The sequence below is a fragment of the Camellia sinensis genome, chromosome 14 (assembly GCF_055761805.1).
Source record: "Camellia sinensis isolate YWXY chromosome 14, ASM5576180v1, whole genome shotgun sequence".
NCBI classification, from domain to species: domain Eukaryota; kingdom Viridiplantae; phylum Streptophyta; class Magnoliopsida; order Ericales; family Theaceae; genus Camellia; species Camellia sinensis.
This window is the reverse complement of record NC_138974.1, coordinates 51,576,083-51,648,171: the sequence shown is the minus strand read 5'-3', so window position 1 is coordinate 51,648,171 and position 72,089 is coordinate 51,576,083. Positions and strand designations below refer to the sequence as shown.

The 72,089-nt window shown below is 41.4% G+C and overlaps 2 protein-coding genes and 1 long non-coding RNA gene across 4 annotated transcripts; all 3 read right to left on the bottom strand.

The window, feature by feature from the left end:
* Window positions 1–14,821: 14,821 nt before the first annotated feature.
* Window positions 14,822–20,170, bottom strand: LOC114318002 (serine carboxypeptidase-like 20). The gene is made up of 14 exons (XM_028264814.2): window positions 19,793–20,170; window positions 19,551–19,696; window positions 18,749–18,825; window positions 18,527–18,649; window positions 18,283–18,385; window positions 18,164–18,201; window positions 17,986–18,087; window positions 16,707–16,787; window positions 16,372–16,614; window positions 15,913–15,978; window positions 15,718–15,839; window positions 15,391–15,504; window positions 15,190–15,235; window positions 14,822–15,077 (listed from the first exon to the last, which is right to left on the bottom strand). Exons 1-14 carry the CDS (start codon window positions 19,945–19,947, stop codon window positions 14,994–14,996), a joined length of 1,500 nt encoding a protein of 499 aa, XP_028120615.2. The 5' UTR covers window positions 19,948–20,170; the 3' UTR covers window positions 14,822–14,993.
* Window positions 20,171–25,029: 4,859 nt separating this feature from the next.
* Window positions 25,030–32,967, bottom strand: SKS3 (SKU5 similar 3). 2 transcript variants are annotated; one of them, XM_082905356.1, is made up of 9 exons: window positions 32,483–32,967; window positions 28,399–28,508; window positions 28,051–28,321; window positions 27,813–27,951; window positions 27,192–27,555; window positions 26,457–26,822; window positions 26,267–26,345; window positions 25,732–25,931; window positions 25,030–25,563 (listed from the first exon to the last, which is right to left on the bottom strand). In XM_082905356.1, the coding sequence occupies exons 1-9, from the start codon at window positions 32,624–32,626 to the stop codon at window positions 25,455–25,457; spliced, it is 1,782 nt and encodes a 593-aa protein (XP_082761482.1). In that variant the 5' UTR covers window positions 32,627–32,967; the 3' UTR covers window positions 25,030–25,454. The 2 variants fall into 2 exon arrangements, with proteins under 2 accessions (XP_082761482.1, XP_082761483.1); XM_082905357.1 differs by lacking the exon at window positions 28,399–28,508 and having other exon boundaries at window positions 32,483–32,944.
* A 24,910-nt stretch (window positions 32,968–57,877) lies between these two features.
* On the bottom strand, window positions 57,878–59,440 carry LOC145806701 (uncharacterized). The gene is made up of 2 exons (XR_014350145.1): window positions 58,847–59,440; window positions 57,878–58,763 (listed from the first exon to the last, which is right to left on the bottom strand). It is a non-coding gene; the product is annotated as an uncharacterized LOC145806701 (long non-coding RNA).
* Between the last annotated feature and the right edge of the window lie 12,649 nt (window positions 59,441–72,089).

Below are 72,089 nucleotides of genomic sequence, written 5' to 3'. Positions count from 1 at the left end.
ATTGGCCTTGGTTTGGCCTTTTAGCCACTGAAATCTAGTAGATTTTCAGTGGCTTAGATGTGTCTTTGAGCTTCAAAATCATAGAGGGGTGACCCTCTCACCCCTTGTTCTCTTTACTAGCTTTATTGGCCTTCCAAAGGACCCCCATTTTGCATGCTTTGAAGTCTTGTTTCAGGCCATTATTTGTGAGTTTTTAGGTTTGTCTTAACTCTGTCCAGAGCCCCTTTGGCCATATTTTGTGTCTATCATGCATGTGTGGAGCAATCCTCCTAAAGGCCTTTCAAAGAGGCTTTCATTTGCATGCTTCATTGACCCATTCCAGGGCCTTTTTGGTGGGTTTTAGAACCCTCTTAACCTATTTTCAGAGTTGGTTTTTCCATTTGGTGTGTCCGTCATATACGTGTGGAACAACCCCTAGCATGGCCCTCCGAAGGAGACCCTCATTTTTGCATGCATTGACTGAGTTTCAGTGGTTATTTGGGCATATTTTAGCATTCCATGTTGCTATTTTTGGCTGGTTTGGTGACCTCTCTTGTGCTTCATATACATGTAATGTAAGCCATGCTTACTAGCCTATGTTGCATGTTGTTTTAGCCCTTCATGTTAGCACTTTTTGGCCATGCTTAGAATTGATTTGGTGCATGTTTAGGACTGCCTTGGCTCTGTTTTCATGCCTCGTAGTCAAATAATGCTTGCTTTGCATACTTGTGGTTCAATGCATTTGCCTAGTTTTGAGTTTCGGGGCTTATTTCGTGCATTGGGTGACATGTTTCCATGATTTGGGACCATTGAGCATCTTATTTCAGAGTTGGAAATTGCATGTTTGTATGCCATCTTTCATCCCTTGCCATGCTTTGGTAGAGTGGCATTTGATGCCTTAGGATCGGTCCCTTGCATCACGCATGTCTGCATGTGTTTCGGTTGTCTCATTTCCATCATATGGCCACTGATTTGAGTGTGGCTGAGGTCTACTCATATTGGTTTAAGTCCACCTTACATTGTATATGTCATGTTGCAATGTGTTGTGCATGTTATGTTGTTAACATTGTGTATGCCATGTCATTCCTCGCATTGTGTATGCTAGGTTGTTAGTCGCATTTAGTTCATGAGCATTATGCATGCCATGTAGTGTTAGCATTGTATATGCTAGGTGCATGTTTGTATTTTCATCCCTTGCATGTTTGCGTCATTAAGTGGAATTGCATCTAGGATTGTATGTTAGAATTGCATTCATGCATATCATACATATTGCATTGTGTTTGGAGTAGGGTTTAGTCCAAACACGGGAAACGAGGGACATTTTGTACTTCAAGTGACGAAACGTGTCTCAATTCCCGGTCGCCGACACTCCGGATTATCCATGATGGAGTTTAGGCCTTGTTGCGCTCATATGTGCATTCATTTCACATCAAGTCGTGCAATTCGATTCCTCGGGCATCATGCATCGAGATACGTGATTGGTGGCACGAGGATTGAGGACTACACACCCTAGAGCTTGTGCAATGACAGGGAGAGTGGTTGTGCACACATGTGTTGCAAATACCTTGCTTTCTCTTTCTCTTGCCTTTGTTGCAGAAAAACCAGAAACTGGAGGCAGGAACTGGTTGGCCGACCAGCTTTTCTGGCAGGCCGACCACCCCTTTTGGTTTTTCCCACATAAACTGGTTGGTTGGTGGTCTCCAAGCCCAATAGGTGGTTGGTGGCCCTCCCACAGCTTCCCAGAGTGGAGTTTCAGCCTCTCGGAGCTTTGTGCAAGTTTCTGGATTCAATTGCAAACAAAGGCGAGTCAAGGCATCACGATGGAATTTCCCGACGAGGCAACTCGAGCATGCATCTTTCATCATTCGGAACAGAGCTGAGGCAGTCCATGAATTTGCATGCTAGTTTATTTGTTTTCCTAGTTAATTTGTTAATTAATTAGGGTTTTGTAATATTTAATCATTCATTCGGACTGCAATTATTTATTCGGACTGTATTATTTATTCGGACCCTCCGAGCGAGGGCAATGTTGTAATAAGTGTGCGTGAGTGTGATATATGTCTTCTAACCCCACTTCTTTCTCCCTTTTATTTACCAGCTTATGATGGTTAGATTAGGGCATGTTTCAATTAGCATACTTATGCTCGCATGTTTGCATCCATTCATCTGTTTTGTATGCACCAGGCTCGACGCATCATACTAACTGCATTGTATTTCAATTTTGAGTTGAATACTTGTTAGTTGTAGCATTTCACATGCCATCTTTAGAATAGCCGAGCCTATTGTAGTCGCATTCCTGCATGTGTTGCATTAGGCATTTCAGCATAGTTAAGATCATGCATAGATTTCTAACATAGTTTCTGTTTTGGCTTGGAGTACTCGGTAAGTGTTTATGCTTTAGCATCCTTGCATGTGTGTGAGTGACTGCCATGATAGCATGCTTACCATGAGGCTATGTGCTTACGTGATATACCTGCCTGAATGCCTGTGGGTGAAGGTTGGATTATCTGAATTGGAATAATGCATTGACTGTGAGTTTTAAGCCCACTTGAGAGTGGCAAATCATCTTGTTTTCTAAGCCCAACCGAGGGTGACAAATCCACATCTTAGCCTACTTGCGAGTAGCACCATTAAACCATTTTCAAAATAAACAAACATGAGATGTGTTGTTCCAATTCAGGCGATCCAGTCTATACTTATATGCTGTGCGCATCACATGGTAAATCTAGGCTAATAACCAGAATAAGAATGCATAATATTTTCAAAACCCGATATTATGGTTAGTAGAGGCCGATCTTTGATCGGGCGAGCGGGGGTGCTCACAAAGTGACCTTCCCTAATTATACCCAAGTTCCCGAGCTGAGGCAACTTTGGTGATGACGGACACGTGGCCTTAGCCAAACGAGTCAGGATTTCCTAAATTCCCCAAAATAAAATATTTAGGTGGCGACTCTGTATCTGGCAAAGCAGTCCATGTTTGACACTTCTTTCAAAAAATCTATTTTCAAAAATGATTTGCCAGATTTGGACTCTTTGATGATTCATCGGTCTTGCATTGCACTTTGCGAGATTAGATACAGGACCGTGACATTTGAGTCCTGAGCTGTAGTGAGCCCATATGAACAAAACGGGATTCATCCTCCCGGGACATTCGGGGACGTCTATAATATGTTATATATGACGTTGTATCAAAATTGTTTCAATGTGATGTCACGCTTATATCATTTTGCCTTGTAGTAATGGCCAACGAAGGAAATGAAAACGGATCATCAGTCAGCGGTACCAACCTAATGGAACAGATCATAGAAAGGGCAGTCACCAACTTTTTACAGGCCTTGCAAAGCAGCATAACCAATGGGACATTAGAAAGACGAGAAGAATCGACTACGATTAAACAATTTCAAGATCTGAAACCCACTACGTTTATCGACAGTCCAAACCCACTAGTAGCAGAGGCTTGGGTCAGGGACATGGAGAAAATCTTCCGCGCACTACCTTGCACAAAAAGACAGAATGTGACTTTTGCCACCTTTACCTTCAAGGACGATGCACAAGAATGGTGGCTCCTTACCCTAGAAAAGGAAGATATTGTGACTTGGGCGAGATTTTTAGAAGTATTCTATGAAAAGTACCTTCCAGATTCACTACGAGAACAAAAAGCATCAGAATTCATACATCTAAGGCAAGGAACCATGACAGCGGCCGAATATGGAAGTAAGTTCACACAGCTAGCCCGATTCGCGACATATGTCATTCCCACCGAAGCTCGAAAAGCCAGGAAATTTGAAGCGGGGTTGGATCTTGAAATTAAGGACAGGCTGGAGGTTCTGAAACTACCAACCTATGTGGTGGTGGTAGATCGAGCATACATTGCGAAAAAATAAATTAAAGCCTTGCGATCTGGGGAGCCAAGTCAGAGGAAGCGATTTTGGGAAAAAGATAATAGAAGGCCCAGTGTCGCACCTCCCAAGAGAATAAATACGAGCACAACCAGTTCAACCGGTCCAAGCAATCAAAGTCTTACAGACCCTAAAGGTGGCATCATTCCAGCTTGCTCTACTTGTGGACGGATGCATTGGGGACCATGTTTTAGATGTGGCCAAGTTGGCCATTGGCTGAGGAATTGCCCAATGCTCATTCGCCCCTTTGAACCAGTCCAAAAACCTGCAGTACCCGAAGGGGCAAGAAAGGACCAAAAACGCCAAGGAAGAGCTTTTGCCTTGGTGCCTGGAAATCCAGAAGTTACTGAAACTATTGTGTCAGGTACACTATTTGTTTGTGGTCACTTAGCTCATGTTCTCTTTGACTCTGGTTCAACTCATTCTTTTGTTACACCACACTTTGCTACCAAGTTGACGCCAACACCCGAGCCTTTAGGATACATACTATCTGTGTCTTTTCCCTCTGAAAATTCCGCCCTTAGTACTGATGTATACAAATCTTGCACTGTAACCTTAAAAGGTGAAACCTTACAAGTAGACTTGATACCCCTTGGCATTAGTACCTTTGATGTAATTTTAGGAATGGATTGGTTAGCTGCTAATCGTGCCTCTATCGATTGTAAAGCCAAAAAGGTATTCCTCAGGTCACCAAACCAACTCGAGCTTGTCTTCAAAGGAACTGGAGCCTCTCTTCCTCCCTGTATTATATCCTTCATAACAGCCCAACGACTGCTAAGAAAGGGTTGTTGTGGTTGTATCTGCTATGTGATTGATACTCAACAAGAGACCCCCACACTTGATACGATCCTCGTAGTTCGAGAATTTCCGGATGTGTTTCCGGAAGACCTGCCTGGCACCCTAATAGATTGGGAAATTGAGTTCACCATTGAAACCCAACCTGGTACATAACCAATCTCAAAGACCCATTACCGCATGTCCATGGCAGAATTGAAAAAACTAAAAACTCAACTCCAAGAACTACTAAATAAAGGCTTCATCTGACCAAGTACCTCACCATGGGGAGCTTCGGTACTGTTTGTAAAGAAAAATGATGGTACAATGAGGTTATGTATTGACTATCGAGAGCTAAATAAAGTCACCATTAAAAATTGGTACCCCCTGCCACGAATTGACGACTTGTTTGATCAACTACAAGGCGCCCAAGTGTTCTCAAAAATTGACTTGCGTTCTAGTTACCATCAACTAAAAGTCAAAACGGAAAGCATCGAAAAAATTGCCTTCAGAACCCGTTATGGGCACTACGAGTTCCTCGTTATGCCATTTGGCGTCACCAATGTTCCAGCAGCCTTTATGGACCTCATGAATCGAGTGTTCAAACCCTATCTTGACGAGCTCGTCATTGTCTTCATTGACGACATTCTCGTATACTCCAAATCACTTGAAGATCATGAACACCACTTGCGAAAAGTTCTGCAGACATTACGTGATCATAAACTTTATGCCAAGTTAAAGAAATGCGAATTTTGGATCACTAGTGTACACTTCCTTGGTCACGTCATTAACAAAGATGGCATTTCAGTTGATCCCCAGAAGGTTATAGCAATTGTGGATTGGCCACGACCTACTAACGTATTAGAGATTCGAAGCTTCTTGGGCCTAGCCGGCTATTACCGGCGCTTTGTGCAAGATTTCTCGAAGATAGCTTCACCATTGACCCAGCTAACTCAAAAGAACACACCCTTCAAATGGACGGACAAGCAGGAACGTTGCTTCCAAGAATTGAATGACAGACTTGTGACGGCTCCAATACTAGCGCTCCCCGCGGAAGCAGAAGGGTTTATAATTTACAGCAATGCCTCATACAATGGTTTGGGTTGCGTTTTTATGCAAAACGAGAAGGTCATTGCTTATGCCTCTCGCCAACTAAAAACTCACGAAAGGAACTATCCAACTCATGATCTAGAATTGGCTGCAGTGATCTTCGCCCTCAAAATCTGGCGTCATTATCTCTACGGAGTAGCCTGGGAAATCTACACCGATCACAAAAGTCTAAAATATCTGTTTACACAAAAGGAATTAATATGAGGCAACGACGATGGCTAGAATTTATGAAGGACTACGATATAGAGATCCATCATCATCCCGGCAAAGCTAATGTAGTAGCAGACGCACTAAGTCGAAAAATGACCAAAAGTTTGGCATGTACCCTCGTTCCACGCAAGATCCATGGATTGCTCTCCAACATAATCATGGAACCCGAGTTGATGAAAGAAATTAGAGCCCGCAAATGTGAAGATAAACTTTTGAAAAAAAAGTACAAGGAGTAAGGAAACACGTCTGATCCTGACTTTACAATAAGCAATAGGATGCTAAAATTTTGAAATCGAATTTGCGTACCTGACCTCCCAGAACTCAAGAAAAAGACATTGGTAGAAGCTTATAGCTCGAAGGTTGCGATCCATCCTGTCAATGCGAAGATGTATCACAATCTGCTGGAACACTTCTGGTGGACAGGAATGAAGAAAGACATAGCAAACTATGTCTCCAAATGCCTGCGTTGTCAACAAGTTAACGCAGAGCATCAGAGACCTGCAGGTATGCTGCAGCCACTCCCTATTCTCGAATGGAAATGAGAACATATTACTATGGATTTCGTGGTCGGGCTACCGCAATCAGTCTCAAAGAATGATGCAATATGGGTTATCGTAGATCGATTGACGAAGTCAGCGCATTTTCTACCAATCAGATTCATGTACTCCCTCTCTAAGTTCGCTACTCTCTATATTAGGGAAATCGTTCGCTTGCACGGCACCCCAGTTTCAATTGTATCCGATAGAGACCCCCGTTTCATGTCTCATTTCTGGAACAAATTACAAGAAGCTTTGGGAACCGCCCTAAGGTTTAGCATGGCTTATCACCCGCAAATTGATGGGCAATCTGAAAGGACGATCCAGACTTTGGAAGATATGCTACGTTTGTGCGTACTAAACCTCAAAGGTAACTGGGATGATCACCTACCTTTAGTGGAGTTCGCGTATAATAATAGCTACCATGTAAGTATTGGAATGGCACCGTACGAGGCATTGTATGGAAGAAGATGTCGATCATTTCTGTGTTGGACGGAAGTCGGAGACAGAAAATTATTAGGCCCCGAGATCGTGCAAGTAACGAGTGATAAAATTCAACTCATCCAACAACGAATTCGCACTGCCCAGAGCCGCCAGAAAAGCTATGTAGATACACGAAGACGAGACTTAGAATTTCAAATAGGAGATCATATGTTCCTTAAAATCTCATCGACAAAAGGGGTAATCTAATTTGGAAAACGAGGAAAGTTGAGACCACGATACATCGGCCCATTCGAGATACTCGAAAGGATTGGTCCGGTAGCATATCGTCTTGCGCTTCCGCCCGAATTATCCAATGTCCATAATGTGTTTCATGTTTCGATGCTTCATCGATATCTTCGAGATCCAGAGCATGTTGTCGATCATGAGAACCTAGAAGTTCAAGAAGATCTCTCCTATGAAGAGCAACCTGTACAGATTCTCGATCGTCGTGATCAGATCCTTCAAAATAAAACTATACCCCTCGTAAAGGTCTTATGAAGAAACTATCGTATCGAAGAAGCAACATGGGAAACTGAAAACCAAATGCGAGCCAAATACCCACACATCTTCGAAAACCAAGGTACGTCAAGTTTGGGGACAAACTTTTTTTAAGGAGAGGAGAAATGTGACACCCGAATGTTTTAAACTTAACATTTCAATAAATAGAATTCAGAAATTAAAAATAATAAATAAATAATAATAATAATAATAAAATAAGTATATATATATATATACATGTAGTGACAATGATAATAATAAATAAAGGCATAATTTAGGAGATTGAGAATTTTATGGTTAAAGAAATACGTCGTGAAACATTACACATTAAATATTTTAGTAAGTGGTAAGTAGTGATTTATAGTTGAGTAGTGAGGTTTTAGACGTGAACCTAACTTATAGTCATATATAATTTTAAGAGTCATTTTGAATTACCAAAGAAAGTAATAACTTTTAAATTAAAAACAAATGGTCAAAACATGTCTAAGTTCCAAGAAGATGGATTAGTCAATGGTCATAGAATTCAAACAAGTTAATAAATAAAATGGATAAGGGTGGACTCAGTTTTACACGCGTCAAATTTCGGCAATTTCTGAGACTTACTACCCACGTTTCACCTTCCTATAAATAGGAAGAATGGCGAGTTAAGGCAACAGAAAGAAAAAAAAGGTATAAGAGAGAACGCACGGGTGAGCATCTTGAGTGTTGGTGGAAAGAAAGGATAAATGAATTAATTTAAGCTGAGTTATATTATACCTTGAGTCTCCAAAATGTATTTTATGTATGTTTTGACTTACCAAAATCTATTTTATAAAAGTTATATTTTATTAGTATATTAATAAAAGTTATGTTTTATAAAAGTTTCAGTTACGTGGTTTATTTTCTGAACCCTATTTGTTTAAAAGGAAACCCATGGATATGTTTGTTTTACTTTTAAAGAATATTTGGCTATGACCTTATATGAAAATATGTTTTGTGAGTGTCATCACGGGAGTCCCATGCCTTGAGGGACTTAAATAACCATTGGCTAGTGTTTGACCACTTTATGGTCCAGTGTTTGTCGTGGATCCATTGACCAGTGTAGTGCTTGTCACTTAGTGATGTACCGTGGTTATAGTGATTATTTCAGTTTCTGGCACTTAATTAATTTGTGTATTCAACTCAACTCAATTTATAATGTTTTAGCTCAAATAAATATCCATGGCCATTTTGTGCCCCTCATAGTATAATATTTCTTCACTCTGCTATGTGTTTATAGCTGTTACCCCTTTCAGGTGACGAGGTTTAGCGGGATCAAGATGAAAAATGAATCGCTATGTTATTTTGTTTTCTATCTTTTATTATTAGACTCTTGTAATATCATGAAGTTCAAGTAAACTATGTTTTATTTCCTTATAAATAAACAGTTGGTACCCAGTTATTTATTTTAATTAATTTTATCCGCTTGCGCTGTGACTACAGAATTATCCGAATTACATTATTTTTATCTTGTTATGACGCCATGCCTTTGGGTACCGGGTTTGGGTCGTGACAACACGAGGTTATGGGTCCTCTTTATATCTAGAATGAGAAATATTATGCCAAGAGTATAGGGAATACAAAATAACTATAGATAGTTAGTTAAACCAAAACAATTACATAACTTAATTTGATAAATAAATCATTTAAGTGGCAGAAACTGAAATACAAAAATTATATAAATAAATAATTATAACCACGGTACAGAACAGAACAGAACAGAAGTTACAGAAGGGACAGTCAGAATAGAGGCCAATGGATCCATGACAAACAGAGGACCACAAAATGGCCAAACAGAAACTAATAGTTATTTAAGTCCCCTAAGGCGTGAGACTCCCGTAGTGGTACTTACAAAACATAATTATTTATAAGGTCACAATCAAATATTCTTTAAAATTTAAACAAACATATTCATGGGTTTCATTTTAAACAAATAGAGTTCAGAAATTAATCCGCGTAAATATTAATATAATTTATAAAATATAACTTGTATTAATATAACTCATAAAATATAACTTATATAAAATAAATTATGATAAGTCAAAACATACGTAAAATATATTATGGTGACTCAAACTATAATATAAATCACTTTAATATTGACCCTTAGCCTTTTCTTTTCTTTTTTTCTTTTATGCTGCTTCCAAGGCTCCTTCTCTTCTTCTCCCCCTTTTTTTTTTGACCTTAACTGTAACAACCCAAAAATTTAAGTTGTCCCTTAAATGTTATACTAGTATTATGGTTGTATGTGATGATATATTATTAAATATATAATAATAAATACAGAATCTAATTTGGCATTGGATTACCAAATATGAGATTAATTATGAATTATTATTTGGGGCCAAATTAATAGAAATATGAAATTATAATACTAGTTGAGCCGAATTAAAGTTAAAGATAGTAAATAAATAAATATAAAAGTAAGAGTAAATAAATAATAATAATAATAATAATAATAATAATAATAATAATAATGAGTGTGGTAGTAAAATAAATAATTAATTTTCTATTGATATACGATAGAGTGTAATTTAATTAAAAATTAATTAATTTATATAATTATATTATCTTAAATATTTATTAAAAATAAGTATAAATCTATGAATTTATTATTAAATCTGGAGATAGATACGTGGGCAACGTGTTAGCCCGCTAATGTTTTCCCCTCCCTATATAGGGAGGAGGTGACCACTGTATGGAAAGAAGAGGAGGTGACCACTGTATGGAAAGAAAAGGAAAAACAGAAAGAATGAAAGGAAATGAAATGAAAGGAAAAGAAACTAAGAAAAGAGGAAGAAAATATTGAAAGTTAAGAAGGTCTTTGATAATAGAAATAAATAGTGAAATATTAATTTTAAGGTGAGTTATATTATATCTTGAGTTATCATAATATATTCTATGTATGTTTTGACTTGTTATAATTTATTTTATACAAGTATTATATTTTATAAGTTATATTAATATTTCAGTCACGTGGATTAATTTCTGAACTCTATTTGTTTAAAATGAAACCTATGGATATGTTTGTTTATATTTTAAATAATATTTGACTATGACCTTGTAAATAATTATGTTTTGTAAGTACCACCACGGGAGTCCCACGCATTGGGGGACTTAAATAACCATTGACCTGTTTGGTCACTTTGTGGCCCTATGTTGTCATGGATCTATTGACCTCTGTTCTGTGCGGAGCAAAGTGTTGTGCGGAGATAAGTGCTACACTATTGTGGGAGCCACCTCTATAATCCATATGAGCCACCTATTGAATCCATACATCTGTTCTGACTGTCATTCATGTGACCTCTGTTCTGTTCTGTTCTGTACCATGGTTATGATTATTTATTTACATAATCTCAATTTTGCTACTTAAATGATTATTTGTTCAGACTAAGTTATCTTAAATATTTTAGTTACATAACTATCTATGGTTATTTTGTGTTCTTATACTCTTGGCATAATATTTCTCACTCTGCCATGTGTTTATAGTTGTTTGCCAATTTTTAGGAAACATGTAATTCAGAAATAGTTTTTGGAAAGTCTTAGATACGGGCTACGGAGTAGACACACACAACACTTTATGATATTTTTATATGTAAATATCGGCCTTTTGGTCAATAAATTTTATAATAAAAATAGAAACTCCAATGATTATTTTGATACCCTCACTTAAAAATTGTTTCTGCTTGTGTTTATTAATTTATTTAAAAATTAATTAAAAATAACTTCAATTATTAATTATCACAATACTTAACCATTGAGTGCGGAGCGTGGGTTGTGACACTAACTTCACAGCTAGGAATGACAACGGGGCGGGGCGGGGCCGGGGATCACCCTCCCCGTCCCCGATCCCCGATGGTGGAAACTTCCCTCGTCCCCGGTCCCGACCCCGATGGGGAGCTCATAACTGCCCCCGCCCCAGCCCCTTAACGGGGATCAGGTTTCCCCGACTCCGAAAAGTCCCCGACCAAAAGAAAAAAAAAATCAGATGCAACAACAACATCAGATTTAACATCATCAGATTCAAAGTTTGAGCTCAAATCAGTTCCAAAATAAATCAGTTCCTTAACGGGGATCTGATGAGCTCAAATGTAATAATAAATAAATAAATAAATATATCAGATCTAACAGATCTGTTCTTCATCATCATCATCATCAACAACAACATAAAATAAATAAATAAACCAGATCTAACAGATCTGTTGCTACATTCATGCTCAAATATAATATATATATATATAACAAATCGAAAGAGAGAAAGAGAGAGAGAGAGAGAATATTCTAGATCTAGGGTGAGGGTGTCACTGCCGGATCGGCGAAGCTTGGTCGGTGATGGTGGCAGATCGGCGAAGCTTGGTCGGTGATTGTGGCGGATCGGCGAAGCTTGGTCGGTGATGGTGGCGGTGGGAGAGAGGGAGATCGGCGGTGGGAGATGGAGATCGACTGTAGGAGATGGAGAGAGGGAGACCGAGAGCGATGAGAGGCTGTGATGATGAGTGTATATGTGTGAGGTTCAGCCGTGCGTGCCTCTGTGTGTGTGAGTGAAAGTTTTGATTTATATATATATATATATATAGAGAGAGAGAGAGAGGGGCAAAATGGTAATTTTGCTTTGGGGAAAATTCGGGACCGGGGACGGGCCGGGACTTGAACACTAATCATCGTCCCCGACCCGAAACTACACGGGATTTTAATTTTGAATACCATTCCCATCCCCACGAGAGTATTTTTTGAGTAAAATTCATTCTTATCGAGATCACGGGATCGAATACCCGTCAAACCAGGTTTAAATTGCCATCCCTATTCACAGCACCCCCTTCCTATTTATACACATGGTTGGCTGGTGATGATTCGCCCTTCCATGATTGCCCTAAATAATGAATCACTCCCTTCTCAAGCTTAGGCGTACACATGGCCCTATTTCATTTCTTTACCAATATTTGTAAATATTTACAAATCTTCTCATTAATTGTTGCGTAATTAACGTGGAAATTATTTATTATATTTGTTTTATTTTACTTTTATTTATTTAATTATTATTTTTAATTTTAATTTGGCACAAATTAGTATTATAATTTTATATTTGTGTTAATTTAGCCCCAAATAATAATTCCTAATTAATCTCATATTTGATAACTCAATGCCAAATTAGATTTATATATTTATTTATTTAATAATATATCATCACATACAACCATAATTATATTTAACTATAAATATTTATGTGGTATTTAATTAAATGTTCAGGATATCACAAAATGATCTGATGATTTATATTTCTTTCAATTTAAAACTCTTTGGCTTAAATTGTAAAATTAAAAATTCATAATTTAATTTGTTATAAAAAAAATTTGAGATAGTTTGGGATTTTTTTTTTCCACCCAAGAAAATATCACTTCCAAATATCATTACAAGTAAAATGTAGGAATGGGCAACAATCCGCTGATCTGCCCAACCCAATCCAACTTCGTTTTGTTATTTTGGGAGTGGAGAATATAATCATAGGACTCGATTGGGTTAATATTTTCAGCCTGATTAATAAATGAATTAGGTTTGAGAATTGTATTTCTGTTCCAATTAGGTCCGCTGCATATTTAATTTAGTAAATTAATTAATTTATATCATATATTAAAAATATATAAACCCTTTTAATTGTATAATTTGTTTTTATTTGACGTTGATAATTTATTTGTTGATAATATAACTTAGTATCATCAGAAACAATAGTTAATGGTGATTCTAACTCAGTATAAGATGATAATGAAATAGACAAAGAAGTTTGAAATTTAAACCATGAATATTTTTTTTTTTAAAGTTTGATGTACTATTAATTGTTTGGTTTTAAAAATTTTAAGCTTATGTAATTATGGGTGTGTTTGGTTTAAAATTTTTTATAGTATTTTAATTAATATGGTATTCAATATTTAACTGTTAGTTGTTTGATAGGCTTTTATTTATTTATGAAAAAATAATAGATACCATAATGTTTATTTATTTTTTTAATAACTTTTGTATACGGTCCAATGGACTGGTTTGAAATTTATAGTTTCTATTAAAACTGAATTTGGAATGATTATATAAATCTAATGTTCAAACAGAACTGACTTAGACAAATACAAAAAAAAAAAATTATTAGATAGTACCAACCCAAACCAAATCCGACCCAGCGGATGAATGGCCACACCTAGTAAAATGGGCATCATCTAATTTCTTCTTTCCTTGCAAACATGATGAAAATACTACTCAAAATCATTTTTCAGCTGACATGAAAATTATTAGGATAAATTACAAAAATGCTCTTGTAATTTATTTAAAATATAAATTACCCACATATAGTTTTGAAAATTATATTTTATCTCTTAAAATGTTTAATTTCATAATAAATAACTTATTTTATTAATAAATTACCAAGTTAATTAATAATTTTTAATGATATTAGAAATTTATTTTAATTAATAATTCAAGTAATTTTATTATTATATAGAAAAACAGCTAAGAATTTTATTTTTTCAGTTAATTTTGTTAAATAAAAAATTCTATTAAGAGGATATTTATAATTTTTTAAATCACAAAGAACAATCCGTATTTTAAACAAACCTTAGAAGGTGTATTTATAATTTACTTAAATTATTAAAAAGTCAAGAAGTATCTATATAGGAAAATGCGGGGGACCCCCAGTGAGGGGCGACCCCCAGCGACCCCAGCCCACGTGGCTGTGGGTGATTGGCCAGAAAGGAAAAAAAAAAAAAAAAAAAAGAAAACTGGCGAATGGCTGTTCGCCACGTCACTGGGGGTCGACCCCCAGTGGGGGTCTGTAGCAGGACTCTATCTATATATGTGGTGTTTTGCTCGATTAAAAAGATTATTATCAATGGAGAATTCTATTATGCACATCATACAACATATGCACATTTAGTTACGTCATTTTCTTCTTTAGTTATGATCAATTTTTTTTCAATTATAACATTATTTTGAAATTTTAATTATAACTTTTTTGTATTTCATTATGATATCTTTTATTTTTTTTTAATTATGATTCAAAAAATATGAAATTATATAATTTTTATTTTTATTTTTTTATAATTAAAAGGTGCACATGGTATACACATTGTGTGCCATATGTCTTTCTCGTTATCAATAACATTTGAGCAAATCTGATGCACTGTTTAAAAAAAAAAAAGGTAAATAATACTGACCCCTCTTGAGTTTTGATTGACCCTTGTGTAAATAATACTGACCCCTATGTAAATAATACATAGACCAATCACAATCATTGCTCTTAGTCCAATAATACATGGAAATTGCTATACTAGGTTGGAAAAATAAATATAATTTATTCCCTCATTCAATCATTAAATTTTGACTATTCTGACTAAATATAATTTAGCAATTATGCCCTATTTTGTAGTCCATAGCCTGGAAAAATAAAATACATCAAATAATATTACCACCCCTCTTCTCGCAAAGAAAATCCATTAAGATTCTTTTATATTGATTTTCCCGCCAACCAACGGCTATAAAAATCCAATGCTTCGCGTGGTTTGTACTCTGGGACGGTATGTCCAGATCCCTGCACCAACAATAAAATAAAATAAATAAATAAAACTCAACAATGAAAGGAAAAGAAAAAAACAAAAAACATTAAGTTTGTGTTAGATGACAGGTTTATCGCATGTACAAACCTTTACGGTGAGAAAGGTAAGATTATTCTCATATCCTTGTACGTATCTGCAACAGAAGAGAGTTAGTTAAGTCTGTTTAATTAGAATGAAATAATTTTATTTGCTGCGTTCAAAGACTTCAGGAATGAATTAATGAATTTCATGGTGTGCATAATCATGTTCTTGCTAATTGACAATGAAACTTTCACAGTACTGACATACCCAGCAACTTGTCCATTGGATCCCCAAGGCCTCCATTCATCGACAATCTTATATCCAACCGATCTTGTCCATGCTTCACTCCCGGTGTATGGAACACACATGTCATGGTCGCCACTGCCATAATCATACAATATTCATCAATAATTCGGCTAGATCAGTCATTTTACTTTTGAAAATAACATTATCCCATTTGGTTGATGTAAAGTCCGAAGAAGAGAAGGAAGAAATTTTGGAATTTACAGCCAATCCAACCCAAATGGTCGCAAATAAACCAAGGATATAAGGCAAGGTCTAGAGTAGTAAATAATGTTTCAGTTGTTGATCTACCTATAAATGAGTGCCCGATATCCCTTGGCAGTGAGGTTCTTGTGATACTTGATCATGCTTCCAGCATCATGATTAAATAGAATTCTGTCTGTACATAACTCCCAACCGCCAGCCACACTTGCCTAATGCATTACAGGGATCATAATTTTTTCTTTTCTTTAAAAAATTGCAGAAACTGAGATTTTCAAATCTTACTTGTTCAGCATGAATTGCTTTCCGAACTGATTCATTGTTGAGCCATGAAGTTGCAACTTCATCATCCTGCATATTGAATTCCAATCATGTGATAGTTTTATAATTAAGCCCAAGAAGGAGCAGCATGACGCAACGGAGAAAAATAAAATCAACCGCCCACCACATAGTTGAAACCAAGGACAATGTGTACTAATTCCCAAGAGAACGGTTATAGCATGAAATAAGCAGAGTAGTGAGAGAGAAGTCGAGGACAAATGTTCCACAAATAATAGCAGTAGCTAGACGAAATCTTTTAAGAAATGCCGATGATCAAATATTGTAACGAGGCATATGCTGCTGCTGACATGTTACTTTTACTAAAAAAATCACTGATGATTCAAAAGTTCACGTTCAAGAAACCAAGCTACAAGAACCAGCTGAATGAAAAGATCAAAAAGGGTAAAAATTTGAGTGACTTACGATACATGGGACATTATTACTGTTGAGAAGGTGTGGCCAAGTTGGAACAATTCCATCTCTTACTGGAGCTCTAAGAGGCCACGCACGGCCAAACATTCTATTCCTCACAAGAAGGGGTCTTTCAGTCTCGCCTAACTTCCTGAAGCTCAATGGCAACTTTGTATTACCAGTTGTGGTCTTCGTAGCTTCCATGCCATGATAGCATTCATCTAGAATGTTGTATATGTTAAGGTCTTGGATGTTCTGCATGCAGACATAATACAAAAGCAAATGAAAAAAATAAAAATTAGAAAGCAAATGATACGACTATGCACTAGTAGAGAGAAATATCATACTTCATCAACTTTCACAAGCTTGTTTTCACAGCTGGTGCTTGCAGGATTATAGTAGTTTCCTTTACATTCAGCAGTAACTTCCTGCAGTACACAGGATGAGAAATTAGATATAAAGGAATTGTCTTCTAAATTTTGTCACTGTCTCAAAATCAGATTGTTTTGAGACAAAATCCCAAAAGGTTGAATTTTTAGTTGAATACTCTAAATTTTGTGCAGACTTATTAATTGGTTATTGGAAGATTTTTCCGCAGAGAAAATGTACATGAGTAGTAGGTTCAAATAGTAGCAACCTCAGAGATACAAACATCTTAAATCCAAAATTGTGACACTAATTTTCCTCTCCTCTCATTTTTTTTTTGGGTCTAACAAGTAATTTTTCCCTAGATTTAGACTAATGATGAAATGACTAAAAACAAATCCTATGGTACAAGGTTTACCTTCTTTCACATAAATCTGAAATCAGCTTTTAGTCATTCCCTATGGTTTAGTTTGTTGTAGTTTTCGCAGCATAAGTAGCTTCCTTTGGTCTAGCTTATTATCGTATGTAAAGATCGAAAAATCTCGCCCAAAAGTGCCTTTACTAAGGCCGGTCTCCGATTTACAGTAGATCTGTTCTGAACAAGTACGAAAGTGTTCAGTGTACCACACCTCGTGTACTTCATCGAAAAGAATGTATTGTATTCCATGTCCCAAGACTCCCATGCCTTTCTTGGTTAAACCAACCTGCGATTTCTGTCTTCCTGATTGTTGGGAGAGCAAGAACTAGTCTCCCTTTTTTTTTTGTTGGGGGGGGAGCAGAGCAGAAAAAAAATAAAATAAAATAACCCATGGAGAAACAGCCTATTCTTTCCCTTACCGAACTCCTAGCTAAGTTTGGTAATATTATTAGGAGTAACATTCACGAGCAGCAAGCTCAGCAGCAGGCTGTTCTTTAGACATAGTTATTCCCTATGGTTTCCATTGGTTGCTCTGATATTACATTAGACAAAAAGTTGACCACAGTTCTATGCGAGGCAGTTAAATGTAGAGCAGTATCTAAAACAAGTTACAAGTATATTTGTATGTATACACAACACATTGAAAATACTAAAATCTTAATTAAAGCGACAGTTGAGAAACAAAGCATCAAAATTTTCAAAGTTTCCATCAAATTCAAGATCCTGGAAATTAACTTAACTTCAAACAATTTATCATGAAACATTGAAGGCATATATGGGCAGAGAGGTCGATGAAACTAGCATAAATATTCTAGATCAGAATGAGAAGGAAGCTCAATTACCTCAAATAGTTCATCTGAAATGAGGCCCATCCCATGTGCAAATGGAACAAGAGCATTGCCATCAAACTCATCGTCAGTAACTCCATTTCCCACCGTATAACCCTGTTTGAAATATTTAATCGTAAGCAATAACTTGAACTTTGACCACCGCTTTAGTGAAGTTCTAGAAAAGACGTACCTTGAAGTTGAGGATGGGCTTTACACCAGCATCAATTCCTGTACAAGATCCAAAAATGCACCTTAGACTTTGATCCAAATTCGCAACACTTGTGAACTTCATAGATTGGAAGAAAATACCTTTTGCTACTTCATAAGCCAGAGTTGGCACATATACTCCTGCATATGACTCTCCAGAAATAAAAAATGGGTTGGAGAGGAACTCCGGGTACAACGCAAACCACTAAAAACACAACAGTAATTTCCAGATATGTGAACATTTTAACATAATAACAACAACTATAAGTACAATCAATACACCAAACCAAACCTTTATAGGAGTTCACATTTTCTTGTTCTTTGTTTCAAAATATTCAAATGTTACCTTGAGGAGAAATTCATGTGAATCAGAAGCAGTTTTCAGGTCTCCAGTAACGTAATCGGATTCATTTGCTGAGTAAGAAAATCCAACGCCAGACGGGGAATCCAAATATATAATGTTGGAAACCTGACAGGAAAAGGTCATCCATTAAAGAGCGGATTTAAGAAACATGAGCGATAAAAAGTTCTATTGAAAAATGAACATTCGAAACAAGTCATATATAACCTTGGACCAGCTGTACGGATTGAGATGCAGTTTGGGCAGGCTTCCCTTTGTCTTTCCCATTTCAAAATTGAATGGTCCTGCATAATATGATTGAAAGATTTAGTTATAAATTACTGGAATTGAAGAGCAAACAATCAATTTTATGATATTTAACGGTACAACAAAGAGAATGATTTGTCTCAAATTCTCAATCCATGGAACATGAAAGTTAGCCCACTTGAAGCAGCTGAACCAGAAAAGCCTAAACCAAACTGGAGGTGTTTTTATTCAATTCAGAGTGCAATAACATTTGAATCAAAAGAAACCAAAATCATAAAGAAAATTACCAAATAGGGCATCATATTCTGAAATATTTGAGTGACTTTGGAAACAAAATAGACTCAATCCATAAGAAAAAAGACTTACAAAATTTTCATTTACTCAAGATTCCTAAAATGGGTGTTAGTTAATATCAGCTAAACATTCTTACATTTAGGTAGTGTTTGGTTAAGTAGAATGGAATAGTAATTCCATCCAAATATCCATTCTGAAATATCTGACTGACTAAATAATCAAAAATACACCGCAAATGAAATTTGTCATTAACCATTGTAAAGGAACGATCATTGTGTATGCGAGCCAAATGAATGATCATCATCTCAGTCCAATGAATTTTCCAATCTGAAGAATCCAACCAGTTTCATTGATTCACAAAATTAACTAGTAGCTTCACAATCAAGTTTTCCCAAAAAGCAAATAATAGAAAAAAAAAAAAAACATATAAAATAAGTGCAGTAAAAAATGAATTTGATGGAATCAATACCGTGCTCATAGACGAATCCATCGAAGCTAGAGCAGCCAGGGCCACCATTGAGCCAGAGGACGACTGGATCATTGGAGGGATTGGCTTCGGAGAGGACAAAGTAATAAAACAGTTTCTTCCCATGAGCTTCATCTATGGTCACATACCTATAAAAATTGAACACCAATTAAAGAACAAATAGAAATACCAATAAAGACCCATCACAATCAAGAAGGACAATTATGAATAGGAAAGGGACATACCCAGAATAGTGTTTGGAAGGAAAAGTGTCATTGAAACCAGGAACCTGTGTGACCAGTGCACCTTCAGGTGCTGATTCTATCAACACAAAGCTCAAGCTCAGGACAATGTAAGTTAGGACTCTCACTGTGTTGACTACATTAGTAATCTTGGCCATGGCTTCTGGTTTTCACAGAGAGGCTTCTTGTTATTTGTTTCAATTAATAAGCATACTATTGTTGATTATGAGAACTATATATAATAGAAATAAAAAGTGACGTGGAGTTGAGTGACTCAGTGATGCTGGTCCAAGTAGTAGTCTGTTTGTTTGCTTAAAAGGCAAGAGAAAGAAAAGGAAAACAGCCCTGGTAGAGGCCACTTGTTGCGTGTAATTTACGGTTAGGGAAAGAGAAAAGAGTGGGGTTGCACGTATTAATTGGTATATATTTTATTTTAATGTATCAATATATATTACAATATTATTATTTTAAAATAATAAATCTTATTTATTATATAAATTATAATATTTAAAAAATTTAAAATTATATCATATTATCTATTAGTACATTAATTGATTTATTAATTATTGTGTATAATTTTATTGAAAGAAGAATTCTCAGGAAAGACAAAAAAAAAAAAATCAAACTACTTGTTGTAATTTGACTTTTTGTACCTAATTTTTTTACCTAATTTGATAGTCAATTTTTTTTAACCTAATTTGTCTTCAAATTTTAGTAAAAATTAATTAGTAACAATTAATTTTAGTAAAAAGTTAATTGATATATTAATTTTAGTAAAAAAATTAATTCTTTCATTAAAATTTTAAATTTTTTTCCTTTTATTCCAAATTTTCCTTTTATTTTTAAAATTTAATGAAAAAAATGCATCTTTAATGTTTTATTTTTTAAATTTGATGAAGGATTGATGAAATGATTGAAGATGATTTTTTTGGCACTTTTCATCAAATTAATTTAAATTTGATGAAAAAAATTGTGAATAATTAGAAATGATCTAATTGATATAAAATTGAGTTCTTATTACAATATATATATATATATATATATATATATATATATATATATATATGTATATTAACTTTACCTAAAATTTATATTTTGATCATACTAATGTGTGAACAAAATAGAATTTTAAGGTATGAGTTATGGGTTTAAACCACAAGTGAGATTGGGTTAAAGAATTTCATTTTGTATTGTGAATTAATCCACCGATTCTTTATTTATTTATTTTTAAAGATTTTTGGTCAATTGATATGAGACTAGAGATTACTGGTTCACAATTATTAGCAAATTTATAAAGTTTAACACAACCAATATACTAGACTCATTAAGCTCAAAGTTAACAAAGTTTAACACACAATAACTAGAAAGTTAACAAAGTTTAACACAATTAATATACTAAACCCACTAAGCCCAAACCTAATGACCCCTACTAACAGTGGCGGAGTTAGGAAATTAAATCAGTAGGGACACTTATTAATTACAGCTTTTTTTTTTCTTTTTTTTTTTTCATAACCAACAATAAGAAGATAATAATAATTTTTGAATTAATATTAAGTACAAAAAATTAAATAAATTGTTACAAAAGTATTTCACATTAAATTTTATAATTAATTTCGAGTAAAATCGAAAAGAAAGTATTGCGCATAACTAGTGTATCATGGACAATATAAAAAAGTAATATATTTAAGTTGTAAAATAAATTATTTAATGGTAAGATAAATCAAATTTTTACAAAATTTGAGTAAAAATTTCATATAATAGTGATATCACGCCATTATTGACATACGATATCACCAATCAATAGTAAAACAACATATGAAGGGTGAGCTCTACATGCAAATAGAACTAACACTATAGTAATTTTTACATATATATAGTGAGATTAATTATATTTGCATATCAATAATGATGGATATTACATTTATATTGAAATTTTTTCACAAAATTTTCACACATAAAAATATAATTTATTGTAGCTACTTCATTTTTAATAAAACAATCACTATTGTTTTCATAAATTTAAAAATTTCCTTGATATTTTATTTTAAATATTATTTTTATTTAAAATTTTATTTATATACATATGTAAAAAAAAATTAAAAAATTAAAAATCTATGGGACACCTGACCCCCCTAATCCCTATGTGCTCTGCCACTACCCACTAACTAGACATAAGGCGTAGAAACATAACCACAAAGTATATACCGTCACTAAACTAAATGTCTTAATTAATTAATCCACGTACTCAATTAAACTAGAAATAAATTGTATTTTGGATTGAAAAAAGAGAAAAGAAACAAAAAAAAAATACAACTGTGTTCCATGTTAGCATGCGTTTAATCTTTCACTGCCGTAACAAAATGTGATACTGCTTTCTTCATAGGATTCGAATCATATCTTCTGCCCCCACATTATTTAGAAAAAATATTTGAGAGCCACAAAATTTGTAATTTAAATGGTCTGAAACTGTCAAAACGATATCGTTTTGTGTTGTTTTGTATTCAAAACGACGTCATTTTGAGTGTTTCGAGCCATTCGAGTTATAGAATTTGTGACCACCTACCATTGCTGATTATATAGAATCACATTGAGGTTACAAATTTTAGAAATTAAATTTTCATATGGAATTTTAAACAAATCTTACTAATCAATTCGTTATATAAATAAGTTAAATATAAATACAAATTTTAACTTGTTAAGTTTTTAAATCAAATTTAAACAATCTACTATTCAATTAAATAAGTTTATATATAAAATAAAAAATAAAAAGCGAGTCGAACTCAACTTATTAAAAATTTATTTAAAATTAATTTATTATATACATAAGTGAAATTTAAACACGGAAAATGTTTGATGACCACAAATTCTGTGGTTTAAATGATCCGAAACTGCTAAAACGATATTGTTTTAACTTATTTTACATTCAAAATGATGTTATTTTTATAATTTCAAACCATTTAAACCACAGAATTTTTGACGCTAACATTGCTGATTTAAACCCATTAACTTTGGTGACGGGGCCTGCAAGAGCCACTTTTGTATACCTCAATAAAAGTGGAACGGAAAGGACTTCCGCAAAATATGGTTTGCACATGACTGATGATTCCTCGCGATCCCACTTCATAGCATATCTTGAGACAATGTAATGCTACTGTTGTCAATTTGACTGTACATCAATAATATAGTAATGGGTATGGGTTGTGTCCAGTCTGGGATCAGATTAGACCGTATTGTTGGATCTGTGAGGGTTTATCACGAGTCTCGTTTTGATAATCTAAATCGTGCAATGTGTAGAAATCATCGAGTACTATATGCTTTAAAAAAATCATGTTGATCGGATATCGATAGCTATGTGATCAAAATAGTTTTTTGTCAACCGTTAATTTGTTCACCATATAATTTTTTTAATATGAAACTGATTTGATCATATAACTATCGATATCCGATCAATGTGATTTTTTACAGGCATATAGTACTCGACGAGTTCTACACATTGACGGTTCAGATTATCAAAACGAACTCGTGGTGGACTCTCATGGGCCCAACATCGGACTGGGTAGACGCCATATCCATAATATAACATAATGTGGGTGGTGGTGGAGTTATCATAACGTCTGTGAAGGATTAACAGATAGAGTCGTGCTACATGCCTCAAATATTGAGGTGTGAATTTGTCTCGAATTTGTTTAATCGGTCGTTCGATCAGTCGTCTGGCAAAGAGGATGACAACTACGGTTGAATAATGTGACAATCGTGATAAATAAATACTTCACCCGGTCGTTCAGTGATCACAAATTTATGCCTGAAACTCTCGAGACCTGAAACATTAGTGTAACAAATATTGTATATAAAGAGATAGTCAAAGAAAAAAGCAAGTGGTCACGTAAAGATGTGACAATGTGACCTTATGGAGAAATATAAAAAAGAGCACCATATTATCATCGATAATATAAAATAAAAAATAAATAAAGTGATTATAATTTAAATATAATATTTTATTTTATTAATTTTTTAATTCATTTTATCTTTTTATGATTATTTTAATCTTGTAATTTTATGCCAAACAATACTGATACAAGCTTGCTTGTGTATTGGAGTGATGATGGACTAGATTGTACTAGAGTTGATATACACATGGACATTATAATAGTAAAAAGATGATAAAAGTTAAATAGAGTTAAATTTATTTTATTTGGAATAGGAGAATCAAAAGAACCAAAAAAAAAATAAAAAAGTATTTGTCAAAATCTTATATTTATGTTGATTTTGTCAGAAAAATTAAACCCGTAATTTTTTTCTTCATAAATACAAAATACAAAGGGCAAATTATACTTACCTCCCTCGAGGTTTAATTATATTACAGATATTCCTGAAATTTTAAAAATTACAGATACTCCTGAGATTCAAAAATTATAGATACTTCCTTAAAGTTTATATTTTTATAACAAATTGCCCCATGAAATTTATATTTTCATAACAATTTGTCTCATAATTTATTATGTAAATATTACTTTTACGAAAATATCTGTAATTCTCAAACCTTAGAGGGTATTTATAATTTTACTAAACTTCGAGAGGTATATGTAATTTGCCCAAATAGGAAAAATTCAAACATAAAAAATCTCCAAAGATACCACTGGCATTGATTGGCCCACCACTCAGAGATGATGCATAAAATACCTTTCAACCAAACTTATCAACTTGGTTCAAAACAAAACAAAATAATAATAATAATAATAAAAACCCTCACTTTATCAACCCAATTTAGCCAATGTACCTTAAAACTTCGGTTTCTAAGGCTATGTGGCCTGGCCAAAATTTTTGGATTGATTTAAGAAGCTTTTAAAAATAGAGTTTTTTTAATTTTTTTTTTACTTTTTTTTTTCTCTCTTTTTGTGTGTAAAAAATATGAAAAATAATGCGACTAAAATGAGTTAAAAATTCAAAGCTAGCTTCCAAAATTGCCCCAAAATAGATTAAAAAATTAATGAAACAAAATGTTATAATCAAACCATAATCATTTTATTTTTTCTTTCACAAAGTCACAAAAATCAAAAAGTTCATCTCAAACAAAATTTTTTAACCTCAAACTAAAATAACTAAAAAGTCAGAAAACCAACTCACATTCCAAACGAAAGGTAAAGAACATGAATCTTGCCTGATTAAAAATGGAGAAATAAGTTCCAAAAAAAAAAAATTTGTGGAAATCAGAGATGAAAGAATACATTGGAGGCAGCATCAACAGGAACTTTGAAGCTTGGTTATTCTAGGAGTGACCCATTTGGCATCAAATAAAATTACAAAAGCTCAAAAGCCGGCTTTGTGGCCAACCAAACGTGTCCAATTTGTTTTTGAATTTTTAGCCTTAAAACCAAAACAACAAAAAAACCAAAATGTGGCATGCCACAAGATTTTTCTTCTTCTTCTTCTCTCTCCTTTTTTTTTTTTGGCAGTCTTACTCTTGTACAATTCAACAACTCACCTTGTTCATCTCCTATTGTGCAGACTATTTAGTACTTCAATATCATGAAATAAACCATAAAATTACATAATGATACATGATCAATCTAACATCATCTATACACTCCCCTTGCTGTCACCTTTCACAGGAACAAATAACGCCGATTTTATTGATTTATAATGCCCATATATTTCTGCAAATTAACTACCTGGTGAAACCTCCAATCACAGCTACAAAAAGTGCAACCAGAACTGTTCCAGTTGTTTTAGCAACAGCCGGTGCACCAGAGAACTTAACTCTCTGAGCCTGGTCCCTGCAAGAGGGAAAAGAGAAAAGAAAAAAACAGGAATTTCTGAGAAAATGACTAGTGCAAGACAGATTTTCAATCAAAATTGATCATAGAGAACTTCCTTTGAATTTTGTTAACCTAATTGCCAATGAAACAGAGTGTTGAGAGAATGTAGCTGTGCTGATATCTTACTTCTGTAAGGCAGAGAGTACGCCACAGTAGATGGTGTTATCAGGCAAGGGAAGCTCGGTTTTTTCTGTGATCTCTGGATTCACCACGCTCACGTAAACTTCTTGGCCCAGGTACCATGTGTTCAGGTTCTCTGCACGGAGGTTCCAAATGCCAGCGTTGTCAAGGTAGACTAAAATGGCAGTCCAAGCACCAGGAAATACCTGAAATTGATTGAGAAATGAAGTTGGCTGTTAAGACCCCCGATAGACCTTAATGAAACCATTTAAGTAGATAAAATTTAAGTTAAATTAACAACAGACTTGAACAACACAAGGAGGAGCTGAAACAAAAGACAAGACCGGTGCCTAAACAAATAAAAAAGGCTGTGCACTATAGAGATGGTGTTTATCAAGTTCAAATTTGATTTTGATTTGAGACTATCTTCCTTTTCCTCCCAAAATAGAGAGGGATCAAATCTTTTTGGGGTGAAATCTCTTAATTCAACAATTTGCTTCATTCAAAAGCACTAAAAGTCAAGATTTTAGAAAAGAGTTACCTGAGTAGTGGAGCGAGCAACCCCATCCCATTTGTTGTAAGTACTTCTGCTGTTCCCTGTCCACACTCCGTAATCCATGCTAGATTCCAAATGGGAAATTATTAAACACTTACTTAGGATTATCCAATTATGTGAGAGAGAGAGAGAGAGAGAGAGAGAGAGAGAGAGAGTACAACAACTAAGATCTTACCCCACAACAAAAAATGCATAGCCATCCATATGGTAGCTCTGAACAGAAGTATCATTGTTTTGGAGTATGATTTCAATGAAACCTTTGTAAGTTCCGTTAATTATAGATGCGTCAACTTTTGCAGGTCTGTTCATCGGTGTATTTGGGAAATCAAGCTTGTAAACCCCAGGAATGTCAAATTGCTGAGCAAGCATCAAAGGTGTTGCTGATGCTAAATACGAAATTCCATTAAGCGTAGTTCGCCATTTTCCATCGATAAGTTCTGCAGGTCTACTGTGGATCACAAACACTTCAGTCACAGTAATATCTCCATATTTGAAAGATCCCTGTGGATTTGGACGAGCAGCACCAGCAGAAACATTCCATCTACAAATTAAAATGATAGCACAACAGTGTAACACTTGTCAGCTCAGCATATTTAAGATAATGTCTAAAGAAACCTCAATGAACTAAAAATGTAAATTATAAATTTATGTTCATCAGAACATATAACACAAAAGAAAGGGAAAAACATTAAAAACTTTCCCTACAAAGTTCTGACATAGCATCATTTGCCTCCCATGATTATGCATTTTATAACCTTCAGCAGGTAAACAACCAAAAATCCTAAATTCAAGATTCGATTAACATTAAAACCATGGGTCAAGCAATTTTAATGTTACATCAAATCTTTGGGGAGGCCAGTAACATTCTTATGAAGATTTCCCATATTTATGCAAACAGAAAAACAGTAACCTTATGGATCTTGCTTGATTCATTGAGAAAAATGAGTCGTATTCATTAGGGGGATCTGGAAGAGGACCTGAAACAGGCCCCTGAGAATTGGAGTAGTGCAAGATTGCAACTCCTGTAGCTCTAGCCCAAGCAGATGAGTTTACAAACCGTGAACTTGCAACAATGTAATAATCACTGCTAGCATTTTGATCCATGGTGACCAAGAATGAGTATGACTGACCCACATGAATATCCATGTTTGCATAGTTCTGCTGAACTGTGTATGACCCTTCAGTCTCTACCAGAAGCAAGTTATGATTCTGGATTCTGAAATTCAAACTTGTAGAGATGCCAACATTGTGTACCCGGAAGCGGTATGTTTTACCTGGTTTACATAAAACAATCAACATTTAGTTATCAGCCAAGGTGCAATAAGAAAATTTGAACTATTTTTAGCATTAAAAAATAAAATGGCAACGTTGAAAATGCCTCTAGGAGTGATACTTTACAAGCTCCTAATGATTTTCTTCCCAAGAATTTCTTTGATAAGAAGATTTTGGATATTCATACAAAAATATATTTCTTGCTAATTGTAATTTGGATCACAGAACTAAGGACTAAATATACATCCAGGAAAATTACCCGGGTCAACGTTTATTGTTTCGTAAGCAATACCATCACGAACCAGTGCTGCATCATAGCGATAAGGACCTAGCCCATTAAAGAGGATACCATCAGGGGCTCCAAGGTCAATTCCTTTTTCAACATCTTTCCTTAATTCCTGTTACCCCACAAGCATTTGTCAATAACCATTATTAAACCAACTAAAATATAGCGAGAATTCACCAAAAGGAGTGAGCAACAGACCATCTACACAGACCTTATGACTCTTTATGTACCAGTCACTAATAAGGAGTGTGATATCTCCATCTGGAGTTCCAAAGGGTACTGCTATGACGTCTCTGTTGTTTACGATGATTCCTCCATACCCACCCGCAGCTCTTTGGAAGTTTAGTGAGGGAAAATAAAAGAAACTCCCTATCTGATCTTTAACCTGAAATTGATATGTCCAATTCCAACCAGAAGGGATAGGACAATTAGTCCCTAAGACACCATCCTGCCACGCATTTTTCCTATGCTGTATGCCATTCCTGCAATTAGATTAGTGAAATTAACATTACAATTATAATTACTTGCCATGTGTCAACCCTTTGTAGTACACTTATACCATGTGATAAGGAATGGCTCATCGAGATTATTCTTGACATTTACAACAACATTCCAGTTTGTGGTGGCACTGAGAATGGGTCCAGGGAATTGTCCGTCAATTCCAATCACCTAGAATTATGGAGTTAAATAGACATCAGCAGCCAAAATACTATCAACTTGATAGCACACAATTCATAAGTATAGAAACCTTGAAACAAAAAGTATGCACAATATCATAGCATTAAAAGTGAAACAAAAATATATCATGGAAACTTCAAGGACAATACAAGATAGAAGGATTGAATAGAAAGTCACAGAATAATCATGGCATTAGTTTGTGTGCCAGAATGTTTGTTCAACCTTTTATACCATGGGTTAAATGGGTAACCAAGTTGGGCAAAGATGTATTTCTTGTATGAACAGCACATTTTGAAATTGCAGTGTGGGGAAAAGGGCAAAAAGAAAGTAAATTTTATTTCCTACATGTCACCTCTAAATGTTTTATGGGAGTTGAAGGCTCGAAGAAATAGTAGTCCAAGCACTCCTCTAAGGAAAAATGCATGTTGCAAGTGCTATAGCCTCCCAATGTGAGAGCCATATAGTAAATTCCGTAATCCTTCTAAAAGTAGATTATGCACTAACTTCATTTTTCATATTAACATATTTCATCAATGAATCGATATGAATCTCTTCAGATCTGATATCAATGAATTCATATGAAGCTCTTCAGATATGGCATAAAAAATATTAGGTGTGAGTTTTGAGCTTTATATAGAGAAATCCTAATAAAATATTGCTTTGTATGTAAAATGTAGTTACGAATTGGTTTGTAAACATATTCACATAACTGCCACTTGCATCATGACCATATGAAAAGTCGATGCTCATTCTAAATTTCCTGATTTAAAAAACTACACTACAAACAATATGCACAGATTGGTAAGCAATAATCAGTTTGAATCAAACGACAAAAAGGAAAAAAAAAAAATAATAATAATTGGCCTGCTTTAAAGAAAATTGTTCAGGTACGATAACGCTAGTTTAATTTTGAAACTTGCCAGAATAAGTTTTCATGTCACATCACCGATTGAATTTAGTCACAAGATACTAGAGAATCATATATCTCAATGAGGCCCCAATTGGGAATTGGTTATTTTAGTTGGCTTTTAACTTTTTTATGAAAAAATGTGTAGAAGAGTAGAAAGAGTGATGTGATAACTTATAATAATTTTTTAGCTAAAAACCATAGTTCTCAAACGGGGCCCGAGTATTAGTTTAAATTGCCAATCACTACAATGACAATCAAGGATTGAAAAGTTTACTAGTGATACTTCTGTGGAAAATCCTTCAGCTAGTTGCGAAGAAGCCAGAAGAAAGTTCCAACCAGAATATGGAAGAAAACAACCAAGTGGCAGCAAACTGCACTTGTTTGGATCAGATTGAAAACATTGAACAACAGATAATGGACATGCAATCTTGAAATAGTAATGAGGCTATTATATAAGACATCAACTAATTAAGGAAGCTCCATTCCACCATTGTTCATTTGGTCAGTCTAAACCCAATGCACTAAACAACAGTAAGGCTTGCCATTAGCGTCTTGGTGGCTTTAAATCAAGCCGTGGAAACAACCTCCCCATAAAGGAACACAATTTCTCGACAATGGATTTCTCTGCAATGATTGATTTTGTTGTGGTAATCCAACAACGGGTTTTTTTTTTTTAATATTCTAAAAAAACACTATTTAGAAAATTAACCCACTTTTCAAACTATTTGGGAAACTAACCTGTTTTTGAAATCGCATTTTGAAAATGCGATTTTAAAATTGAAATTGCATTTTCAACATTCAATTTCACATTGAAATCACATGTTGAACATGCTATTTCACCATGTCATCATAAATTATATTTTCAACCTGCAATTTCAAGGTGAAATTGCATGTTGAAAATGCAATTGCAATTTCAATTTCAAAATCACATTTTTAAAATGCGATTTCAAAAAGTAAGTTAGTTTCCCAAATAGTTTAAAAAATGGGTCAATTCTCTAAATAATTTTTTTTTTCCAGAATATTTATAAAAAAAAAACTCATCCAATAGCCTATGTTTAAAGTTAAAACAAAACTATGTCATTTGAGGGAGTTGAGATCCTCTCCTTGTGCTCTCTCCTTGCCTCCCTACTTGCAATGGTGGAGATACATTTTGAGTTGATCTAATGGTCTAGATTTGGGTGGGAAAAGCAAATTTGAATTTGTTTTATTATTATTTTTTATTTTTAAATAGTCAAATATGAACCATTAGATCAACTCAAAGTGCATCTGTACTGTTGCAAGTGTTGGACAATCTTCACTGTACTTAAATAAATTAATTCTGTTTGGATACTAAACGACAAACATAATACAAAAGAAAATAGGAAAAGAGAGAGAATGTTTGATTACAAAAATCAAACTAATAAATAAAAATAAATAAATAAAAAAAGATTATTATTTTATTACAAAAACAAAATCAAAATCTGATTTAAATAAATAATAATAAAATAGAAAAAGAATTAACTTACTTGATTATTAATTTCTTGTACAATATTCTGATCTGGTCTAGTGTTAGACACTGTGTCCTTAAGACAGATTCGTCCTCTCCACAGTACTTTCAGAATATGGATGTCTATTTCCCAGGATAAAATGATCAATCAACGAATAAATGTAGCACTACAATTTATTCGCACAACGAACACACTAAGTGTTTACACTCTTTCTCACAAAAATTAAATGCAACAAAATGCAGAATATATTTGTAGAAGGGAAGTACGAAAATTCTGAATGCAAACATCAAATGAGGGCTGCCTATTTATAGATGTAGTGGTGGCTTTTCAATTTGAATTAAACAGATGCAAAACCTGTTTGAACAAGTATGATACCTGTTCAGTTTGAATAAACAGATACAAATCTGTTGGGTTCAAATTTTAAAAAGATAAAAACCGTAGGAACCTGTTTGGATGTAGGGAAAAATCGGAACTGATTATTTCCGGAATTAATTTGAATTCTGGACAGAAATTTTATTTTACCAAAAAATAAAATAAAATTCAAATATTTTTTACTCAAAACGATTAGTATTGGGTCGGATAAGCCCAACCCAATCCAACCTCACACAACGCACCCGCGCCCAAGCCCAGGGTGGCGCGTGTGGCGATTTTTGGGTCCAATGGGTCTAGCCTATTTTGCCCATAACCTCCCTTTCTACAAAACTTGGGTGCCCCTTAGGGCCTAGCCCAAGTTTCAAAACTCAAGCCTTATACACCCACTCAAAACTTCCCACCAAATCAATGTGGGACAAGCCATTATTTAACTCTTTAAAAATTTCCACCAAAACTCTATTTTTACAGAGCTCACTTTGGCTTCAATTTTTCATTCACCCGATAATGGTTTTAAGCAACCGAATATACCACGTGAATCAAAACGCGGCATAGAACGTGTTACCATTTACACCCGGCGCACGGATCCCACCTAAAAAATAAACGAAAGTTCTATTTTTATCCAGATTTTTTCAAAACATTTGTAACAGCAAGTAGGGATGCCAGGAGGGAGCTCAAGGAGAGGATCTCAACTCCATTTGGGGGGATATAGATTATATACAGAAATCCATGGTAGAGAAATCAGACGCCTCTATAAATGGGTTATGATTGCGTACATCTTACCTTCCGGAGCCTCGTACACGGGTCATCCAAAATGAGCCATTTACATGAAGCATTGAAGACTCTATGTGCAACCATGAACAATCCTTCTCATGCATCTATTGATTTCAGGATTAACAAGAAGACAAGGGACTCAAAAAAGTACAAAATTCACAAATAATTAGTACCCTAAAGCCCAATTGTAGAGACCTATCATACTTTGATCTTTACCCATAATAAGAATTTAATTACTCAGTTAATTTCTAAAGATCTCAAATCCAAGTTCACTGACATAACTTTGTTCCTTCCCCAACTTGATTATATTATTATTAGCCACAAACAGAAAGAATATATATATATATATATATATATATGTATTATAAATTTAAAAAAATAAAGAAAAACAGGTAGAGAATTGAAGAGAGAGAAGAGAAAGAAACCTGTTGCTTAACACCAAGTGGAGAGGCAGTGGTGTAGGAGACAGTCCAATCATAGAACACAAATGGGTCTTCAGCTAAAGCAACAACAGCAAACAAGCAGAGAGAGCTATAGAAGAGCAAAAAAAGTGGTCGGCCGGAGGGCATTGGATTACAATCTCTCTCTGCAAAGTCTCTCGCTTTTTTGGTCCTTCAGCTTTCCCTTCAGTTACCGACAGTTTCAACTATGAGCTGAGAGAGAGAGAGAGAGAGAGAGAATTGAATTTGGGGATCTTCGGATTTACTTTGGGGAGTGTCGTGTTTGTGCAGCGTGAACAGATACAATCACATGAGAGAGAGAGAGAGAGAGAGAGAGAGATGCTGGCCATGGCGAGTGGACAGAGGTTGGGCTTTTCTGAGTGAGTTCTGGAGAGTCTGGGTTGTGGGCCCTTTACTTTTCCATTTCTAGGAATTGGAGACTCCTTTGATTTCAAAAATGCGTGATTGATAAAATAAAGTTATCACACACAATCATCTCTTTTACTGTGAAAATTATTCAACCTAGTCACTGTACGAAAAATAATATCAAACTCTATTTTTTAAGAAAAATTATTTAGCCTCCGTTTGGGAAGTGGGTTGGCTTTTTGACTTTTTATCTATTTTAGTCCAAGCTATTTTAGCCTGGTTTGGGAAAGACTTTTTAGCTTTTTGACTTTTTTGGCTTTTTTTGTGAGAGAGGATTGTAATGATTATGGGTTGGATTTGATGTTTTGTTTTTTGTGACTAAAATAGCCTATTTTGTTTTTTGTGGCTATTTTAGCCAAAAAAAGCCTGACTTTTTTCTTCCCAAACGGAGTCTTATTTGTCCTTAGATTTCACATGCCCTACACTATTTTTTGGGTGGTCTGAGATAATTTAAATAAGTGTATTTTTTAAATTTTTATAAAATATAAATTGGGTATGGATTAAATTTGAAGTGATGTATTAGAGAGGTGATATGAATTAAATAAGATAATATGACTCAAATAAGATAGTGACTTTTTGAATTTTTTAAATCATGCCAAATAAGGCCTTAGGTGTGTAAATTAGACCTGGCCTCTAATCGATTCATGTCGCATCGTTCAGGCTCTTTCTAAAATTTGGGTCGAGCCCACTCACAGATTAAATAATTAGGTTCAATGAGTGTTCGGGTCTTGAGCGAGTTGGTGAGCTTGGCCTGAATATATATGTATTTTTTTTGATTTTTCTATCAAAATTTTATTCTTCTCTACTAAAAATGACATTGGACCACAGGCGAACTGGACTTCGGGTCGAGTTTTGAGTAGGTCTTGTATAATAACCCCAATATGAAATTAGATAATAATCCCTGATTAAGAATGCTAATTAAGCTTTAAGAATGAGATTATGTGTTAATTGTGCATTTTGTATGTGTTTTGCATTCTTATCTATTAGCTGTAAGAATATCTGTTCAGAATTCTACTTTGTTCTGTTAATTGAAGGCCTTCTCGGCATCCAAATATGAAATTGACTACGTCAATGTGAAAATCCGCATTTAATTATTCTAAAATAATATTAATTAATTAATTAATTAATTAATTAACTTATCCAGAGTTTATCTAGAATATATATTAGTATAAAAGTTAGTTTTAAATTAACCCAATTCAATCACAAACAAAGATATTATTAAGAATAATAATTTTGTGGATGTTCAATATTTGTTATTTGTAAATTATTTTAATAAGGATTCAGCATGATAATTGTTGATACAGTTTATCCCAGTGAATGGAGCGAACTGGTCCAAGCTCCTCAAACCCAAGCCCAAATAATCGAGCCCACCGGATAACCTGCAAAAAAAGTTCAACGGGGAACGGGGTAGTCCCCCAGTGAACTCTCCGACGAGCAAGTTAGGAAGAGAAGTAGAGTATATGACCAAGCTCCTCAAGCCCAAGCCCAAATGATCGAGCCCACCGGATAACCTGCAAACAAGTTCAACGGGGAACAGGGTAGTCCCCCAGTGAACCCTCCGACGAGCAAGTTAGGAAGAGAAGTAGAGTATATGACCAAGCTCCTCAAGCCCAAGTCCAAATGATCGAGCCCACCGGATAACTTGCAAACAAATTCAACGGGGAATGGGGTAGTCCCCCAATGAACCCTCCGACGAGCAAGTTAGGAAGAGAAGTAGAGTATATGGGGAGAGATTAGAGATGGAAAGCTTAACCTTTTTATTGTCTTCAACGTTCGCTTATATCCTTTGGCAATCATTTCGCTGTCCCTTCCGACCTACTCTCCTCGCCGAAAGCCTATGCTGTACTTACCTTGCTCAGGGTAAGGGGGTCCTGTTCCGGCGGAGAGGTGTTGCCTTAATAAATGCTGTGATGGGCTACATTAATGGTGATGTGCAGTGGCAATAACTTTTGTAGATCTTTGTCTGCTGATGTGGCTCGTCCTTCTCTTGCCGTGTGTCTGAATGTCATTGACTCTTTATGCCATGTTGGACTCCAGCTGTCCTGGACCTCACCAGCTGGGTTATGCACTGGGTGTAGACACCCCATTTTTGACCGTCCTCAAGACTTGGACGTCACCGCTTGAACACCCGGTGATCATCCTTGTTTGTGTTCGTCTTGAGTTCCCGGGGGTCTCGGCTACGCGCCTTGCCTCAGGACCTCTCGACTCGACTGTTTTGTGTCTGGTTTTGCACCAAACACTTGTGCTTTGCCTTGGAGGGGCAGGGAATGGTTTGTGGGCCATCCCCACACATCACCGGCCAGGGCTTGAGGCCACCTGCTGTGTTTTGCTTCCACCGGCCAAATGTTTGGCCGACCGGCACTATATATGGCCGGCCGGCTATCTTTTTTTGGTCAATTGCATTTTTGGCCGGCCGACTACTGTACATCTGCTTTTGCAGATATTTTTGTGCAGCTGGCATACACTTTTCCCCCCTCCATACACGTGTATGGAGGGATTGCCCTCTTGTTAGCTTCCTTTGGAAGCTTTACAAGACCATTTAGTCTACAAAAGAGAGGGTCTTCTCTCTTGTTAAGGGTTAGACAAAATTAGACAAGTTAGGCATTATTTTTCAGAGCTTTGAGTTCTAGGGTTAGGGTTTGTATATATCCTATCTCTATATCTCTCTTTCTTGGTGTATTTGTATGTGTTTTAGGCCTTAGTATTGCACACAAACACCTACTACTACACCTTCCTCTTGGAACTGAGGTTCTAGAGGGTTGTTTTTGAAGTTTTGAAGCTGGTTTGGACCTAAGGAGACTGCTGGTCCACCATTTGTGAAGAGGGTTTACAAGGGTAAGACTTTTGTCCCTTTTTACCCCATTTTTGCATAGCTTTTTAGCCTATCTTGCATCTGTTTTTGAGCTTAGTGTATAACATATAAAAGTTGTGTTTTTACTTGCTCTAAGTAGTTGCTTAAGGGTGTTTCAAGTTTTGGGGTTGTTTGACCCCTCTTAAGCCTTGAAAGGCTCCATTTTGTGCCATTTTGGTTGAGCTCCGGGATCATTATGTTTGGGCCTCCTAACCACTGAAATCTTGAGAGATTTCAGAGGTGAGGATGGTGCCTTGAGGTCCCAAGAAGGAGAGGGCCACCCCCTCTCCTTGTTGTCCTTGAAAAGGGCCATTTTTAGCCTCTTGAAGGAGCATATAGTTTGAGTATGTATTGACCATGCCTTGACTAATTTTCAAGCTTATTATGTCATAATATAGCATTGTTGTATGTTGGTTTTGGTACACCATGCTTGTCTAGCATACATACCTTGTAATGCTATGATTTGCCTCAATACATGCATAGCATTTAGACTACCATGCTTTTGTGTTTTGGCCAAGCTTTGTGAAGCTTATATGCATATTTTGATGTGCTAAGGGACTGTTTTAAGTCATTTGATTCATCCATGCCTTGCTTTGTATAGCTACCATGTAACCCCTCTTGTATGCCTTAAGCCTTGGCCCTTCTAGCATGCCATCCTTGCTTTGTTTCAGTGGTTTGGAACCACTTGACATGTCATTTCAGACCTCATGATGTGTCCATATGCTTGCATTTTATCCCCCTTCAATGTGTTTAAAGGTTGTTGCCTTATGCCCCTTGTTTAGGCCTTGGAGTATGCTTGCATTTTTAGACCACTTAGATGCCATCTAAGTACATCCTTAGCTTTGTTTAGGTCTGCATTAGACCTATTCTAAGTCCCTTTGGCCTTGTGAGGCTTGGTTGACCTAGCCTTGGTTTACCTCCCCTTTGGCTTGCCTTAAGTCTTGGACCATTGTTGCATGTTTGGCTTACCTTATTTACTTGGTTTGGCACCTTTATAACATGTTTTTCAGAGCTTTATGTGCATGCCATTAATCCATGTTTTGTCACTTTTAAGTGTGCTTAAAGGTCGCATGTTTGATGTTTGAGTGTTGGCCCATTAGCATGTGCATGTGTGTGTGTGTGTGTTGGCCCTCATTTCCATAGCATTGGCTACTGTTTTGGACCTAGTTTAGGGCTGTCCAATTAGTGTAAGTCCTTTCCTTGCATGCCATTCAAATGTCATTACATTATTCCATGGTTGCATGCTTTGGTTGCATGTGTCGCATGCTTAAAATCACTTGCATTGGGTATGCATCCTCTTGGTCAAGTTGTTAGCATATTTGTATGACTTGCATGTTTGCATGGTTGAGTTGCACATTGCATACTTGATTAGCTTGCATGATTGCATGCCTAGTGAGCATTATGCATTGCATCTCCATGTTACACACTTAGGCTCATATGTTTAGGTTGCATTGTACTAGCATGCATGCTTGGCCTCTTGAATTGCTTGTGATAGAGGTTGAGTTCAATTTGTTTGTTTATGTGCATTGCATGACATTTAAAATGAAAATGCACAACTTGGTCTCTTGGGCCATCACGCATTGAAATGCGCGATTGGTGGTCCGAGAACCAAGGGCCATATCCCTTTGAGTCACAAACATGACAAGGGATGTGTCGGTGCACATATTCACTTGAATTGCATTGCCATGCAAAGCTTTGCCTTCTGCTGCTGTCAAACAGGTCCTGTAGGAATTTTCGGCCGATCGACTACACAGAGTGCCGACCGGCCATCCATCGGTGGCCGATGGATTCATCTTTAGCCGATGACCACCAAATCACAGCCGGTGATGATCCCCTTTGGCCAGTGGTATTCCCCAGCATCCAGTGAGAATATCCTGAGACTTTGGCAGTTTTCAGAGGAGTATAGCAGGGAAAACAGAGGCAGCTTGTGCATGACAGTGGACTTCCGAGCAAGACCGAGCATGCATTACATTGGGCTCTTTTCCCGAGGCCGTTTATCGCTTTCTTAGATTAGTTGATTTACTTAACTAATTTAGTTGGTCTGTAATAATTAATTAGCTAGGATAGTTGGTTTGTTATTCGGACTGTATTATTCTTTCAGACCCTCCGAGCGAGGGCAATTATGTAATAAGTGTGGGTGCGTGTGTGCATGTCTTCCAACCCCCGCTTCTTTCTCCCTTTTACTTACCTGCTTTGATGGCTAGTATTAGGACATGTTTACTTTAGCATACCTTATGCTATGCATGCGTGCATCATTCATCAGTATTGCATGCACCGGACTCGGCGCATCATGCTAACTGCATCGTATTTCAAATCTGACTTGAATACATGCTATTTGTGCATTTTCACATGTCATTCATAGACTAGCTGAGCCTACTCTAGTGACATTCCGTATGCGTTGCATTAGCCATTTTAACATGAACTAGGATCATGCATATGATTACTAACTAGTTTTTGTTTTGGCTCGGAGTACTCGGTAAGCATTCATGTTTTAGCATACCGTATGCGTGTGAGTGTTGCCACAATAGCATGATTACCATGAGGCTAGCTGCTTATGTGATATAACTGCTTGAATGCCTGTGGATGGAGGTTGAATTGCCTAAATTGGAATAATGCATTAAAACTGTGAGTTTTAAGCCCACTAGATAGTGGCAAAACCATCTTTTCTAAAGCCCACTTGAGGGTGGCAAAACCTACATTTCAGCCTACTTGCGAGTAGCAAACCATTTTCAAAACAAGCATGAAATGTTTTGTTCCAATTTAGGCAATTTGGTCTGTACTTGTTTACTGTGCGCATAACATAGTAATTCTAGGCTAATAACCGGAATAAAAACACATAACGTTTTCAAAAACAGATATCACGGCTAGTAGAGGCCGATCTTCGGATCGGGCGAGAGGGGGTGCTCATAGCTGACCTTCCCCAATCGTACCCTAGCTCCCGAGCCGAGGCAACTTTGGTGATGACGGACACGTGGCCTTTGGCACCGAGTCAGGGTTTCCTAAATTCCCCCTTAAAAAATATTTAGGTGGTGACTCTGTATCTGGCAAAGCAGTCCATGTTTGGCACTTCTTTTCTAAAAATCTATTTTCTCAAAACGATTTGTCGGATTTGGACTCTTTGGTTCAGATTAAGAACCGTGACACAAATTGAGTCCGAACTGTAGCACGAAGGCTTCACGCGGGCGCGTCTACACTGGGCTCCAAGTGATGGGCTTGGATTGTCCATAGGTGATTCGTGGCCTTTATGGGCTTATACATGTTAGTAGTCCCCCATTCCCGAGTGCAGCTTATCTAACGAAGGGAATATCAATGATGTGGATGAGTGTGTTAGGGATTGGCAGGATGGAGGTCGACCGAAAGGGGTGATCGAGGGGGGTGAACCGACCGGGAGGTGGTCCGACTACGCAGGGCGACCGAGTGGAAGGGCCGACCACGGAAAGGACCGACCGCAAGGTTGGCCGAGTGGGATGGTCGACACCATGGAGGGCCGACCGCGGTGGTTGGCCGAGCGGGAGGGCCAACCGCGGTGTTGGCCGAGTGGGATGGTCGACAGCAAGGGTGGGCCAGCTTAGATGGTTGGCCGAGCGGGAGGGCTGACCGTGAGGAGGGCCGACCGCGGCGTTTGGCAGAGCGGGAGGGCTGACCGCGAGGAGGGCCGACCGCGGTGTTGGCTGAGCGGGAGGGCTGACCGTGAGGAGGGCCGACCGCGGCGTTTGGCTGAGTGGGAGGGCTGACCGCGAGGAGGGTCGACCGCGAAGGGTGAGGTGGAGGGTCGTGGGGCTCGAGACGCGGCGTGTCATGTGGTGAGTTGAAGTGGAAAAGACAGGGTAAGGGGAGGAGACAGTGGATCGTGGTCGTACACGTGGCAATATCCCGTAGGGGGAAGATTAGGCGTTGGATCAGAAATGAAACGGTAAGTCATTATGGGTGTTGAAGATACCGTTTTGGCGGATGATTTTGAAAAGTTTTCAAACTGGCAAAAATTAATTGGGATCCTTGGAATACGGGCAAACCGTGGGCTTTTGGCATTATTCGATTCACCTACTTGCTTACGAAAAATCAAAATATTCCAAGTGTAAATTCCTTTGTTGCTCACAATACACCCCTGCAACACTTTTTTGATTTCCTTGTACCTGCCGTCGAAGCGATTCGCAAACACACCACAGAAATGGCCCAAGAAGGAAATGCGATTGTCAGGGTAGACCCACTTGGAGATGATGATGTAGTGGAGCTAGCGGTGTAGTATAGGACAGAGAGGGTGGGGGAGTCAGTGGTACGATCCCATGGTTCTACCATGATAGCAGCTCCAAAGCCAATCAGCCAGGCGGAACCAGATCATTGGCACACAAAGCCTGACAAATCCTCGATTACTGCGGCGGAGTTGGAGGCTATCCGCAAAAAATACCAAATCCCTGGAGAAATGGAGTTATTGCTGCCGACATCAACGGAAAGGCCGTCTGACGCCAGGCCAGGAGAGTTTTCTCTTTATGAGGAAGCTCTGAAGGGTGGACTGAGGTTACCACTGCCGCAGGTGGTAGTGGATGTGCTCAACCGGCTGGAGGTAGCACCGGGGCAACTAATGCCCAATGCATGGAAGATCCTGCTGGCCTGTACAAGCGCGTGGCCGAAAGCGAATGGAGGGGAGGCCATGACAGTAGACGAATTCTTTGCATGTTATAAGGCCTCGGGACAGCAGGAGACGTGGGTCACTCTGCAGGCAGCAGTGGGGAAAGGGTTGGTGGCGGGGCTGCCGTCGTCGATCAAGGGGTGGCGACCACGATGGTTCTACGTATCTGCTAATGGGGGGCTTGGGGTGCCCACCGTTTGGAAAGTGCCCATTAGGTCTGTGGAGCCGAAACTGGGAGCAGCCGCGGAGGGGAGGGTGAAGAGGGTGAAGGAGTGGAGGGAGAAAGAAGGGGCCAAATGGGATGAGCTCGTTTAGCCGTCTGCATTGTTTGAGGCAGGGTTGGGTCCAAAGCCAAGTAGTGGGGACCTCGACCAAGTGGAGTTGGAGGCGAGGAGAAGGGCTCAAGAGGTGGAGGATCAGGCCATCCTTGCTAAAGCCCAAAAATTCAAAGAGTCCCAGGCCGACCGACCACCAAAACCGGTTGCGAGGGAGAGGATTCGACCTCGCCCAAACCCTTGTGCCACGACCGCCCCCAACAGATCCTTTGAAGGAGAGGTCTTTGAAGGAGATAGAGGCGTTGGGCGTGGGGAAGAAGAAGAAGAGGGTGAGGCGGAGTGAGGAAGTGCCTGCCCAGAAGAGAATGAGGGAGACAAGTGTGAAGGACACCAGTGCTGCCAAGGGGGCTGAGGGGGGAGAAGTGGAGGGGACCCTAGGAAGGGTAGGTGGCCCAGAAGCGGTGGATGTTGCTTCAGAGGGCATGGAGGTGGTGCCAGTGGTGGCGGCGATCGCCGCGGGGGTCGCGAGGGCCGTCCCTGAAGGGCAAGGAGAAGATGAGGCAAGCGGCCCTGGCTCAAGAAGATAAGAACAGCCCCAGGGGGGCCCTACACCCCAAGGAGGGGGAGTTAGTCTGACCATAGCGATCTACCATGCTCGCGTGGTGGCTGGGTAGCTGGAGGGAGATAAAGGCCCAGCTAGGGCAGGGGCAGACCCCGTGGTGGGGATCTTAGAAGAGGCAGCCCTGCGCTTGGCATCCAGATTCAACGAGGCTGAACTACTGAGGGGGTTATGCTCCGCCCAAATAGTGGTAACCACCTTAGCAGGGGCTCTGTTGAGGAAAGCGGGGGCTACCAAACTCAAGGCAGATGAGGCCAAGGCCCAGCTTGCGAAGTTAGAGAGGGAGATGGCGAGTTGGAAAGCTGCCCATGCTAATCTGCAGGCAGTTGAGGTGGAGTTGGAGAGCACACGCCGCCAGGTTGTGTCGCTCGAGTTCCAACTTGTTGGCGAGCAGAAGAAGTTGGAGGAGGCCCAAAGAGCCTGTGCCGTCGCGGTTGTAGACACCCCATTTTTGACCGACCTTAAGACTTAGATATCACCGATTGAGCGCTCGGTGACGTTGCATATCGTGCTTGTTCAGAAGTATCAGAGTCGCGGCCGTAAGCCCTGCCTCCGGATTTCCGAACCCTCTTCTGTGCCTTGTCTTGGTTTGCGAACCAGACTCGGTTTTCTCTGTTTCTTTCCCCGAGGGGAGGGAGAGGTCCCGTAGACCATCTCTCAGTGGCCGTGGGCTACATTTTGTGGCTGCAGGCCATTTTGCCCATTTCGGAGTCCGGTTTCCGGTTTTTCGGGATCGTTGGCCGTGTGCCTCGGTTCGGGACCGCCTAACCATCTCCGTTTGTTCTGATTTTTGGCATACTTCCTTTATACTCCCTTTTGAGGGACACTGGGGTCTGAGAAACCCACTTCGTGGCCGAATGCCACTTTCGGTGCTTAACAGCCCATTTTCGAGACCTCGAACTGCGCGTTTTGGCCCCCGAACATTCGTTTTGCAACGGTTTTCGTTCATTTTTGGCAGGTACCTCTGTTTTATCACCGAGGAGGTCACTGAAGGGTGGGAGGCCAGTAATTGTTGCAGCAACCAGTTATACATCCTCCGACGCCCTCCGACGCCCATTTTTCACACTTCCGGGCTAATGTTGAACACCTTGGGGTCACATTCTTGAACTTTCAACCACATATTTGTGATGTACACACATGGGAGGACCCTAAAAGTTGGTGGCCGGCCAGTAATTCCACCTGACCCTTTTGAACCCCTCCTTCCGGGCTAATGTTGAACACCTTGGAGCCACATTCTTGAACTTTGAACCACATATTTGTGATGTACACACATGGGAGGACCCTAAAAGTTGGTGGCCGGCCAGTAATTCCACCTGACCCTTTTGAACCCCTCCTTCCGAGCTAATGTTGAACACCTTGGGCCCACTTTCTTGGACTTTTAACCACAAGGTTGTGTTGTACACACATGGGAGGACACCATCATGTGGTGGCCGGCCACTAAACCAGCTTGACCCTTTTGACCCCTAGCCGGCCGGCTAGGGGGTGTGGCCGGCCGGCCACCTGCAACCAAAATACTTGGCCGACCATGATCCTCACACTGTTCACTTTACAGCTGTATGGCTTTATCCCCCAGAAAATATCAATATCCGGGGGATATTTTGTGGGGGAAAGTTTGCCTCCTTTTCCCCCACCTTTACACCCCCTTTTTGGTCCTTATAACCAGCAGGCAATATTACATTTAGGGGTTAGAAAAAATTGTCTTCAAGCCTCAATACACATATCTCCCTCCATCTTCCTCATTTTCCTAAAAAATCCTTAAGTCCTACACCTTGTTTTCTTCATCACCACCAAGCTCTACCACCACCACTCCATTTCAGCAGCAAGGGGAAGAATTCCAGCAGCTTAGAGTCATCAAAATTGGCCCAAGAAGCAACAAAAGACTTGTCTCCAAGGGTGAGTTGCCATTTCCCCTTTTTTGAGCTTTTCTTTGCAATATTTCTTAGCCATCTATGCTTTTTGCTTTGAGCTCCGGCCATAACTGGAAGTGGCCTTCTTTTGAGCTCATTTTCATGTCTCATTAAGGGTTCAACCCTGTTTGAGCCCTCCATCTTGCACTTGCTTCATTATCCCTCTAAAATGTCATTTTCTTGCATGATATTTTTAGCTTGTGTGTGATTTGTTTTGGAGCATGTTGTAAACTGATAATAGGCTTATTTTGAGCCCCTCTTCAACATTGAAGAAGGGCTCAACACTTTTTGGAACTTCCATGTTGTACTTGCCTTTATACTCCCTTTTTGGTCCCATTTTTGCATGCTTTGGCAGCCTATTGTGCTTTTGTTTTTGGCCATTTTACAGTTCTGAAAATAGTCTTATTTTGGTCCATTATTCATGTTTCATTTAGGGCCTTTCATGGTTTGGGACCTCCATATGCCACTTCATGTTATATCTCTCTTTTGGTCCCCATTCTTGCATGTTTTGTTAGCCTATCATGCTTTTGTTTTTGGCCATTTTACAGTTCTGAAAATAGTCTTATTTTAGCCCATTCTTCATGTTTCATTGAGGGTCTTTGGCCTTTTGTGGAACATTTGGTATACTTTGTGTTATAGCCTCTTTTGAGCCTCATTTTGCATTACATTTCTAGCATATTTTTATACTGTTTTGGAGTTTTTACAATTCTGTAAATATGCTTATTTTTGGTCCCTCTTCAATGTTGTAGAAGGGAATTTTTCAGTTTGGGCTTTGCATATACCACTTGCCTCTTTGGCCACCTTTTGGCCCTTTTTCTTGCATGGGAGTGCAGCCATACCTGTGTTTGTTTTTGGGGTTTTTACAGTTCTGGAAAACATCATATTTTGGGCCCCTCTTCAATGTTGTTGAAGGGTCCTAACTCATTTGGAGTTAGCAGTTGTGAGTTGCTTCATAATCTCATGTTTAGGGCCATTTTTGCATGCCATTGTTGCCCTATCTTTGTTTGCTGTTTGGCCGTGTTTTGAACTGGAAAAATGCTTATCTTGGGATTGCCTTGCTTCTGTATTTTCATTACATGTCCATATTGTGCATGTTTGGTATAGCTATAGGCCATTTCGGATGCCAAAATTTGCATTTCGGGAGAGATTCCGCGCATCGGGTGTACTTTCGCCTCGTTTCGGGACTGTTTTACCCCATATTTTATTGCTGAAAATCCATTAGCATGCTTGCATACCATTTTTGCCACATTTGCATTATGTATGCCATTGCCTCGGTTTGCGTGCCCGTGTGCACGCATTTCGAGGCACTTCATTTTCATCCATCAGCCTCTTATGTGAGTGTGGCTGAGGCTCTCTCATGTGAGTATAAGTCCATATTGCATTCTATATGCCATTTCCATGCCATTGCATTGCGTATGCCATTGCCTCGGTTTGCGTGCCCGTGTGCACGCATTTCGAGGCACTTCATTTTCATCCATCGGCCTCTTATGTGAGTGTGGCTGAGGCTCTCTCATATTAGTGTAAGCCCATATCACATTTCCATGTCATTTAGATCGCATTCTGTCATTGCCTCGGTTTGCGTGCCCGTGTGCACGCATTTCGAGGCATCTCATTTTCACCGCATAGTGCATACTAGGTTGTATCTTAGATTGCATTCATGCATTTCCTCGGTTTACGTGCTCGTGTGCACGCATTTCGAGGCATCTCTTTTTCATAGCATTGTGCAAGCTAGATTGTATCTTAGTTGCATTTCATGCATATCATGCATATTGCATTGTGTTCGGAATAGGACTTAGCCCCGGGCACGGGAAACGAGGTGTATTTCGTACTCCGGGTGACAGAATGCGTCTCAATTCCCCAGTCACCGACACTCCGGATTATCCATGATGGAGTTAGGTTTTAGCTATGTTTTCATGTGCATTCATCCTATATTGAATTGTGCAATTCGACTCCTCGGCCATCATGCCTCGGTATGCGTGATTGGTGATACGAGGATCGAGGCATGCATATATTTGTGAAATACATTGCTATGCCCCTTTCCTGCTCTCTGTTGCAGCAAAATGAAGGATCAGCAACTTTTCGGGACTTGGCACGCGTTTCAAGAATAACTGCTAAACAGAGGCTAATCAGGGCATCCCGGTGGATTTTCGTGCAAGACAACCTGGACATGCATCATCCATCAGAAGCAAGGCAGTCCCTGGCTTGCATGCCAGTTTTTATTTACTTTCTTAGTTAATTTGTTAATTAATTAGGAATTTGTATATTATTCGGACTGTAATATTTGGACTGTAATATTCTTTTATTTGGGACTGTATTATTTATTCGGACCCTCTGTGCGAGGGCATAATTGTAATAAGTGTGCGTGAGTGTGATGTATGTCTTCCAACCCCACGTCTTTCTTCCCTTTTATTTATCTGCTTATGATGGTTAGATTAGGGCATATTTCAATTAGCATACAGTATGACAGCATGTTTGCATCATTCATCTGTTTTGCATGCACCGGGCTCGGCGCATCATACTAACTGCATTTGTATTTCAATTCCAAGTTGAATACATATTAGCTGTAGCATTCCATATGCCATGTTTAGAATAGCCGAGCCTGCTATAGTTGCATTTTTGCATGTGTTGCATTAGGCATTTTTGTATACTTAGGATCATTCATGATTTCTAATGTAGTTTCTATTTTGGCTTGGAGTACTCGGTAAGCTTTATGCTTTAGCATCCTTGCATGCGTGTGAGTGACTGCCATGAATAGCATGCTTACATGAGGCTATATGCTTATGTGATATAACTGCCTGAATGCCTGTGGGTGAAGGTTGGGTTATCTGAATTGGAGTAAATCATCAAATGTTTCAAGCCTACCTGCGGGTAGCAAACCATTTTCAAAAAGCGAACATGAAATGTTTTTGTTCCAATTCAGGCGATCCAGTCTATACTTGTATGCTGTGCGCATCACATAGTAACCTAGGCTAATAACCGGAATAAGGACACACAAAGTTTTCAAAAATAGATATCATGGTTAGTAGAGGCTGGTCTATGACCGGGCGAGCGGGGGTGCTCACGAAGTGACCTTCCCCAATCGTACCCAAGTTCCCGAGCCGAGGCAACTTTGGTGATGACGGACACGTGGCCTTTGGCACCGAGTCAGGGTTTCCTAAATTTCCCAAAATAAAATATTTAGGTGGCGACTCTGTATCTGGCAAAGCAGTCCATGTTTGGCACTTCTTTCAAAAATCTGTTTTCTCAAAAACGATTTGCCGGATTTGGACTCTTTGGTTCAGACTTAGAACCGTGACTACGAAATCGAGTCCGAGCTGTAGCGAGGTCCCCCGCGGGCTTGTTACAGTTTCTGGCGACTCCACTGGGGAGTTAGAGAACTTGACTCGAACTCATGATATTTGTTTTTGATTACACTTGTGTGTTTCTTTGCATTGCATTTGCATTGGTGCGCCTAGGACACCATGTTTGCCATCTGCTATTCCTGAACGGTTTGCCGGAGGCTTGTCTTGTCAAGGCATGACCATAAGGCTGACCGGTTGTGGGCTCTGCCAGTATGGGAACACAAACCCCGGTTTTACCGGGGCACCCTCTTTGACCTTTCGACCTAGTGCATATTCGGATCCATAGTGACCATTCCAAATTAGGACAGGTTGCTTACCCGTTTATAGGTTGTTTGAAACCACTCTGTGCGTAGTGAAACCCTAGCTCCTGACAAAATAGGACAGGGAAACCCTACCCCAACATAGGGGTGTTTTGGCTCTCACTTATCTGTTATGTGCTTTAGAGTGCGTCTCTACAGGAATGCATGTATCAGTATATGAGTTTGGGTATCAGGCCTGCGGGCATCAGTTCAGTATACAAGTTTGGGCATCAGGCCTGCGGGCATCAGTTCAGTATACAAGTTTGGGCATCAGGCCTGCGGGCATCAGTTCAGTATTATGGGTATCAGGCCTGCGGGCATCAGCCAGTATTTGAGAATTAGCTATCTGCGGGTATCAGATTCTGTTTTAGGAGACAGTGATACAGGGATAATAATCAGTGTTTGAGGACAGTGTGTATTCAGCTTATCAACTGTGTGTTGTTATGCCCGGCTGTGTGTCATGCATTTTATTTTAAGCTGTTATGCTGTCCGTTTATCTGTTTATTTATTTCCTTTTCGCTTTATTTATCTTTTGCTAGGTCAGTTCTAGCACAATTGCTTCCAACCCAGCAGGCATTCCCCAAGCACTTTGGACACGAGGTCGTCGACTCAATCGATCTGAGGATCTAATCGACGGACAGCCAGTGTTCCATTCTCTACCCCCTGTTACCAGAAGAAAGCAGAAAAAGCGCAGTGTATCTGAACAGAGATCACCAGAACAGTGGTTTCCCCCATCAGTGGACAGTCGGATTGAGATCCCCATTGAGACAGATCTGCTAGTAGTTCAGATAGATCAAAACAGTATGACAACGCCAACAGGAGTTGAGGAGATAGTGCGCCAAATGCAAGAAACCATGCGAGCCATGCAGCAGGACGCCGTTCGCCGAGATGAACTCGCCAAGCAACAGGCCGAGATTATGACCCAGCAGGCTGAGCTAATTACCCGACTGCAACAGCAGAATGCCGCATCTGCTTCACATCAAGTCCCTCATCCGGCAGGGGCTCCATTACCTGAGCAGGCACCTACTGTTCAGAACGCCCCACCAAATGCCCAGAATACCCTGCCGAATGTCCAAAACTTACAAGAGGACACGAATCTTCCAACGGGGCCAGCTCCGCCCCCGCTTCCACCACAACTGTCCAAGGTCCATGCACCCAATCGCCCCGACTCTCCTTTCGAGTTCGAGGTTGATCATACAGCTCTGAAATTGAGCAAACTTGAGAAACTCTTCAAGAAATCCCAAGGAGTCAAGGCTATGCCGGATATCGAAGATGGATATACCGAGGAGGCCGTGGGTTCAAAATGCCACAAATCGACCGCTTTGACGGGTCCGGCGACCCCATGGTCCATCTCCGACTGTTCGCAGACGTTTTGCGGCCAATGGGCCTAACACGACCACAGAAGCTTTCACTATTCGGCCGAACCCTGTCGGGTGTGGCCGCCCACTGGTACGCAAAGTTACAAGATGAAGTGAAAAGGAATTGGGATGAAATGGCTGAGGCCTTTGTCGCGCAATATTCGTACAACACTCAGATCGAGATCACAACCCGTGATCTTGAAACGACAAGGCAAGAGCCCAAGGAAACTTTCTCGGACTTTGTGATCCGATGGAGCGCAAAGGCGTCAATGATGACCTTAAGGCCCACTGACAAAGATCAAATCCGGATGATTGTGCGCAATCTCCACCCAAAGTTGATGCAGAGAATGATTGTAGTCCCCTTTCCTACTTTCGCAGATTTACACGAGATGGGGGTGCAAATCGAAGATGCAATGAAACAAGGTCTGTTTGACCACGACAGGGAACAACCGAGGAGGACCTTCAACCGTAACAACAATGCGGGCCCGAGTGGCGCTGCAAATACGAGAGCCTCGGAAGTTAGTATGGTCACCACCACTCCCCCTCCCCCTCCAAGGCCCATGGCTGCCACACCCTTCTCCGGCGCGTCCGGAAGCAACACACAAACCAACAGATTCCAACCGCGAGGCCAAAGAACCTTTACCCCACTATATATGCCCCTATCCAAAGCTCTAGGGGTATTGTTCAGGAAAAAACATTTGAAACCCCTGGAGCCGAAGCTACTACCGAACCCACTCCCTCTCTCTCATGACCCAGCAAAGTACTGTGCGTATCACCAACAACACGGTCACGACACCGACCGTTGTTATAGATTGCGTCATGAGATCCAGGATCTTATTGACAAGCAGGTGATCGCGCCTCCTGATAAACCCAATGTCACAACCAACCCTCTCCCACCACATAACCAAGCTCCTCCTCCCAATAGAATCAATTTTATCCAGACTGGGGTCGCATCTTACGATCCTAGCATCTATATTACGCCCACCCACCTACCCAAGCCGGAGGTGCTCCTCCCCGATTGCACTGACTTCTTGTGCATGGTGGACATCTCCAAAACCCAACCAGAACCGATGGTGGTGACCGTAGAAGATAGGGCAGGGCAGATTTTGGGAGAGAATGAGATTGTTGAATCTGGGACTGGACAGAGTTTTGCTGGGGGAGCCTATGATCCAAGCGAGTATATCCTATCAACGAGCCGAATTGGGCTAGGTATAGAATTGCCAGAGACAGGAGAGCTATGCATGATCCGAGGGAATGAATCTGGGCTATGGGCAGATGATCTGACAGCCGTAGAGGAGGACTTTGCCAACCTGCAATTTTTCGATGACCAGGAACCGGGGGATGCGTCAATCAACTGGTTCGACCATAAGGAATCGACAGAGGCCACTGGATGGCTCGAGGATCAACCAGATGAAGTGGGGGAAGCCCAACCAGAACAGAGCTCTGCAGGGGCAGAGGTATCAGCTGTGGCCGGAATGGCCGAAAGTCAAGTTGTATCGCCGGAGAGCGCCGGTGCTAAGAATTCTGCTCGAGACATGGGCATTATGGATACGGGAATTGTTGAACAAACAGCTGTACTGATGCAGCTGGAACGAGAAAAGTTTGAGGAGGCTGAGAGAATTAGGAAAGCTAAAAGCCCTGAGGGGACTGAAAGTGTTGTGTGCACGAAGATAGAGAATGCTGCGAGCATGTGGACAGGGAGTACTGCGAGTGCAACTAAACCGGAGCCAGACAGGTGCCTGTTGGCTGCCGACGGAATGTGGTGGGAAGACGATGACTTATGTCTTGCCCACACGGATGAAGACTGGGGGAATAATCAACCGGATGACACTTGGTACCTCGATGAGGTTGACCACATGACGAGAAGTGGGCGGTACTTCAAACCCCCACGCCTGGACCAACCCGAGGCGTCTGGGAAGGATAGAGAAGCGGAGAAACAAAAGGAGAAGCAGATTGAAGATGAAGCTGTGCTGAAACAGTTAAAAAAGATACAAGCAGACATCTCCATCTGGGGACTGCTAATGGCATCACGATTACATAGAGAAGCTGTCCTATCTGCTATGGACAAGTCCAAACTCTCCATAGACACCACGCCTGAACAGCTGGTTGGGCTGGTTTTTTCGGGAGGAGGTTCCCCGGCATTAACCTTTTCGGACAAGGAACTACCGCCTGAGGGCACAAATCATAACAGACCTCTCTATATTTCTGTGGAATGTAGAGATAAGTGGATACCGGTGGTACTTGTTGATACCGGGTCTGCGATTAATGTCTGCCCGACCAGAACGGCATATGCAATCGGGTTGAAGCCCGTGGACTTCGTCCCAACTACTCAAGTGATCAGAGCATACGACAATACCAGCAGAGAAGTGATGGGGACTGTTAAAATTCAAACCAAGGTTGGTCCAGGACAACACAGCATTGAATTTCATATCTTGGACGTTCCTGCAACCTTTAACCTACTTTTGGGGCGACCGTGGTTGCACCAGGTCAAAGCAGTCTCTTCCACTCTACATCAGATGCTAAAGTACCCTCACGGGAAAGGGGTAGCGATCGTTTTTGGGAATTCATCAATCCATCCGCCGCCGGAAGTGTCCACACCTGTCTTGGAGATCGAGCACGGCACGGAGGATGTGTTTTTGTCGGGGTTCACTTTGGCCGAGGCTCAAGTGGTGTAGAATGTCATGGCTGTGAATGAGGGTATGTACGTTAGTGTTCAATCTATCTACCTCATGAACAAGCTAAAACATACCCCCGGGATGGGATTAGGGAGAAGCGGCCGGAAGGGCGTCTCAGTGTTGGCCGAAGTGCCACACAACCCTCACACCTTTGGACTGGGTTATCTGCCCACCAAAGAGGACTGGGTGAGGAAAAGGAAAGAAATGGCCGGAAGGGCCAGAGCAAAGAAGGCTGGGAAGCCATTCGAGTTAATGCATAGGCCCATCTGGGGTACCCTAAACGGAAGCTTCGTCCGAGAGGGGGAAGTTTTTCCATTCTGCGGCTTCCCAGAGCCATGGCTGAACGCGGAGAAGAAGCGCGTGCCTGGTTTCGAAATCTTCTTCGATATACAATTATCTAGGGATGACGTTGCCGAAGCGCAGACAGACCCACCAACTGAGGTTGAGCAGTGTAGAGCAGTGGATCCTGAGAGCATAGAGCTTGAAATGGGGGTAGCACTGGCGAGTCTACTTTTAGATCCTCCGATCGACCAAGAGTGCTTGGGGGATAACTCTTCGGTTTCTATGATTGGAGATGAAATAGCTGCGGGCTTTCCAGCGCCGATCTTGGATGCATCTATCGCACCTTCTCTCATCTGGCAATATGAAGAAGGCTTTTTATCTAGCAGCTCCGGGTCAGGTAGTGAGTCGGAATCTGATTCCACCGAATCTTGTGCGTCGGAATCAGATTCCAGCTCGACTGAGTCTGAGTCCGGTATTCCTGGGGGTGATAACCCGGATGCCACAGTCCTGTCTAGGTCGTCATTTTCATTTTCTTTTGAGTCTGTTGTAACAGAGGAATCTGACGGCTTGGAAATATTTAATGAGAATGATGTGGATGTGGTTTCTGAGTATTTTCTGTGCCTTTGATTTATTGCTTAAATCAGGATTTTCAAAATTTTGATGAAAACAACGAGGGAGAAATTCCCCCAGTTTTACAACGGTTAATTGATCAAGAGCAGGAAAGATTTGTTAAACCTTTAATGGATGAAATCACTACTGTGAATGTTGGTACTGAGAAGGACCCGCGGCTGGTCCAGATCGGGTCCACGTTGTCTTCGGAGGAGCGCGAGCGCTTAGTCGCTTTATTAAAAGATTTCAAAGATGTTTTCGCGTGGTCCTACGAAGACATGCCTGGAATCGATCCTGAGATTGTACAGCACTGGATCCCTCTTGATCCCGAGGCCCATCCTGTCAAACAGAAACTCAGAAGGATCCGCCCGGACTGGGCTCTCAAAATTAAGGAAGAGGTCACCAAGCAAATTGACGCAGGGTTCCTACTGGTATCTGAATACCCAACTTGGTTGGCCAACATTGTTCCGATGCCAAAGAAGGACGGCAGAATTCGGGTTTGTGTAGACTTCAGAGATTTGAACAGGGCCAGCCCGAAGGACGACTTTCCCTTGCCGCACATTGATGAATTGGTGGATTTCACGGCAGGACACGCTTTGCTTTCGTTTATGGATGGTTTCTCAGGCTATAATCAGATAGTAATGGCACCCGAAGACCGGGAGAAGACTGCATTCACTACCCCGTGGGGTACATATTGTTATAGAGTGATGCCATTCGGGTTGAAAAATGCTGGAGCTACGTATCAACGGGCAGCAACTACAATATTGCACGATATGATCCATAAAGAGGTCGAGGTGTATGTGGACGACATGATTGTCAAGTCCAAAGAAAGAGAGGGCCACTACACCGCCTTACAAAAATTCTTTCAAAGGATCAAAGAGTTTCGGCTGCGACTGAATCCCCAGAAATGCACGTTTGGTGTTACAGCAGGGAAGATGCTAGGGTTTCTGATTACACAAAGGGGCATCGAGGTCGACCCTTCCAAAATCAAGGCCATCTTAGAAATGCCACCACCAAGGACTGAAAAGGAGGTGCGAGGCTTTCTGGGTAAAGTGCAATTCATAAGACGGTTTATTTCTAAATTAACCTTGACTTATGAACCACTTTTTGGTCTCCTGAAGAAAGGAAAGAAATTCCAATGGGACGGTCGATGTCAAGCAGCTTTTGAGCAGATCAAAGAGTATCTACAGAACCCGCCCGTGTTGTCACCACCAGAGCCGGGGAGACCGTTGATATTGTACCTTTCGGTCACTGAGACTACCATGGGTTGCATGCTCGCGCAGGAATTAGAAGACAAAGTGGAAAGGGCCATCTACTATCTGAGCAAAAAGATACTGGATTACGAGACCCGCTATACACCGCTGGAGAAGGCTTGTTTGGCCTTGGTATGGGCAACCAGGAAGCTGCGGCACTACCTGTTAGCTCACTCTGTAATGTTGGTTTCGCGTTTGGATCCCATCAAATATCTTTTCGAGAAACCAGCACTTACGGGTAGGCTAGCTCGTTGGCTGCTGTTGCTCTCCGAATTTGATTTGAAGTATGTAACGCGCAAGTCAGTAAAAGGGAGAGCGGTAGCGGAGTTCCTTGCCGACCACCCGGTTGAGGGGGATGAAGCGGTTGAGTACCTATTCCCAGATGAAGCCATTCTGCACGTCGAAGATGAAACTTGGACGATGTACTTTGACGGAGCGTCAAACTAGTATGGGTATGGGATAGGGGTGTTGCTGATAGCGCCTAACGATTCCCGTATCCCTTTAGCATTCAAGCTCCGGTTCAAAGTCTCGAACAATGAGGCAGAGTATGAGGCATGTTTTGCTGGCCTGGAAGCGGCCTTAGAACTAGGAGCAAGACGGTTGGACGTCATTGGGGACTTGAACCTTGTTGTGTCTCAAGCAAAAGGAGATTGGAAAGTCAAGGAGGAAAGGATGATAATTTACCACCAAACCTTGGATTTGTTAATTCCTCGGTTTGAGAAGCTAAATTTCACCCACCTCGTAAGAGAGAACAACAGGTTTGCAGATTCACTAGCAACTCTATCTTCCATGATAGACATCCCGTCCGGAGTCCGGATGCGTCCAGTCATTATTGATCAAAAGTTTGCGCCAGCATACGAGTCGATTTCCGCCATAGATGAGGTTCAAGACGGCAACCCCTGGTATTACGACATCTGGAACTTCTTGGAAAAGGAGACGTATCCACTAGGGGCAAATGCCAAGGATAAGAGGGCCATCAGAAGAATGGCTGCTCAGTTCATTATCTGCGGGGGAAAGCTATACAAAAGGGGTCATCTGGGAATGCATAAGCTCTGTGTAGAAGCTGAAGAGTCGAAACGCCTGATGGAGGCCATCCATGGGGGGGAGTGCGGTGCACACATGAATGGAGTAATGCTGGCCAGAAAGATCCTCAGACAGGGCTACTACTGGTCAACCATGGAGGAGGATTGTATTAGTTTTGTTCGGCGATGCCACAAGTGTCAAATTCATGCAAACCGCATGAACATCTCGCCGTCAAAGCTGTACAACATGACTTCACCATGGCCTTTTTCGGTTTGGGGAATTGATGTGATCGGAGCTGTTACCCCGAAAGGGTCAAACAGGCATGAGTTTATCCTAGTAGCGATAGATTATTTCACAAAGTGGGTCGAGGCCCAATCATACGCGGTGTTGAAGGCGTCGCACGTCGCAAAGTTCATCAGAAACAACATCATCTGTCGCTACGGGGTGCTAAACGAGATAATTTCAGATAATGGTTCCCACTTCAAGAAAGAAGTGATAGACTTGTTGGAAAAATACAATGTGGCTTTCCATAAGTCATCTACATACCGGCCGCAGACCAACGGAGCGGTTGAGGCCGCCAACAAGAATATCAAGCATATACTGCAGAAGATGGTGGGAACCTACCGGGATTGGCCAGACAAGCTGCCATTTCCTCTGTGGGGCTACAGGACTTCAATCAGAACCTCTACTGGGGCGACTCCATATTCATTGGTCTATGGAATGGAGGCTGTTCTACCCATCGAGATTGAGGTTCCGTCGTTACGAGTATTGGCTGAATGCCAAATAGCCGATGCAGATTGGCAGCAAAGCAGATTCGAAGAACTCATGCTCTTTGATGAAAGAAGACTAAAAGCACTGTACCCCATCCAAGGCTATCAACGCAGAATTGCCCGGGCTTTCAACAAGAAGGTTAAGTCCAGGAATCTGAAAGAAGGAGATTTGGTGCTCAAAGACAACCGAGCTCCCATCCACGACCCAAGGGGCAAGTTCAAACCCAATTGGACTGGTCCTTACATCATCAAAGCTATCTGGTCAGGTGGAGCTGTGGTTCTGATGGATCTAGATGGCTTGGAGTTCTCACAACCGATCAATATGGACAAGTTGAAGAAATATTACCCTTGAGAGGCTCGCTAGGCCGAAAACCTGAAAGGGCGACCTAGGCAAAAGTCAGAGCACAAAAAATTAGAAAATATAAAAACTGAGCTCGCAAGGTTGAAAACCCGCAAAGGGCAAAAAAAAAAGTTAGAGCGCAAAAGGAGAGTGAAAATACTCGAGTGAACCCGGGCTTGAACTACGTAAGGCTTGATTCCCATCTTTGGGATACGTAGGCAACTTCACTTTGAAGTTCAGCCATAAACTTTTTCCCGATCAACTCTGTCCATTTTGATCATCTCAGTCATCTTTATCCATCAACATTTATCGCGATCCCCGGTACAGTGCTGTTCAGACTAGGGGCAACTTTCCGTTGCCGCGACGGTGCAAAGTTACTCAGACTAGGGGCAACTTACCAGTTGCAGGGATCTGGGGTTGTGCATCTCAGTGACAGATCTTCGGCGTGTCCAGTTCTGATCCACATCGAAAATAGTTTTGAAAAGTTTTAATAAAAGTCGACTTTGTTCAAATTAATCTTTTTACGACTAAGACCATTTTTGGACCAAAAGCGGAAAATTTTCAGTACCACAACCTTCAATTTCATTGATTTCAAAATAGAGTTCTCCTGCTCTTGCATACAATCGAGGTTGCTTTTTAGTACATTCATAAAGAAAACTTGAAAATGCTAAATAAGCAATAAATTTGGGGCATAGTTGAATCAAGTATCTCTGCGTCCCCTCCCAGAGCTGGACGAAGCATCTGATGCCAAGCTAGGCCCAACCTGTGCCTCCTCATTGAGCCAATCCAAGCACTCATCGGACAAAGTGCAACTGAAAGTGGAAGCAGGGGCCAGGAGCTCTCTAGTCTTCCAGGCTGTGGCATATCGGGCAAGCTGTGCACCCCGGACCGGGAAAGCAGCTGGGTACTCAATCCCCTCCGGTGGGCAGGTCTGATCATGACCGAACTGACGCAGGAACCGGAACGGAAAATAGAATACGCAGTGGGTTAGACCAATCAATTGGATCCCAATCAGCCTGGACATACTATAGCTCATTGCCGGGAGGTTGAGCCAAGGACAACGCCAAGCAATGCCGTCTACGGACAAATTGCACATCCAATCGAACCACCACCTTTCGTCAAGAGCATTGACTAGGCGCTGCCGAAAGAAGTAGCCTCGAGCTGAATAGGCCGGGCAAGAGTCCACGACCTGCAACTTGTCCATTAACCACACCTGGGGGAGGGATGGAAAATGAGAGAATAAAGAACAGAGAGATGTACGATGAGAGAAAAGTAAGACAAAGGTTTTGTGAGAAAAACCGAGCCTGAGGGTCGAGTGATGTGAGCAAATATATATGTAAGGTCGGGTGGGAAACATTACCTGCAGTAGCAGTGGACTCCCAGCAAACCTAGTCGCCTCCCGGCGATAGACAGAATCTAAGCCCATCAGTGTCTCGGCCAAGGTCATGGCAATACAACTCTTTCCTTCTCTCAAGCCTTGGGCAACTTCAATCAGGCGAATGCTAGCTCCGCCGAAGCCCGAGGAAAGCAGAAAGTGAGACAACAAACACAAGCAGATGGCGTGTTGCCGGAAACCCTGCCAATAATGGTTGCTGCGGTCACCGGCGTTGGAAAAACGATGGATCAAGCCGAAGATGTCCAGTTCCCCACTGCAGATCAGAGATCGAGCGTCATGCGCCGTGAGCCCACACATCCGCCCTAAAGCCTGAGCATGGCCAAAACGGAGCTGGGGCAAGATCACTTCAGAGCATTCAGACTCCATCAAAACCTGAAAATCTTCGAAAGTGGGACATACCTCTTGGCCGCCGAAGCTAAAAACGTGCGTCACTGGGTTCCAGAACCTTGCCGCGGCATGGAGAAAAGGGAGCTGTAGCGGAGTACGGCTCAGCGTGAATAGTGCATTCAAGCCGAAACCCCGGAAGTTCAGCTTTTCCGAGCCATCTAGAGAAGAGATCCAAGATGTGAGATTTTTCGCGAGAAACGCCTCCATCTTTGTGTAAAACTAAGATGAAATGAATATTCCCAAAGTTGAGGCTTTTATAGAGGGAAAAACACTATTCACGGGGACACGTGTCAAAAACCAGGTGGCTGCAGGAATAAGTGGCCGGCCGGCCACCTTTTCTGGCTGGCCGGCCATTCTCTTTTTCAAAAACTGGCCAGCCGGCTCCCACTCTCAATAAAATTGGCCGGCCGGCTCCCAAAGGTGGCCGGCAATGCTGCAGTGTATCTCCTTGGCCCTGTTTTACCCTTCGAGGGAAAGTTTCAAGCATTTCCATGCAACGGGAGAGTCAAAGGCTTTCATTTCCCTCTGTTTCGGATGCGTTCCGGTGCCCAGATCGTCCGAAGTACACTCTATTGTTGCCGAGTTTTGTTTATCGAGTTGTTGTTTTGTTTATCGAGTTGTTGTTTTGATTATCGAGTTGTTGTTTTGCTTATCAAGTTGTTTGTCGAGCGGACGTGTTTCGTGTTTTCGAGTCATTACTTTCTGATTAAACAATCTTTGTTTAAAGTCTTGTTTATTTACGTTGTCAACACTGTTGTATTTTGCTTATTGAGTTGTAAACTTCCTAAGGTTCTGTTATATCTTAGTAAGTTGAGTTGCTTAGTTTGTTGCGTCGGTTCACTACCTGACTTGGTGATTACACAATGCACATTCCCATTCAATTTCATTTTTGTGCAAAATAAAATGATGCGATACGATGCTAAAGTTTAAAATACAAACACCTTTTCAAAAGCTGTTTCATTCCATCATGCTTTACAACAAACAAAGGTACAAGTTTTACAAAAAAATAAAACTGCCTAACAATGTGCAAAGTGCTACAAACTACTAGCAAAAAGAAAAATAAAGCAGGAAACAGCAGCATCAATGTCCTCGGGAGCGGGAATGAGAAGCACTCTTCATCCTCTTCTGCGGGACAACCTCTGCACCATCATCATCATCTGGGTCGGAGCTGTCATCCTCAGGATCCCCCTCAGCCTCGCCTCTGTTCCCCGAACCAAGACCGGAGCCCCCCTCCTCAGCAGATGTCTCTGACTGACGGTCGGTAGCCTCCTCCTCCTCCTCATCATCCTCCTCCTCCTCCTCATCAGGCTCCGCCTCTACAACGTGAGCCCTGTGTCTGCGGACAGGCCCTCCTCGAGCTCCTCGAAAAGGCCTAGATGGCCCGGCTCCTCGGAAAGGCCGGGATGGCCCAGCCCCCTGAAAAGGCCCGGATGACCCAACTCCCTGAAAAGGCCCAGATGGCCCAGCTCCCCAAGGAGGCCCAGGTGGCCTGGCCTACGGTTGACCGGACCATGAAGGCATCTGAAAACAAAAAGTTCAATTCAAATACATCAGTCCAAATATATACATCAGATGCAGATACAAGCAAAGGCTACGTGAAGTGGGTGCATGTAAATACAGTGTACAAGTGGGGTGTGTGTCAGATGTGCTCTACACAAGTAGTCTATCGATGCAGTAGAAATCAGCATGTCATCAGAAGTATGATAAATGCCAGAAAACTGAAAGGTACCTGAATGCCCGCGACAGACAACTGTGCCTCCCTCCGCAGGACCATGCCCTCGAGTGTGGCCACCAGTCCAACCACCTCCTCCATGTACCCTCGCGGTGGCTGCAAAAATGAGCTCATAATCATCAGTGAATAAAAGAATGTCTAAACGTCTAAATGATGAATGAAAAAATAGTGGGGTATACCAGCGGTGAGTCAGGATCAATGGCGTATCGATCACTGGGCATCGGAGGCTCTAGCGGGATCGGAGTCGGAAAAATAGCCCCATACTGCCGCGCCATCAACTCAGTTGGCATATCTGGCCATCCAGGATGAGGATAAGTAGACGGAATCGGAGGAACTGGTCTACCCCCACCTCTAGATGCACCAGCCCCGCTGGCGGAAGGGGCGTCTGCAGCTCGAGCCCGGGCCTGGCCCGAGGATGACATACCAGCAGGCCTCGTTATCGGGGTGCGAGCTCCCGTCAATGGAGGCATCAAATATATGTGACGGTAAGTGGCGTAGTCCCTCTCCTCAAGATATAGTAAAGCATCACTACCCAGCATGGCGCCGACTACCTCTGAGAAAGAGAGCCTGTCAGCAGTCCGCATACTGACTGGGGGTACTGCGGGAGGATCCTGAGAAAGATACCCCCATACCTGACGCAGAAAGCGTTCCCCCAGAAACCATGCCCTGCCAACCGGCCCTTCGAGCAAGACCCTATATTGGGAGGTGTCCGACCCTCCGGTATACTGAAGTCGGAGACCATCACCCAGAGACGCCCAGGGCTGCCATGTGATCTGCGGATGATAAATGCATAAACCAATCAGAAATTGGGAATATACAGAGCAAATCAAAGATGAAAATGAAAGGAACTGAAAGTTCTGGAGTACCTCCGAATGCCGCACAGTGTCAAAGTACTGTCGCAGGTAAATGAGAGTCTCTCGGGGTCTCGGCCGGTGCGGGCCCTCGAACACCAGCGAATATGGGGTCATGGGGGGCCCTGCCACCTCCAACTCTGGGGCTAATGCTGAGAAGTATACATAGACCCATAGCTGAGAAAAACAGTGCAGAATGTAAGTACGAAATGCTGAGAGCAAAATACAGACTGTAAAAGTGTGCTGTGTGTGCAATGTACAAGTAATGAAGAGCAGAAATGTAAATCAAGGGGACAGAAAAGTACCTCCCAGGCTCTCCAGTAGCCGCCAAGTAAATCTCCCTGCCCGCGGGAGGTCGCGCTCATATAAAAGTAAAGGGTAGCCAGGCCGGCGCCACCCCAGTCATATCGACTGACCTGTGATAGGTCAACCAGAGCGCTCAGCAGGTATAGCCCGACTGTGTTCCCTCTATCGGCGAACAGGGCAGTCCCGAAGAGGAACATAAGGAAACCATGGGCGTACTGCTCCGTCTCCTCAGGAGTCTCGGGCACCATCTCCGCCCGCCGGAAGTGGGAAGAGAACCAAGTGTATCGGACTCTCCCAGAAACCCTGTCAACAGGTGGGCGAGCCCCTAATAGATATGTCCAAGCGGCCTCCCACTCACCCATGTCCTCGTCATAGGGGATGGGCCAACCTCCTATGTCCAGGCCGGTCAGCACGGCAAAATCTAGAGGCGTCATGGTCATGTCTCCAGTGGCAGAGAAATGAAAGGAGTTGGTGGTGTCCCACCATCTCTCTACCAATGCTGCCATCAGTGTCCTCCTGGCGGAACAACGTGACAACCCAACGCAGAAGGCCCCGAACCCTGCCAAGTCTACTAAATCTCGGACACCCTCCGGGAGCTCAGCGTACCAGTCCCGCGCGGCGGTGGAACCGTATCCCCGTACATTGCGAGAACCAACCTGCATTCAGAATGAATACATGTGTCAATAATGAAATGAATAGGCTGTGTGCCAATGAGATGAAATGGGCTGTGTGCCAATGAAATGAACTGGGCTGCGTGCCAATGGAATGAAATGGGCTGTGTGCCGATGAAGTGAAATAAGCTGCATGCAAATAAAATGAAGTAGCCGTGTGTTCAGAAAATTTAAAGCGTGGGCTGTGTGTTCACTATTCTAATCTGGGCTGCGTATTCGGAAAATTTGAAGTTTGGGGCTGCGTGTTCAACTTTCAATCAGTGTGGGCTGCGTGTTCACTATTAAAGTCTGGGCTGCGTGTTCAGAAAATTTAAAGTTTGGGCTGCGTGTTCACTATTAAAGTCTGGGCTGCGTGTTCAGAAAATTTGAAGTTTGGGCTGCGTGTTCAACTTTCAATCAATGTGGGCTGCGTGTTCACTATTAAAGTCTGGGCTGCGTGTTCAGAAAATTTGAAGTTTGGGCTGCGTGTTCAACTTTCAATCAGTGTGGGCTGCGTGTTCACTATTCTAATCTGGGCTGCGTGTTCAGAAAATTTAAAGTTTGGGCTGCGTGTTCAACTTTCAATCAGTGTGGGCTGCGTGTTCACTATTAAAGTCTGGGCTGCGTGTTCAGAAAATTTAAAGTTTGGGCTGCGTGTTCAAATTTCAATCAATGTGGGCTGCGTGTTCACTATTCTAGTCTGGGCTGCGTGTTCAGAAAATTTAAAGTTTAGGCTACGTGTTCAACTTTCAATCAGTGTGGGCTGCGTGTTCACTATTCTAATCTGGGCTGCGTGTTCAGAAAATTTAAAGTTTGGGCTGCGTGTTCAACTTTCAATCAGTGTGGGCTGCGTGTTCACTATTAAAGTCTAGGCTGCGTGTTCAGAAAATTTAAAGTTTGGGCTGCGTGTTCAAATTTCAATCAATGTGGGCTGCGTGTTCACTATTCTAATCTGGGCTGCGTGTTCGAAAAATTTGAAGTTTGGGCTGCGTGTTCAACTTTCAATCAATGTGGGCTGCGTGTTCACTATTCTAGTCTGGGCTGTGTGTTCAGAAAATTTAAAGTGTGGGCTGCGTGTTCACTATTCTAATCTGGGCTGCATGTTCAGAAAATTTAAGTTTGGGCTGCGTGTTCAACTTTCAATCAATGTGGGCTGTGTGTTCATTATTCTAGTCTGGGCTGTGTGTTCAGAAAATTTAAAGTTTGGGCTGCGTGTTCAAATTTCAACTAGTGTGGGCTGCGTGTTCACTATTCTAATCTGGGCTGTGTGTTCAGAAAATTTAAAGTGTGGGCTGTGTGTTCACTTTCGAATTCGGGCTGTGTGTTCGACAAAGCAGTGTTTGAACCGTGTGTTCACCTCTTAACTAATGTGTACTGTGCGTTCGCAATTAATTAATGAGCCAAGTGTTCAGAAATTCGAGTGTTTAAACTACGTGTTCAGGATGCAAGCAAAGTACTATGTCATAAGCTAAACTGCGTGTTCAAGCATGGCAAAGGTGCTGAAATGTACGAAAAATGCAGAAAATGAAGTAAATACCTCTCGGGCCTCATGAGAGAGGTGATGCTCTGGCTCTCGGAGAAGCAGATCCCTAGGTGCTCGCTCATCAAAATTAGTGAAATGACGGAAAACGGCACGCGGAAGGACATGTGCTGGCGGATTGTACCTCCCGGGAATAAAAGGGCGGACCCTCGGGGGTAGAGTCATGGGATCAAAATCATCCCCGGCACCCGGAAAACCTCCACCATGGGGAGAATTACCCGCCATTTTCAAAGAATCTGCAAAAGGAGCAAAAATGAGTGAAAATGAGTCAAAATTGGAAAAAGTCAACAAAAGTCAACTCTCGGGAAATGAAAAAGTCAACAAAAGTCAATTCCCGAGAAAATCTTCCAAATATTGAGACAAACTTACCTCAAGGGGCGAAAATGAGAAAAGAAGCTCCGAAACCGAAATTTAATCGCTTCAAAGTGTTTAAAACTGAATATTTTTGCGAAAACAACTTGCGTGGGGCGTTGGAAAACGCGTATGGAACTCAGATCTGGAGAAGAAAGTGTTGTAGGAGGCAAGAGAGGAGAAGATCTCGGCTGCATTATATAGGCTCCAAGTGTTGGGATGAAGGAGCATGAAGAAAGGAGGTGAAAAGACCAAAATGCCCTCGGATTTGGGCATATGGCCGGCCGACCACCTTTTCTAGCCGGCCATCCATTTCCTTTTTGGAAAACCGGCCGGCCAGCCAATTCCTTTTTGCAAAAGTGGCCGGTGGCCTCCCCTTGGGAAGATAAACGGCCGGTGGTGTCCCCCACATGCCCACCTAGCTCTCTGCAAATTTTGAGGAAGATTGGAGTTCCCGGGACCTGAAAAAATTCAAGAAAAGTGCACTTTCTGTCGCGAAATGATCCGCCGGGACTTCAGCTTCAAGTTCTGACATATGTTTCATTATCATTCATCGAAATCGAAGTGTATCCTTTTTGAATGTGTTGTAGCCATTCCGGGAAGCGGATCGGAGGCCGTGATCGAGTTGCCTTCGCCGAAACACGCGTTTCCATTGCTCGTTGTTTCGTAACAAACGGGCACGTTGACTTATGCTCGCTTTGCACTATCATGCACATAACTTGCATTCTCATGTGCATACTTGCATTATTATGCACATTCCTTGATGTTGACCATACTTCTGTGCTTGAACATGCGTTGTCACGCATGTTCCACTCTTGCATTGCGATGCATTCACTCACCGGCACTGCGTGTGTCAAACTTTCGGAATCACATTAAATATATGTTGGTAGCATATTGTACTTGTTGCAATTTCTCTCTTTTACAGGCACGATATTGTATGTACGGTTCAATTGAGGCTGGTGCGACTAGATGAATCGCGCAGGTATCGTATCTTCTCCGAGTGAGACGTGGCGGGGATTGAATAATCCTCCGCATTCTTAACTGCATGAAATGTAGTTGTTGCCTTGCATTCTTGCTTAAAACTGTTGCATCTATTTGCGAATACTTGCTTCATTACAGCTCGCTGCATTTGCATGACCATTGAATTACCTCCGGCTCTGTGCATATCATTTTGCATTTTGCCCCCTTTGCCTGCGAGCATGCCTGCGGGCACATCTCTGTTTATCTTGTACGTTTGTCTAAGTCTTCGGCCTTGTCAAAAATGGGTCGTCTCTGGGCTTTGACATTCACTCCCGTCACTTGTGACTTCCGAGTTCTGTCAAAGAGGGGCAACTGTAGACACCCCATTTTTGACCGACCATAAGACTCAGACATCACCGATTGAGCGCTCGGTGACGTTGCATATCGTGCTCGTTCAGAAGTCTCAGAGTCGCGGCCGTAAGCCCTGCCTCCGGATTTCCGAACCCTCTTCTGTGCCTTGTCTTGGTTTGCGAACCAGACTCGGTTTTCTCTGTTTCTTTCCCCGAGGGGAGGGAGAGGTCCCGTAGACCATCTCTCAGTGGCCGTGGGCTACATTTTGTGGCCACAGGCCATTTTGCCCATTTCGGAGTCCGGTTTCCGATTTTTCAGGATCGTTGGCCGTGTGCCTCGGTTCGGGACCGCCTAACCATCTCCGTTTGTTCTGATTTTTGGCATACTTCCTTTATACTCCATTTTGAGGGACACTGGGGTCTGAGAAACCCACTTCGTGGCCGAATGCCACTTTCAGTGCTTAACAGCCCATTTTCGGGACCTCGAACTGCGCGTTTTGGCCCCCGAACATTCGTTTTGCAACGGTTTTCGTTCATTTTTGGCAGGTACCTCTGTTTTATCACCGAGGAGGTCACTGAAGGGTGGGAGGCCAGTAATTGTTGCAGCAACCAGTTATACATCCTCCGACGCCCTCCGACGCCCGTTTTTCACACTTCCGGGCTAATGTTGAACACCTTGGGGTCACATTCTTGAACTTTCAACCACATATTTGTGATGTACACACATGGGAGGACCCTAAAAGTTGGTGGCCGGCTAGTAATTCCACCTGACCCTTTTGAACCCCTCCTTCCGGGCTAATGTTGAACACCTTGGAGCCACATTCTTGAACTTTGAACCACATATTTGTGATGTACACACATGGGAGGACCCTAAAAGTTGGTGGCCGGCCAGTAATTCCACCTGACCCTTTTGAACCCTTCCTTCCGAGCTAATGTTGAACACCTTGGGCCCACTTTCTTGGACTTTTAACCACAGGGTTGTGTTGTATACACATGGGAGGACACCATCATGTGGTGGCCGGCCACTAAACCAACTTGACCCTTTTGACCCCTAGCCGGCCGGCTAGGGGGTGTGGCCGGCCGGCCACCTGCAACCGAAATACTTGGCCGGCCATGATCCTTACACTGTTCACTTTACAGCTGTATGGCTTTATCCTCCAGAAAATATCAATATCCGGGGGATATTTTGTGGGGGAAAGTTTGCCTCCTTTTCCCCCACCTTTACACCCCCTTTTTGGTCCTTATAACCAGCAGGCAATATTACATTTAGGGGTTAGAAAAAATTGTCTTCAAGCCTCAATACACATATCTCCCTCATTCTTCCTCATTTTCCTAAAAAATCCTTAAGTCCTACACCTTGTTTTCTTCATCACCACCAAGCTCTACCACCACCACTCCATTTCAGCAGCAAGGGGAAGAATTCCAGCAGCTTAGAGTCATCAAAATTGGTCCAAGAAGCAACAAAAGACTTGTCTCCAAGGGTGAGTTGCCATTTCCCCTTTTTTGAGCTTTTCTTTGCAATATTTCTTAGCCATCTATGCTTTTTGCTTTGAGCTCCGGCCATAACTGGAAGTGGCCTTATTTTGAGCTCATTTTCATGTCTCATTAAGGGTTCAACCCTGTTTGAACCCTCCATCTTGCACTTGCTTCATTATCCCTCTAAAATGTCATTTTCTTGCATGATATTTTTAGCTTGTGTGTGATTTGTTTTGGAGCATGTTGTAAACTGATAATAGGCTTATTTTGAGCCCCTCTTCAACATTGAAGAAGGGCTCAACACTATTTGGAACTTCCATGTTGTACTTGCCTTTATACTCCATTTTTGGTCCCATTTTTGCATGCTTTGGCAGCCTATTGTGCTTTTGTTTTTGGCCATTTTACAGTTCTGAAAATAGTCTTATTTTGGTCCATTATTCATGTTTGATTTAGGGCCTTTCATGGTTTGGGACCTCCATATGCCACCTCATGTTATATCTCTCTTTTGGTCCCCATTCTTGCATGTTTTGTTAGCCTATCATGCTTTTGTTTTTGGCCATTTTACAGTTCTGAAAATAGTCTTATTTTGGCCCATTCTTCATGTTTCATTAAGGGTCTTTGGCCGTTTGTGGAATATTTGGTATACTTTGTGTTATAGCCTCTTTTGAGCCTCATTTTGCATTGCATTTCTAGCATATTTTTATACTGTTTTGGAGTTTTTACAGTTCTTTAAATATGCTTATTTTTGGTCCCTCTTCAATGTTGTAGAAGGGAAATTTTCAGTTTGGGCTTTGCATATACCACTTGCCTCTTTGGCCACCTTTTGGCCCTTTTTCTTGCATGGGAGTGCAGCCATACCTGTGTTTGTTTTTGGAGTTTTTACAGTTCTGGAAAACATCATATTTTGGGCCCCTCTTCAATGTTGTTGAAGGGTCCTAACTCATTTGGAGTTAGCAGTTGTGAGTTGCTTCATAATCTCATGTTTAGGGCCATTTTTGCATGCCATTGTTGCCCTATCTTTGTTTGCTGTTTGGCCGTGTTTTGAACTGGAAAAATGCTTATCTTGGGATTGCCTTGCTTCTGTATTTTCATTGCATGTCCATATTGTGCATGTTTGGTATAGCTATAGGCCATTTCAGATGCCAAAATTTGCATTTCGGGAGAGATTCCGCGCATCGGGTGTACTTTCGCCTCGTTTCGGGGCTGTTTTACCCCATATTTTATTGCTGAAAATCCATTAGCATGCTTGCATACCATTTTTGCCACATTTGCATTGCGTATGCCATTGCCTCGGTTTGCGTGCCCGTGTGCACGCATTTCGAGGCACTTCATTTTCATCCATCGGCCTCTTATGTGAGTGTGGCTGAGGCTCTCTCATGTGAGTATAAGTCCATATTGCATTCTATATGCCATTTCCATGCCATTGCATTGCGTATGCCATTGCCTCGGTTTGCGTGCCCGTGTGCACGCATTTCGAGGCACTTCATTTTCATCCATCGGCCTCTTATGTGAGTGTGGCTGAGGCTCTCTCATATTAGTGTAAGCCCATATCACATTTCCATGTCATTTAGATCGCATTCTGTCATTGCCTCGGTTTGCGTGCCCGTGTGCACGCATTTCGAGGCATCTCATTTTCACCGCATAGTGCATACTAGGTTGTATCTTAGATTGCATTCATGCATTTTCTCGGTTTGCGTGCTCGTGTGCACGCATTTCGAGGCATCTTTTTTTCATAGCATTGTGCAAGCTAGATTGTATCTTAGTTGCATTTCATGCATATCATGCATATTGCATTGTGTTCGGAATAGGACTTAGCCCCGGGCACGGGAAACGAGGTGTATTTCGTACTCCGGGTGACGGAATGCGTCTCAATTCCCTAGTCACCGACACTCCGGATTATCCATGATGGAGTTAGGTTTTAGCTGTGTTTTCATGTGCATTCATCCTATATTGAATTGTGCAATTCGACTCCTCGGCCATCATGCCTCGGTATGCGTGATTGGTGGTACGAGGATCGAGGCATGTATATATTTGTGAAATACATTGCTATGCCCCTTTCCTGCTCTCTGTTGCAGCAAAATGAAGGATCAGCAACTTTTCGGGACTTGGCACGCGTTTCAAGAATAACTGCTAAACAGAGGCTAATCGGGGCATCCCTGTGGATTTCCGCGCAAGACAACCCGGACATGCATCATCCATCAGAAGCAAGGCTGTCCCTGGCTTGCATGCCAGTTTTTATTTACTTTCTTAGTTAATTTGTTAATTAATTAGGAATTTGTATATTATTCGGACTGTAATATTTGGACTGTAATATTCTTTTATTTGGGACTGTATTATTTATTCGGACCCTCTGTGCGAGGGCATAATTGTAATAAGTGTGCGTGAGTGTGATGTATGTCTTCCAACCCCACGTCTTTCTTCCCTTTTATTTATCTGCTTATGATGGTTAGATTAGGGCATATTTCAATTAGCATACAGTATGACATCATGTTTGCATCATTCATCTGTTTTGCATGCACCGGGCTCGGCGCATCATACTAACTGCATTTGTATTTCAATTCCAAGTTGAATACATATTAGCTGTAGCATTCCATATGCCATGTTTAGAATAGCCGAGCCTGCTATAGTTGCATTTTTGCATGTGTTGCATTAGGCATTTTTGTATACTTAGGATCATGCATGATTTCTAATGTAGTTTCTATTTTGACTTGGAGTACTCGGTAAGCTTTATGCTTTAGCATCCTTGCATGCGTGTGAGTGACTGCCATGAATAGCATGCTTACCATGAGGCTATATGCTTATGTGATATAACTGCCTGAATGCCTGTGGGTGAAGGTTGGGTTATCTGAATTGGAGTAAATCATCAAATGTTTCAAGCCTACCTGCGGGTAGCAAACCATTTTCAAAAAGCGAACATGAAATGTTTTTGTTCCAATTCAGGCGATCCAGTCTATACTTGTATGCTGTGCGCATCACATAGTAACCTAGGCTAATAACCGGAATAAGGACACACAAAGTTTTCAAAAATAGATATCATGGTTAGTAGAGGCCGGTCTATGACCGGGCGAGCGGGGGTGCTCACGAAGTGACCTTCCCTAATCGTACCCAAGTTCCCGTGCCGAGGCAACTTTGGTGATGACGGACACGTGGCCTTTGGCACCGAGTCAGGGTTTCCTAAATTTCCCAAAATAAAATATTTAGGTGGCGACTCTGTATCTGGCAAAGCAGTCCATGTTTGGCACTTCTTTCAAAAATCTGTTTTCTCAAAAACGATTTGCCGGATTTGGACTCTTTGGTTCAGACTTAGAACCGTGACTACGAAATCGAGTCCGAGCTGTAGCGAGGTCTCCCGCGGGCTTGTTACAGCGGTCGAGTGACATGAAGAGGCCATGAGCAGTAATGAAGAGCTGGTCAGGCAAAAAGATAAGGCCGATGGCAAAATGGGCGATCTCCAGAAGGAACTGGAGGGCGAGCGCGCCAAGGCAGTAGAGGAGAAGCGGAGGCTTCAGAAGGAGTTGGAAATAGAGAGAGCGCAGGCGACGGCGGAGAAGGAGAGCCTGAAGAAGGAATTGGAGGCGGAAAAGGCAAAGGCTGCGTCAGAAAGGGCGACCCTGCAGAAAGAGCTAGACGAAGAGAGGGCGAAAGCAGCCTCTGAAAGGGCGGCTTATCCCGATCTGTGCGTCGCAGCAGTGGAGCAATTCAAAAGGTCTGCCGAATTTCAAATGGCAGTTGATGCCGTGGTCGCGAGCAACCTGACTAGGCAAGAATCTGGGGGGGCCGGCCCATCGAGGGCGACTGCTGGAGGCAGAACTGAAGCAGAAGTTATTGAGAGCTTCCAGCAGTCAGACTTTTATAAGCACGAAATGGCTGAGTACTGGGACAGTGGCTGGAAGACGTTCAAACGTAGAGCTGAAGAGCTGCTCCCCCCTGGATGAGGGCATTGAAGAAGAAGACCTCCTCTCCAGTGAGGAGGTGTAACTGGGGAAGAAGGAGAAGGAGACTGTGCATCGACATTGTTTTTGTTGTTGTTGTTGTTGTTGTTTTTTTTTTTTTTTTTTTTGAATTGCTGTAATGAATTTTTGTATAAAGTTGTGGATAAATAAAATTTCAGTTGTGTTGTGCATTTGACTGTTTTTTCTTGTGTGTCTGAAATGGATGAAAACATGTGATAAAAACTTGTGGTGAACTTGTGATAAAAGCTACATTTAGGAATTCCTCAAGACAGAGTGGGATTGAAATTGTAATAAGGACTGGGTAGACTCCTTAAGGCAGAGCGAAATTTGACTTGTATTAAAAACTCAATGCAGAGTAAAGTTAAACTTGTGATAAAAACTCAATGCAGAGTAAAGTTAAACTTGTGATCAAAACTCAATGCAGAGTAAAGTTAAACTTATAAAATTACAAGTGAGTGCTTGCCACATTGCTCAAGTAAGTTGGTGGTTCATGGAGGGAGGCGTGGTTTGTGAGGAGGAGAGAGCTAACTTGTGAGGGTTTGATTGAGGAGAAAATAACCTGTGTCTGACCCTGGGGCTGTGGCGCTCGGTCTGGCAAAGGCTCTTACTGCTCGGTCTGGGCGAGGTTCTTAGTGCTCGGTCGGGCCGAGGTTTTTGATGCTCAGACTGGCTGAGGCTCTTGTGCTCAGTCTTGCTGAAGCTTTGGATGCTCAGTCTAGCTGAGGCTTTTGATGCTCAAGTGCACATTTGAAATACGCTCGGTCTTGCTGAGGCTTTTGATGCTCAGTCTGGCTGAGGCTTTTGATGCTCAGTCTGGCTGAGGCTTTTAGTGCTCAGTCTTGCTGAAGCTTTGGATGCTTAGTCTGGCTGAGGTTTTTTCGTGCTCAGTCTAGCTGAGGCTTTTGATGCTCAGTCTGGCTGAGGCTTTTGATGCTCAGTCTGGCTGAGGCTTTTAGTGCTCAGTCTTGCTGAAGCTTTGGATGCTTAGTCTGGCTGAGGTTTTTTCGTGCTCAGTCTAGCTGAGGCTTTTGATGCTCAGTCTGGCTGAGGCTTTTGATGCTCAGTCTGGCTAAGGCATTTAGTGCTCAGTCTGGCTGAAGCTTTTTCGTGCTCAGTCTGGCTGAGGCTTTTGGTGCTCAGTCTGGTTGCGGCTGTTAACGGTCGGTTTGGCTGAGACTTGTAATAAGTGCTACAAATGAGAATGTTATTGAGACAACACATAGATAGCCAAGGTATAGAATTGTTGTCATGATCAGTGTAATTCAGTCGATACAAGTTTACATTATGTAACAAAACAAAAAGAAAATACAACAACTGAGCAATACAACAGTAGGGACTTATTGAAAGTAGCGCTTCAGGTGTTTAGCGTTCCAGGGATGGGGGAGATCTCGACCTTCCATGTCTTGAAGTCGGTAAGTGCCCGGACGCGGTCGGGCCTTTACAACGTAAGGTCCCTCCCATTTGGGTGCCAGTTTACCCTCGGTCGGATTTTTGGTGGCAAGGGTTGCTTCTCTCAAGACAAGGTCTCCTACAGCGAACTCCTTTGGTCGGACTTTGCGGTTGTAGTGTATTCTCATTTTCTGTTGGTATGAGGCCAGTCTGACAGTAGTGGTTTCTCTGAGTTCTTCAATTAGGTCCAGGTCTGCCCGACGGAGCTCTTCCGTTAGTGTTGGATCTGGATGTAAAACTCTAGGGGTAGGCAGACCGACTTCTACTGGAATAACTGCCTTAGCGCCGTATGTTAAGCGAAAAGGAGTTTCCCCAGTGGGAGTCCGTGCTGTAGTTCGGTAAGCCCAAAGTACATTTGGTAATTCCTCGGCCCAAAGCCCCTTGGCAGCTTCTAGCTTGGTTTTGATGATCTTCAGAAGGGAACGGTTGGTGACCTCAACTTGGCCATTGACCTCAACGGGTAGGGGCTGCAAAGTGTGATCAATTCAGTAGGAGGGGCACGGGGGATATTGGCAAAACGCTGACACTTATCACATTTAAGCACGAAGTCAGCCGTATCTTGGTTGAGAGTAGGCCAGAAATATCCAGTGCGAAGTATCTTGTGGGCCAGGGACCTGCCGCCCGAGTGATTGCTGCAGATACCCTCATGAATTTCTTGCATCACATAAGTTACTTGAGTCGGATTGAGGTACCGCAAATAAGGGTGTGAGAAACCACGTTTGTACAAAATACCGCTGACAAGGATGTAATTGGACGACCGGGCCCTGACTTTGGTGGCTTGCTTTCCCCCGTTGTCAGAAATAGAAAGATGTCCGACGCCCAAGGGATGGGTTCATTTTGGAGGAACTGTATTTCATGCTAGTCGGGGGAAATGGAGGGGTGGGTTAGGTATTCGAGGCGGACACCACTGCTGAGGTCGGACTGGTTTGCAGAAGCCAACTGGGCCATCTCATCTGCCTTAGAGTTTTCTGCCTGAGGAATGTGCTTGATGTGGAAGGTATTGAAGAGGCGAACAAGGGGAAGTGCAAGATCCCTGTAAGCCCGCATTGTGTCCTCCTTGGCATCAAATTCTCCCGTGAGCTGTCCGACGATGAGCTGGGAGTCACTGAGCACTCGGATGTGGCTGACACCAATGTCCTTGGCTAGGCGAAGGCCTGCTATCAGTGCCTCATATTCGGCCTCATTGTTACTGGCCTCAAACAAGAAACGGAGTGCACATTTGAAATAACCACCCTCAGGGGCGGTGAGGATGAGGCCCGCCCCACTACCTTGCCTGCGGGATGATCCGTCGACGTTGAGAGTCCAAGAGTGAGGGTCTTCTGGCTCGTTGGGAGCTAGTGGGGGTGGAGAGGCAGTGGCTGGGGTAGGATTAGTGAATTCTAGGATGAAGTCGGCTATAGCCTGCCCCTTAATTACTGTCCAGGGTCGGTAAGAGATGTCAAACTGGCTGAGTTCCACTGACCACTGCATGAGTCTGCCGGAAAGTTTTGGTTGCTGCATGACCTTCTTCAAGGGTTGGTCGGTGAGGACCACTAT

Bases quoted from the DNA above. Each gene is read 5' to 3' on its own strand.
- LOC114318002 (XM_028264814.2), bottom strand. From the start codon at position 19,947: ATGGCCAAGATTACTAATGTAGTCAACACAGTGAGAGTCCTAACTTAC. The intron at 15,840-15,912 runs GTAAGATTTGAA...GTAATGCATTAG, and splicing joins AAGCAATTCATGCTGAACAA to GCAAGTGTGGCTGGCGGTTG. The intron at 15,078-15,189 runs GTTTGTACATGC...TTGTTGGTGCAG, and splicing joins TTACCTTTCTCACCGTAAAG to GGATCTGGACATACCGTCCC.
- SKS3 (XM_082905356.1), bottom strand. From the start codon at position 32,626: ATGCCCTCCGGCCGACCACTTTTTTTGCTCTTCTATAGCTCTCTCTGC. The intron at 28,322-28,398 runs GTATAAGTGTAC...ATCTAATTGCAG, and splicing joins GAGCCATTCCTTATCACATG to GAATGGCATACAGCATAGGA. The intron at 25,564-25,731 runs GTAAGATATCAG...TCCCTCTTGCAG, and splicing joins GTACTCTCTGCCTTACAGAA to GGACCAGGCTCAGAGAGTTA.